The sequence below is a fragment of the Saccoglossus kowalevskii genome, chromosome 5 (genome assembly GCF_978046115.1).
Source record: "Saccoglossus kowalevskii chromosome 5, keSacKowa6.1, whole genome shotgun sequence".
Lineage (NCBI taxonomy): Eukaryota > Metazoa > Hemichordata > Enteropneusta > Harrimaniidae > Saccoglossus > Saccoglossus kowalevskii.
Genome location: NC_140645.1, coordinates 36,776,699 through 36,837,646, shown reverse-complemented (window position 1 = coordinate 36,837,646; position 60,948 = coordinate 36,776,699). Strand labels below are relative to the sequence as shown.

At 36.2% G+C, this 60,948-nt stretch overlaps 4 protein-coding genes and 1 pseudogene across 7 annotated transcripts; 4 read left to right on the top strand and 1 right to left on the bottom strand.

Annotated features, from left to right (window-relative positions):
* Nucleotides 1-1,223: 1,223 nt before the first annotated feature.
* LOC102807484 (uncharacterized) lies at nucleotides 1,224-11,010 on the top strand. Of its 4 annotated transcripts, XM_085499695.1 has the most exons (20): nucleotides 1,224-1,351; nucleotides 3,900-3,924; nucleotides 4,684-4,736; nucleotides 4,889-4,916; nucleotides 5,609-5,661; nucleotides 5,829-5,856; nucleotides 6,026-6,054; nucleotides 6,293-6,320; nucleotides 6,436-6,488; nucleotides 6,657-6,684; nucleotides 6,890-6,942; nucleotides 7,100-7,127; nucleotides 7,485-7,537; nucleotides 7,789-7,816; nucleotides 8,133-8,161; nucleotides 8,267-8,294; nucleotides 9,001-9,053; nucleotides 9,226-9,253; nucleotides 10,558-10,586; nucleotides 10,866-11,010. In XM_085499695.1, exons 1-20 carry the CDS (start codon nucleotides 1,280-1,282, stop codon nucleotides 10,881-10,883), a joined length of 744 nt encoding a protein of 247 aa, XP_085355821.1. In that variant the 5' UTR covers nucleotides 1,224-1,279; the 3' UTR covers nucleotides 10,884-11,010. The 4 variants fall into 4 exon arrangements, with proteins under 4 accessions (XP_085355821.1, XP_085355823.1, XP_085355824.1 ...); XM_085499697.1 differs by lacking the exons at nucleotides 6,026-6,054; nucleotides 6,293-6,320; XM_085499698.1 differs by lacking the exons at nucleotides 6,657-6,684; nucleotides 6,890-6,942.
* Nucleotides 11,011-24,956: 13,946 nt separating this feature from the next.
* LOC144353785 (Golgi-associated plant pathogenesis-related protein 1-like) lies at nucleotides 24,957-27,452 on the top strand. The gene is made up of 6 exons (XM_085498983.1): nucleotides 24,957-24,990; nucleotides 25,017-25,076; nucleotides 25,295-25,441; nucleotides 26,101-26,379; nucleotides 27,006-27,083; nucleotides 27,286-27,452. Exons 1-6 carry the CDS (start codon nucleotides 24,957-24,959, stop codon nucleotides 27,450-27,452), a joined length of 765 nt encoding a protein of 254 aa, XP_085355109.1.
* A 3,500-nt stretch (nucleotides 27,453-30,952) lies between these two features.
* LOC102807620 (uncharacterized) lies at nucleotides 30,953-36,520 on the bottom strand (annotated as a pseudogene).
* Nucleotides 36,521-38,711: 2,191 nt separating this feature from the next.
* Nucleotides 38,712-45,441, top strand: LOC100376522 (uncharacterized). Its single transcript, XM_002735653.4, has 9 exons — nucleotides 38,712-38,821; nucleotides 41,444-41,474; nucleotides 41,700-41,849; nucleotides 41,992-42,162; nucleotides 42,336-42,380; nucleotides 42,924-43,070; nucleotides 43,582-43,857; nucleotides 44,378-44,455; nucleotides 45,180-45,441. Exons 1-9 carry the CDS (start codon nucleotides 38,762-38,764, stop codon nucleotides 45,356-45,358), a joined length of 1,137 nt encoding a protein of 378 aa, XP_002735699.2. The 5' UTR covers nucleotides 38,712-38,761; the 3' UTR covers nucleotides 45,359-45,441.
* A 10,917-nt stretch (nucleotides 45,442-56,358) lies between these two features.
* Nucleotides 56,359-59,008, top strand: LOC144353783 (Golgi-associated plant pathogenesis-related protein 1-like). Its single transcript, XM_078010074.1, has 5 exons — nucleotides 56,359-56,378; nucleotides 56,421-56,572; nucleotides 56,835-57,107; nucleotides 57,631-57,708; nucleotides 58,724-59,008. Exons 1-5 carry the CDS (start codon nucleotides 56,359-56,361, stop codon nucleotides 58,888-58,890), a joined length of 690 nt encoding a protein of 229 aa, XP_077866200.1. The 3' UTR covers nucleotides 58,891-59,008.
* Nucleotides 59,009-60,948: the final 1,940 nt, after the last annotated feature.

Sequence of the window (60,948 nt, the reverse complement as noted above, 5' to 3'; positions counted from 1 at the left end):
TTCAAGTTATTCGCGTGTTCAAAGAATCAGTAAATTTCACTCACATAATAATATACATATAAATGTTTTTATTAATCATAAATGAAGACGAATAAAAATTGATAATTTATTACAGACAACATTAATTATCTACACGTTATAGGTGATATATATTAAAAATATCAAGATCCCATGCCATCTGTTTTGAAGTGTAACAATATACATCAGCAAATCATATATATATATATTGTAGCATATTACAACATTATAGCGCACATTACAACAACATAGCGCACATTACAACATTATAGCGCACATTGCAACACTATAGCGCACATTACAACAACATAGCGCACATTACAACATTATAGCACACATTACAACAATATAATGCACATTACAACAATATAACGCACATCACAACAATATAACGCACATTACAACAATATAACGCACATTACAACAATATAACGCACATTACAACAATATAACGCACATTACAACAATATAATGCACATTACAACAATATAACGCACATTACAACAATATAACGCACATTACAACAATATAATGCACATTACAACAATATAACGCACATCACAACAATATAACGCACATTACAACAATATAACGCACATTACAACAATATAACGCACATTACAACAATATAACGCACATCACAACAATATAATGCACATTACAACAATATAACGCACATTACAACAATATAACGTACATTACAACAATATAACGCACATTACAACAATATAACGAACATTACAACAATATAACGAACATTACAACAATATAACGCACATTACAACAACATAGCGCACATTACAACAATATAACGCACATTACAACAATATAGGGCAAAATAACTGTAATCACAAATACACATAGCATGTACATTGTTACTTATACTATATCTGCCGTAAAACTATCATTGAATACAGGTTTAAGTTGTATTTTTCTATCGATGGAGAGTAAAAGTGACACAATACTATGACGTATTAACTCTCTTCAACTGGCTTAACATTGTAATTAATAATTTTCAATCGAGAAATGGAATCCTTGGAGGTTTCTATGGATTGTCTCCATTGTGCAGGTGTTAGTATGACGAAATGAATAACTATTTGTGAATAATAATTGGACAAGCCCACGTGCAGACTGTCATAATTTGACTTGTCATCACCTGTGGTACTGTTACTATATAAACGGCAATCATCTCTGCCCTCAATAGAGATTGTTTGGTTTGTACAGCTCACACCGTTATCAAGTCGTTAAGCATTGCATCAGCATGGGGTCCGTATCTGTCTACATACTAGCATTAGTAGTACTGGCAAGTCAACACCTTATTTCCCAGGCCACGGTAAGTAACGCTCAGCAATCTATAGGATATTAAACAATGGCAGTGAAAATGTTTGTAGTCACGATTTCTACAACTGTATCACAATCATATACATGTTTCGTGATTATAAATTACGTGTATAGTGCGTGGTAAAGTAATATACCTGTGTTGAAATAAAGCCGACTTTTAGAGACGAGCGCATTCGCAATGAGGATGATATATGTCGAATATTTTCAAATGTAATTATACAAAATTGTACCTTGAATTGAATTATTGGTACGTACTAGAAACTAAAAACGCATTTACGGATTTGTCATTATTTTAATTCTGAATCATTGAAAGTTTTATGTTCTTGTAAACCATGTGTGATTTGAAGTTTTTCATAATCTCTTGGTGATTGGGTTACCTATTCCCTTAGTTATTGTCCATTGATCAAATTAGATATTTTGTATCTGTGATCAAAATGGATATTTTGTACTTTTTTGTACAGTTCGATTTAATGTTGTTGTGACCTCCACTAATTAGGAAAATTCTAAATAATATAAGTCTCTTTAACTAACAAGTCTCTATCAGTTTTCGCACGTGCTTCGAATTCCCATTCGCTAATATAAGGCGTTTCAGAAAGCAGATAGCATTTCTGGAATTAAAGAAATCACATTTTTAATGACAAAAACAGTAATTTATTCAAAAGTTCTAAAATAAATACTTTGAATTGTTACTGAAATCGAAAATTATTCGAAAATAAATATAATTTTCAGAAATTTGAATTCATTCAATGAGAAATAAAGGTTTGAATAAGTATTTCAACGAACATGGCTTTCATCTTTAAAAGTCCCATCGAGCGAAGAATCGACAAATTCATGTATATCATACTATAATTGAACTCACAGCAGATAGGTAGGACATATTTAATTATCTTATCATTTAAACAATGCGTGTCAGCATGTTGTAATAATAGACGATCCATCGACATACACTAGTTGGAATATCAATAAAATGTTAATTTCTTTCTTACAATTCAGGTAATTACTTTCTTTTGTTAGCGTTGTCGTATATTCACCGGGTGATCGAGGGTAATTAGAACCACATAACAACTTTTGATTATTTGTGTTCTTATTTCAAGGCAGCTGGGTTATTATTTGCATACTTGCATACATCTTGTGATTGTGACAAAATGGTTATAAAAATCCTATTCAAAGTATCATTTTAAAAAAATTCAAGACTTCAATCTAATTATAGATGTGAATTTGAAGGCAGTATTTAAATGTCACGTAATACACCTAACAATGCAATGAAGAGAGTAAGTAAGTAAGTAAGTAAGTAAGTAAGTAAGTAAGTAAGTAAGTAAGTAAGTAAGTAAGTAAGTAAGTAAGTAACTAATTCTTTATTGCTATCGTATCCCATTTGAGATCTTGACATAAAATACAATAAAGTCAAAAACATGTAATAATAAAAAAAATGAAAATAAAAGGAAATACTAAAATATATATATTTTCGTGTTTACTTAAAGTTCAGTGATTTGATGAAATGTAGTATAACACCAGTGGTAGTCGCGTCGTCTTCGCTTAAGGTAGCGAGAAGGGAAATTTTCACTTTTTTCTTGATTTTTCAAAAATTGATAAAACGGTTACTTTAGACCTTGATACATCACCCCAGGTTTACAAAAGATCGAAATTGCGAAATAACGTTGCTCAAATTAGTGTTTTAAAACACTAGCAGAAAATACTACAACTGCCGTTTCGTGGATATTTGCATAGTGTTTATCTTTGGAAGGAATTACATGATAAAATCTTATCTGTATACTCTGTGGTTGACGATTCTGATATAACGGGTGATAAGCTTCCAGTTGCAAACAATGCGTGTTTATCTAACGTCCATTGTCAGCATTATTGTCAGTCGAGACTTCATCGGAGAAACATGGTCATACAGTACTCATTTCGCCCAACCTTCCGCTTTTACATCGACCGCTTATCGCTTAATTTCCGACCACGCGGTCTTGTCCGACCGGAAACCGACCGCATTTTAATCGCGTTTTTTTTTTCGCTCGCTCGCTCGCTTATTGAAAACATTGACCGCTCGCCCAAACACTGAAAACTGGCACATGAGTGGTCGAAATGGTGGTTTTGATAGTTAAGTGTGAACATACAACTAGTATTAACTACCACAAGTAAGGTTTGTTTTTTTCTCAAAAATACATATTTTCATCAACCTTTCACGAATCCCTGTATGAATGTACGATTCGAGACAAAGTATTCTCTCATGTTTTCAAATAGATGTTCCATAAATTGTCATTAAGCAAATGAAAGTGTTATCCAGGCATTAGTACATATATAATACGTAAACAAAATTACGTTTCTGGTCTGCAGAGAAACACCAAAATAAGTACGGGCCGGTCTAGTTTTTCAATTATTCCGCCATTGCACCTTGTGGGGAAAATCGCCTCACCTTCTCCTTTAAAAAAATAATTTGACTAGATAACCTTCTTTGGAGGCTTTAATTATATATCTTTTGTGAACAGAATCATGTTATAATTAACATTCAATACATTTTTGTACACATTTTATTGCAGGCAGATGAAATTGAAGACCGAGAAGGCAAGTTATATTTATTTGCACATTAAATACGAATCTTAAATTCATTTCAAATATGGAATACTTGAGTAAATATGTATACATCAGACATCGGAAGTTTGGTATACAAACATAGAGAATATCTAATGATGAACCCTAGTCATTTTAATTTGAGTCCTTAATGAGTAACTAATGGAAATGACTTGTCGTATGTTATGTTTCGTAAATACAGACCACTAAAAGAATAGTAGTCTGAGATAAAGTTTACGGACAATGTATGTCTCCTGCTAAACATTTTTTTCTGATTTGGGGAAAATCAATACATTAATATTTTCATGCAATTTGGCGACTGGTACATCGGGAAACTAATTTTGTTCGCTGTCAAGTTGAGGTTGGAAAAACGAAGTTCGTATATTCGATGTTAACACGAAAACGTTGGCGAACGTTAAAATCACCGGTATATACCACCAACATTATATTTACCATTTTCTAAAAAGATATTTAAAAATATATTGCAAATAAGACATGTTTTGTTATCGTTGAAGATTAAGTCGCAATTTTGAATTGAATGAATCGTCCATTCAGATATTGGGGTGGGATATCAAAAAATACGGGTATGATATTGGGATACATTACTATATAACGTTAAACCAAATAATAAATTAGGCAGTGGTGAATTCCGCATGACATAGGGCCTCATGGTGGGCAACTATTCAATTCAAAACTTGACACTTTACGGTATTGTGGAGATTGTAATTAAAATATTATATTTTGTTGTTTTAGAAAGAGGGCGTACTTACCTTGGAGTGAGAGGTAGAACATATCTTGGTGTGCGGGTAGGTATTGTTTTAGTCTGATATAGATTCATTATGAAAGCATTTTAAACATCTGTCTAATATAGTCGTTACAGCAACATTTACGGAATGCTAATGATCTATTGTTTTCTCTCTATCTGGAAATCATTTGCGGACTTTTATATTAATGATAGGATGAAGAGAATGACTCGGAACGTGAAGGTATGTACATTACGTCTGTCAGGGGGGAATTCTCGTCTGGTCTCTATATCTCGTCTGCTTGAAGTACCGGACCGGGAAAGTCACTTAAGCTTTACAGTCAAATAGACGCACACAACGAAATACGTTTCAATAGCCAGTCTTTAGCCACATCGAGAACGCCTCGAAGCAAACTGCCTCGTCGGGGTCTCTGTCCAGCACTGACCAAGACTCTCTCGCCTCGTGGAGCTCTCTCCGGGACCAAGGAGTTAGACCGTTTATTACGTATCAAAACTTAACCAATTACAAAGCAGTTAAAAGACTATAAGGCGTGGTCTTCACACATTCAACTTGCACATAGCCAATTACACTAAGTACTGGACACGTCATATTTTTTGATTAATCGTTCACTATATTACTAACTGCAAATACCCAACTGTCAGAAATAGCGGTCCGGATGGCGACGGTTATATCGTAATTAGTTCCAAATCACTGAGTCAAGTTCCGTCCAGGACATCGCATGATCCTAAATGATGACAGATATAACACAGCCATTCACTAGTAATCAGCTAAATAAGTCGGTCAACAGATACGCGAAAACTAATTCATGACACGTCATTCATAAATTAGATAAGTGATTGAGTTCATTTATTTCATCGATATATGTAGCTTAGTTCAATAGAATAGAAATATGAATTGTAATACTTTTGTTTCAGAAAGAGGGCGTACTTACCTTGGAGTGAGAGGAAGAACCTATCTTGGTGTGCGGGTAAGTATTTCAAAACCTAATACAATTTCACTAACAACATATTCAAAACAGCATTTTAATAATTTCGTTTCAGCATCATTATCGGAATGATAATGTATTTTGGTTGTATGATATTATAAACTCCTGTATCCAAGGAGACTAACAAATATTATTTACAAATTTCGTAGGATCCCGAAAGTCAACAAGAACGAGAAGGTGAGTAAAATGCAATATAATAAATGAGAGGATTATATCATGATAAATTTATGATTTTCTTTGGATTTGCAGCGGATCTAAAAGTTTATGTAGATATGTGCTCGGGTAGAATGTTTGTTTACTTCAATAAATCAGTAAAACGTTAATTATATCAAACTTTTATCTACAGAAAGAGGGCGTACTTACCTAGGTGTAAGGGTGAGTATTATTTTATGTGATTTGTTTACAACCTCGTTCAGCATTACCTGCTTTGTGTACTTGACTTTGCAAAACCTGACGGTTTTAAATGTCTGTGTCAGAGAGTGTAATGAAAGAATCAAAATCACGTGATTTTTACATTTTCCATTTAAATATAAATCATATAAATGTATTTACTCAATATTTATTCTGTAAATGATTTGTGGATTTTATATTGTATTTTTGATATTAATAATAGGAGGAAGAGAATGACCCAGAACGTGAAGGTATGTACATTACGTCAGTCATAAATTAGATAAGTGATTGAGTTTATTTACGTCATCGATATCTGTATCTTAGTTCAATAGAATAGAAATATGAATTGTAATACTCTTGTTTCAGAAAGAGGGCGTACTTACCTTGGAGTGAGAGGAAGAACCTATCTTGGTGTGCGAGTAAGTATCTAAAAACAGAATACAAATTCACAAAGAACATATTCAAAACGACATTTTAAAAATTTCGTTTCAGCATCATTATCGGAATGTTAATGTCTTTTTGATTGTATAATGTTATAAACCCCTATATCCAAGGAGACTAATAAGTACTCATTATACATTGTGTAGGACCCCGAAAGTCAACAAGAACGAGAAGGTGAGTATAATGCGATATAATAAATGAGAGGATTATATCATGATAAATTTATGATTTTCTTGGATTTGTAGCGAATCTAAAAGTCTATGTAGATTTGTGCTCGGGTAGATTGTTTATTTAGTTTATTTACGTTATCGATATCTGTAGCTTAGTTCAGTAGAGTAGAAATATAAATTGTAAAATTCGTACAACACTCTTATTTCAGAAAGAGGGCGTACTTACCTTGGCGTGAGAGGAAGAACCTATCTTGGTGTGCGAGTAAGTATCTAAAAAATTATGAATTATTCAAGAAAAAAATTAAAACGTTTCTAATAATTTTCTTTCAGCAACGTTATCGGAATGAACTTGATTATAATATAAAATATTGAACATTGTATCCAATGTGACTAACAATTAACAATTATACATTTTGTAGGACCCCGAAGATCAACAAGAAAGGGAAGGTAAATCACAATCCTATCAATTAGTGGTTTTACGACCAGGTTATTCATTCACTGTATATTATACATACACAATATCCCTGTATAACATATATGCTTATTACAATCGTTTCAATCTCGTAACAACGTTTCAACACTACGTATTAGTCAATATATTTCTTTCTGTGGGTCAAAGAATGCCAAGAAAGTATTCCCGAAGACCCTTTTACCTTTTTAGAGATCTTTTAAGGGTGTCATCACGAACATGTATTGATATGTTGTTGTATTCATGACGATAGTTTTCAGGGGGTTAGCAGCGCATTTTCTTCCAAACAACACAGGCTTGAATTATAATAGTGATTATATAAATGTTTCTTTCAGAACGAGGACGTACTTATTTGGGAGTTCGTGGTAGAACCTATCTTGGTGTAAGAGTGAGTATATGATATCAATTCTCAGAATGTATGAATAATTAATGAGGCTATCGACGGCATGTTGGCTTGGCGCCAGGAATATGTTGTATTAGACTAACAACTCGATCAACGGCGTCACTAATGACGTCATACCTGTTGCTTTATGTAACACATCTTTATTGCACTTTTATAAAACATATGTGTATTGTGTATATAAATTGAAAATATATTAAAATTGATATATCATGTTAATATATCGTTGCATTTCACAGGACCAAGACGAAGATACAGAAAGAGAAGGTATGACGTTATTTAATGTTTTGAAGATCCCAATTGTAATTTTATATTGTACAATTTAAATTATTTTGAAAATCTGACAAAGTGACATATATAACCCAATGGTCGAGGTGTAACAAAATGGTCAAATAGAAAAGCCGGGATGTTATATTGTCATATAAGGCATATGTCCTCAATCTATTAGCTGAACAGAATAAACGTCAAATTACGCATACTTGGAAACGAGAGATTTGTGATATATTTGTTCATAATATATAACGATTAGCATGATGAAATCAGATTAATATACATGTGCGTGTTTTTTTAATTTTTTCCCCAGAACGAGGACGAACTTACTTAGGTGTAAGGGTGAGTATCTGACAACGTTCATATGTACTTTGAAAAATCATTCATTAATTTATAGATCCGAATTGCAATTAATACGTTTCTCTTTACTGTTTACTGGACACGTAGGACGAGGACAGGGATGCGGAACTCTCAGGTCAGTCAACAAATTATAATTCCTTTTAATTGTCATCAGACTATGATCATTTCAAACCACGTGGTTTAATTGTCACGTTTTCGGTTATATCATTTCAAACCACGTGGTTTAATTGTCACGTTTTCGGTTATATCATTTCAAACCACGTGGTTTAATTGTCACGTTTTCGGTTATATCATTTCAAACCACGTGGTTTAATTGTCACGTTTTCGGTTATATCATTTCAAACCACGTGGTTTAATTGTCACGTTTTCGGTTATATCATTTCAAACCACGTGGTTTAATTGTCACGTTTTCGGTTACTAGTATATCATTTTAAACCTCGTGGTGGTTTAATTGACACAGTGTCACGGCTATGGCATTAAGTAAAGTTACGTAATGTTGATGTTGTCCATTTATTACCAACATCAAAGTTATATGAATAGATTTACTTTTGTTGGGGAAAAAAATTGCGACTGTGAGACAAAAGATTGACCTAATACGTGTCATAACAGTCAAATCATTTACATGTTATAGTTAATCGGAGAAATAATATTATTAACAAATATAAATAAACAGTTACGGATAACAATCAAATATGTATGTGTTCTTAATTATTTTAATAACAAGCAAACATAGTTATGTAAATTAATATTTTTATTCGTGAAATAAACATTGTGAAAAAGTCCCACTAATTTAATCTTACTATTTGAATTGCCCATTTTAGAACGAGGCCGGACGTACCTTGGTGTGAGAGGCAGAACATACTTGGGTGTTAGGGTGAGTATGACAAAGTGTTTCTCTCCAAGGTACGAACTGGAGAGATAATAACAAGATATCGGTACATTATTCAAGCAATTGGGTTGGATACTATATTCGATATACCGTTGTTAGAAATTGGGATGAGTGACGTTTCCAACTAATTTTCCGTTATTCTGTAATTTCATTATAGGACCAAGAAAAAGCAGCTGAACGTGAAGGTAACCACTGGTAACTCCAGTCCGTGACTATTATTCTCGAAAAATGGTCTGCAACGGTTTTCAAAAAGGTCGTCTGATTTGCCATATGTGTACATGTAAATGAGAATAGGACTAACAGACATTTTATATTTTGATCCATGTGAAATTCCCTACCACAATCTAAATGAACAAGTCAGCTACGTCACTATGTCAGAATTGAGAACTTTACGGAAATTCTCCCTGATTATACTCGTATAAACTGTTACTACTGTTCCGCACACCCCCTCCTGACAACAAACACGGTTGCGATGAATTAAAACACACTCGTTTTTGTAAACGTGGAGATGACGTAGTAAAATCCCACGATTAGAACGTGCAAATGTAAATGTGAAGAACCCTTAGTTACCCCAATTGTGTAAAGTCTTACAATAAGAACATACATATGTGAATAACCCTTAGTTACTCCAATTATGCAAATTCCTACAATAAGAATATGCAAATGAAAAACCCTAGTTACCAAAGTGTTGTGTAGTCGCACGATACGAATAAAACTGTCACGTGATATTCTGCACCTGGTAGTTACTATGTTCATGCTGCTCCCATGGGATATAACTTTAATTTCAGTTTTTTTTTAGTATATTCACATTATTATTCAATTGAACTGATATTTCCACTTTTAATACAGTTTAAAACAAATTAAAGACTCTTTTAGTGTGAATTTCTGATTATGGATTAGGATACTGAAAATGTAAAAAAAAAAAGTAATTTGGGTCGTGGAATATTTATTTAATATATTTTTTACAAAATAAAAAGTCTTTTAATGTCATATAGAAAATGGCAACATGTGCATTTTCGTCATATATTGAGATTTTGCTCGCTGAAATTGACTGAATACGTAAATCATTATTATTAAACATTTCAAAAAACATCTATTTTAGTGTCAAGTTTAATAAAGGTATATTTAAAATGGGAAGTTTTCTCCCACAATGCATTACACATATGTGCAGTAACATGCTCAGTACTGAAGAAATTAAATTTGGCTGAAACTTCCTTAAATATAAATACAGAATTATCTATTGTATTTCATGTTTGCATGACAGATTGATAGGATAATAATGTTTGTTTAGAAGTGTTCACATAAATCACGTAAATTGCACATATAATTTGAAATTGATGTTATTTCAGATGAAAAATACACTATGCAAAATCACCCATCATTCGTAGTTACTGAATAGTGACGTAATTCACTAATGATGGAGTAAATTAAACACTGTCGGTTATACAAGAGTCTATGCTTGACAAAACAAATTTCTGTTTGTTTTCAGAGCGTGGTAGAACATATCTTGGTGTAAGGGTAAGTATGGTACGGGGGGTATATAAACTAGGCTAAAAATGCAACATAGACAACAATATTTAGATTTTTTGTTTGAAACGACATGTTGTGACTGTAATCAAAACAAGCAGTGCATATGCGTATTTAAAAATAGAGTAATTATTCACAATATGTCACCTGCCCCCCCCCCCCCACATTCAATGAAACGCACGTTCTAAAGAAGACAAAACACCACATATGTACTAAACAATTATTTCCCTTTAATTGCAAGTATGGTTATGATGCTTTGTTTGCTTGCAGGACATTATGGAGGAGTGAAAGAAAGATACAGAGTCGTAATTATTATATGAAATATATCATTTTGTTTTTCGCCAAGATCGACAAATGTACACAACAAAACTTATAAATAATGCAGTTATTAAATACGTACACATAATTTAACTTATTTGGGAATGTCGGCGTAATTTATATTCTGACTTCAGTATGTAATAAATTAGCGGTGTGCAATGGGAATTGTTGAAATGAATACTTTAGCTTTTTGAAAACATTAGTTCGATGACAGTTGCGTTGTCTTGTGCATGTGCGGTTTATATATCGACATCGGGGACTACAATATTCGCTATTAATCACGTGGTTATTCAATCTCGTACATCACCATGCCAGCAATGATGCGTTACAACTATTTTAATACATACAACAGGCGACTTTCAGTAACACGTGGTATTTTTGTCTGAGTATGTCTGTGCTGCCTCGTTCACGCCCAGTCGATAGTAATCAACAAAATTGTCTTCCAAATATCTTTCATACTGCTGCATGACACGTAAATGTTAAATCTGAAATATGATGAAATCCCGAAAATGTTGTATTCGTAAATGTTAAATTTGAAATACGATGAAATCCCGAAAATGTTGTATTCGTTTGGTTCATTTGCATGCACGAGACATCGACCGTGTGCGCCGCGTCATGAATTAACGTCTAACGAGCCTACAATTTGCCTATGCTATCAAACATAATACATGTGTATCACGTTCATCAGAAACCCACGGATGATTTATTACATAAGATGGAATATAAAAACGTCGTTTTAGACGAGGGTGATTCATGATGCTACACCAGATCCTCGTCTGTATGATATAATCGTGTCGCCTAGATGAACAGGCAATATTAATTGATTTTCAAACAATAGTCGCCACTTGCCACAGTCAGGTCTCACCATTGTCGTCTCGTTACCCTGTGCTTTGCATCAAAAGTGTAAAATGATCGTAAGATATTTATTTATTTTAGTTAACTATTTCGTTCGTATGCATTTTATTCACCTAAGAATTTGTCATAATTGTTTATTTTTAATTTTTACCATGGTTCAAATTGTACGTAAGGTGTGATACAATTGAAATGATTACAAGGATACAGAAACCAATGAATTGCCAATCGTTAGACTACGTGCCCACTGAAACTGTAGGAAGGTGAACACTCTGTCATCATATTTACATATACAGTCAGCGAATCGTGCCATAATTCCTTTTTTCAATATGGAGATGGTTAATGTAAGGTGTGAAAGAAAAAAAAGTTATCGTATTGTATTTAATTTCAGCGATACAAGTAAAACATATTATATTACTATTTTATTGAAAACACTGACATAGAATAATGTTTGCATCAAACGTACACAGGTTGAAATAGACTTTTACATGAGTGTAACTATGCAAGAATTCGTCCAATACACAATGCTACGTTGAAGGTCATACATCGACTGAATGGCGGCGCACGTGTATTACAACGCGGTAATACATTTTAGTAATTTGAAAACATGTAAGAATAAGTGTTAGTCATGAAAAATTTGTGTGTGTAAGTATTTTGTGTGTGCAATAACAATAGAGTGACTTAAAGCGGGGGAGTCGTCACATGCGCATGCTGCAAACGACCATAGCGTATCGTTGTTTACAAACAAGCGTCTGCCCATGAGCCTTTGCGTTTTTTAACGTGCGTTGTTATCGTCGTTGGGGACTCAATTCCCGCGCGTGCGCAGGTGACGACCCCTTCGCTTTAAAATAACGCACCCAACCGTTGATCTTTGTACACAAGTTGTATGGAACACAAAGCAATCGACAAAAAACAAGACAAAACAACTGACAAATCAAATCAATAAGATATATGGAGCATTTGGTATACATGAAGTCATTGTTTGGTGTCTATCGTTATTACCATGTGATACATATATTTTTCATGTTATTTAACCATAACTTCGCTTCTTTTTATCAGATTTACTTCATTGTTGTATGCAACTATCAGTGTTTATTATCTCCAGTTATGTTTTCAAAATTGAGTAGTAGTAATCAAAGTTTCTATAGATTTATGCTGTTTTCGTGACGCAAAGAAACACACTTTGGCCTGTATTCAGCCATTTCTATCAGTTTATATAAGTGTGTTCTCCCTGATTGGCTCAATTAAAACTACCAATCATATTAATTGACGCCAAGGATTAAAATTCTAAGGTGTGAATCCACCCTTGTCTTTAAATTGACAAAGAGTGTTAATTAAGACAGACTTCATCCTTTGTACTCCAAGTGATACATTGTTCCAAATCGTCCTAGCGTATGTAGTTTTTCAACTAGCTCTATCTCGTTGCTGTACAACTGAATAAATGCGTGTTCGCCATTAGAACATTGCACACTGGTATACCGTCTACTGCTTGATGTATCTACAGTCTATCTGGTGAGATTTAAAGATCCTATACTGTTTGTGGCAGTTTCCCCCCACAGTGTCTTTAAAAAGTGAGCATACATGCGACACCTCGAATATATCATTCTTAGCCGTTCTGTGTGGAATCTGATGTCTACATCAGACGAGTGACATTGATGACATCTGAGGTCGTCTTTGTAACAGTACTATTGTATTTATTAGATTCTCATTGTATCCACCAACAACCATTTTGTACGTTGAGGTCAATCATTCTCTACGCAAGATTTGGTTTATTAATTTTGCCAAAAGAAGACGATGTCGTTTTGATAAAAAAAAAGTCTGCATATGTACTACAGATAGGAGAGTCGGATATTGCTGTTCTACAAAAATATAGAAAAATTATTGTGGATGGAAACTACATCATGAAAAAATCTTGTCAATAAATAATTCTAGCATATTAATAATGTCATTATCAGTGTGGACAATTTCGCATCATGCATCAGTATTGTTCTTAAAGCGGGAGAATCGTCACCTGCGCACGCGCAGGAATTAAGTCACGCGCGACGATAACAGCACACGCTAAAACGCAAAGACTCATGGGTAGACGCTTGTTTGTGAACAATGACACGCTATGACCATCTAACGCATGCGCAGGAGACGCCCCAGCTTTAACAAACAGGTTGATTCGCATTCAACCACTTTATATTTGCTGCGACTAGAGAACCGTTTTTATTTTTAAAAAAATGCTTGATGGCTGAAGTTCTTGAAGCGGGAGGGTCGTCACCTGCGCACGCACAAAGGCTCGTGGGTAGACTCTTGTTTGTGAACAATGACACGCTATGGCCATCTGACGCATGCGCAGATGACGACTCTCCCACTTTAAGGGTGGAGAAATCAAAAATGATAAGTGAAGACACGTTTGAAAGTGATCTGGATTTCTGGCACGAGGTTCTAAAATATAAAGACGTCAACACGTACTCCCACCCTCTTGTGTGGTATCTATAAAAAACAAGATAACCATGCTGACTGACAATGTAATGCAATAAATAAATCGAAATTTTAAAATTCGTTACAATAAACCCCCACTCGAACTAGGATATCTAGTGATGCTTGGACTGTTACCAGGTGCAGCCCTTCAACGATTCACCGTCGTGATTCGCGCAGGCGCAGGCACAGACTGCCGGCGACGCAGCAAGTATGGTCGACTCTCTTAATCTTTTCTAGCTGCATGCAGACACACAGCTGTAAGCAGTTTGCCAAGCACAAATACACACCACCTAGCTTGGCTCAACACAGCGGGAGACACATGGGAAATCAGTCACGTGTAACATATAGCCACTCGCCTCTGTACCATAACATATGCAGCGGGTGTTTTCCCAATCTACCAATCACTGGCCTTCATACAGAGTTGTTGTTCGATTGCGAGCTAAATGCACCTGCTCAGTAGCCTCAAACTATGCATATACATCCATGTGCAATTAATCAGGTCGCATGCCAGGCACGTCCCACTCCAACGGCGACACCTGCTATAGATTTAATGAGAATATCCAAGTTGGTGTTCACCCATGCAGTTTTATATATTTTCTACATCTGTTCACCTAGAGATAGTTTGATTAATATAATCAGTCACGCCCCAGAATATAGTGTTCAAAGACTGCACATGGTAAAGTCTATGTCAGGTATACCAAAATATTTCTTGGCAATTTCAATTTCTGAATATCCACATTTGATACCACTTTTTATGCCACATGCATTTCTTTTTTGCTAAAAGTAATTTGTGTGTAATAATATGATTATTATAATAATATGAGGTTATTGCGAGGATACACGAAGACAGTTCAGCGGAGGTCGATGCGACGGCGTACTGTCTGAGTGCATACTTTGAGGTATATTGAGTTTCTGAAACTGGGCCAACATGATATTATCTTTTTGAAGAGTCATGTGGGATAATATACAAATCCCTAATTAATTAATTGATCATAAATCGCATAAACATGTTCATTAGTTTATTATGTACAATCATGAAGCTAATGTCCATGGCACAATTAAATACCATTATTTTTTTGTGTTACGGTTAAGCTTTTTGAGAAACGTGTCATAATATGTCTTGAAAATTGCTATTTTTAGAGCTATTCCATGGAACACATTATTAAAGAAAATTGCATTTTTTTACACTTTTTAAAACCAAGATTTTTTAAATAATTCAGAACAACAAAAAATACTCCATCATTAACAATATATGATTTTTTCAGCCTATGTCACCAGGCTAGATTTTGAGATATTGCATAATATCTCTGCCATAGGAACCTATGGTAAAAGTGGTATAATAGTATCAAAATGGCGACTTTACACTATTATACAGCCATAATTTTCTCGAAAAAAAGGCTGGTGACCCCCAACTTTTTGTTAGGTCAATATCCTTGTATTGCTTTGAAGGACAGTTGCAAAATGAATAAATCTCTGCCATAGGAACCTGTGGTAAAAGTGGTATAATAGTATCAAAATGGCGACTTTACACTATTATACAGCCATAATTTTCTCGGAAAAAAGGCTGGTGACCCCCAACTTTTTGTTAGGTCAATATCCTTATATTGTAAATTCTGGGTATTTTAATTTATGAGTAGGCTGATTTACATGTAAAGAGTCGGTATGCTGAAATGTCAGCATTAACACTAAGCAGTCTGTACTTTGTAGTTTTGGAATTCATTTCTGATAATCCAAATACCTCTAAAATGTTTCAAGTCATAGAGTGGAAGAAACAGTATTGTAGTTTGTATGTGATTCTTTTGTCGAGAATAAAGGGTATTACCAGTTTTACATAAATAAATCCACGCAAAAAAAACACTCAATATATGCCTCCAAATGGCGTGTATTATGCCACCTTTATCACAATATAAATTCACATATCTGTCATGACCTGTCAGGAACTGAACAATCGATTTACGATTTATTTGATTTCTTTTGTAAACGGGAAATGCTGATATATAAGGCAGTTTTGTCTTATCGTCTTATCGTGGAATCTAGCAGTTAATGTTTATGAACTGTATGTAGTTGTTGTATGAAATATATTAGTAGTGTGGACAGCTTCGTGATAATCTGGTTCAAATTGCTGCGAATTAAGATAATTCACAGTGTCTTTTAATCTGCAATCATATATTTAGTGAATGTGTTCTAATGATATAAACATCAGAACTTCCCTGTTGTGTTATTAAATGTATATGTATGCAACGTCTTAAAGGTAGATTGTGAGATAGTACTGATATGTGCATGTCATATCAATCTGACATTCCTATACTGGTTGCCACATTTTCTGTAGAAGTGTGATGTGATGAATAATTACACGTGTTATATGACGCCATTTCCTGTTATTATGATATATAGTAGATACAAACAACGTCCGGACGTGACAGTTGCCTGTATGGTATGACAGAAATGTTGATTAATTCGATTTTCAATGTTCAATGATTCTTGTAATGACATGTCAACAATAGCCATGTATTTGATGTGAAATGACTTCAATAATTAACGCTGTCTTGAATGCCACCATGTAAATATATTAATCCAATGTCTGGATAATGCAGACTTTGCTATGCTATGTTAATATATGATTTGAGCATATTTCATTATTTATTTTTGTGAGTGTAGTATAAACAATCAATGCCGTAAACAGGTATAACATGATAAAACAATTTTAATGTGCGTCTACAAACTCGTATCTGTATTTTCTGTCATTTCAAGTGAGACAATTCATCGTCATCTTCTGATAACCAATTATCATTACCTACCACTTCTTGTATGTTAGCAAAACTTCCACATCGTGCCCCCCCATAAACCTTGTCACTTATTGCCACTCACAATTACTGTCTACCTTCAGTATATTTGAACATATAACATATATGACACAGAAAACGAAACGACCGAACAAATATCAAATAAATCTCCACATTTTTATATGTATACCATGTATATGTATATGGCAGTCGTGTGTCATTTACAAGACCAAAGTTTCCATTCGTAACCCAATGTTTACCAATTGTCACAGACGTCTGCAATCCATGAGGCAGATATAACACAATTAATACATTGAAACTAAACAAATGTGCATACAAATGTATAAGGAATTCAATCAATTCAATTGTTCACACGACTGTATGTAAGATGAAATGTCAATATTGGTGTACTGAAATATGTATACCAAGCCGTAACTTTTTACTTAGATACAATGTGTCCGCAGAGTACAGTGATAACGTTGCATTATATATCACGTATCATAATATCAGCTTGAGGTCAGTTATTTAAATATGGGAGACTACTATATACTGTATGTCCAACAGATTCAAAATCGTCTTGTGAAAAAACTTTCAGATCTTCGTCTCATTAAATATTTTCCTTTGCATAATAATTTAAAATGCAGTAGTGATTGTGTATCAGCAATTGATTCCAATTCCACAGACTGGTTTGCATTATTTCAGAGACAACAATCAAAGAATCAATTTACGTACCTTCTTTTTAAAATAAACGTTACGTTAACGTTGCCAGCAATATACTTCATAGAGCAGACAATGAGAGAAGGTAGACTGGACACTTTGGCAGAGTAGGTGAATACAATAAGAGGGGGAGTGTATTTATACATCCATGAATTTGAGACGTGTGGCAATAGAAGACCACAAACACTTTATTTTGTCAAAATGGAATTATTTTGTCCATATTTATTTCATTTATGCACGAAATGTGTGATAATGTAGTATTGTGATGATAATATAGCAGGAAAATGTATTATCGTGGGATGTGACAGTCTTTATTCAAAGATTCTGATGCACTCAAGTGGCTGTCCGATCTCACTGATATATATGTTGTTGTCTCCACAGACAGAGCTAAAAGTGCAGAATTTGTTTGTATGTTATATTATTATCAGTGCATTATGGAAGAAAATAGGCGTAATTGAAAAAAACAATAGTTTTATACAGAAGCAACAACTGTTCTTGGTAATCACAATCATTCATGACATATATACATTTATATAAAAGACAAAATGAATGACTTGCAAAGTTCTTATTGAAAACCAAAACTTAAAATTTATTGTTGAAACTTCTAAATGTTTAACCAAGAAGTTTGACATCCAATTTGTCTACTGTGAAAATTTAGATATAATCATCTTTTCTAGATGTGGTATAAACCAAACGTGCATATTGAAAAATATCGAAGAAACTTTGAAAAAATTTAAATAAAGAGAACTTTCGAGTGTAATATCAGGGGGAATTTCTTCTATAAGACACAGCGCCCTGGGGAAAAATCCCCAAGACTATCGCAAGGCTGAACCAAGACTCGCCCAAGACTCTCTAGGACTGCGTCTGTCCTGGTGTACTCGGCAAGACCAACTAAAACAACTTTATTCCTTTTCAAAACTCTAACCAATTACAAAACAGTAAAAAGACTCTAGGGCGTAACCTTCAATCATAAAGCCAATCACACTAAGTACTGAATACGTCATATCTTTTGATTAATCGTTCACTACATTAATAACTACGGATACCAACTGTCAGAAATAGTAGTCCGAATAGCGACGGTTATCTCGTAATTAGTTCCAAATCACTGAGCCAAGTTCCGTCCAAAACTTCAAATAGGCCTAAACGATGACAGACATAACACAGCAATTCGCTCGTAATCAGCTAATTAAGTTGGTCAACAGATACGGGAAAAACAAATTCATGACAGTAACTTCATTTAACACTTTCGATTACTCTCCACTGTATACCACTATACCACGTGACGTTAAGCACTAAGTATATTATTCATCAATCATTAGTTCTAATAGTTACAAATAAACAGTAGTTGGTACGATTTTTTTGTTATGGACAGGACTTTTATACACTGAAGATGTCATTATCATTATCTTGGAATTCTAATTATAAAAATGCATGGGCACAAAAATAGGAAAAACATTGAGATCCCTTGTTGGCGGATTTATTTACTTAATTTTATAAACCTGAATTCGCACAGACATTAATTCAAAACAGAAGATACAACAAACCACAGTCTTTAATTTCCCATTCACATATATTGATGATGGCTTTCTGTCAACAATCCCAAATTTAGTGATTGTATTCAAATGATGTATCCAGTGAGATTAAGGGAAATACAGAATCTGTGTGCTCACACTTTCATATCAATACTTCAGTCTCCTGCCTGTGACGTATATATTTCCCAACTCATTCGCTATGCTTAGCCATGTGGCACATGCGTACATTTTTTTTTTGGGGGGGGGGGACATTGTCTTCTATCATCTAAAGGATTTTTGGCAGCTTGTGTTTAAATATGATAACAATATTAACATATGATCGCAGATGACAACAATGTCACTTTTTGATGTACACAATCGGGTACAACATGTGAAACAGGATGTGCTCACTCATTTTGAATAACCTCACATCGTCACTTGGCTGTATACGTCGAGGTCTCGGTATCATTCTTGATAATGTTTTGTAATTAATTGTCTATGTAGTTTGGTTGTAGTTGTTTTGAGATCATGAACTTGTATTTCCCTTTGCGACTTTGTTATAATGATCTATGGTTGGGACCTATCCTCTCATCCATATTTGCATCACGTTTAATGTTTTTATCGACGTTCCCTTCAATTGGGGAAATGACAACCGTGTGTTCCACTATCATCTAGTACTAAAATGGTGCACTATATAATTTAGTTTATGATAACTACTGTAATTTACTTTAATTGCACACCTGCCTGATTGGAATTCTTTATCAATCAGAAATTAATTATATATCTACACTAATTATCTCATCAGAGCATGACGATTCAAGATGTGGTGTTTTGGGTAGTCATAAAATATGATGTATAACTTTACATCCAATGTGTCTTTAATAAAAGTTATCTCCCCCACATCTTTTTTGTAAATAATATTGTTATAATTGAAGCAATAGCAAATTAACTCTGCGTGTATTATGTTCATCCGTGTACAATATGTTCAGTTATTCTTATTCGCAGGCATTGATTAATGGATGCACTGCATTTATAATATTGTTATGCATCAGAATTCAACTAACTAAAAAATAATTGACTTAGGTGATGAATCATCCGATAGCATATAGATAGCAGAAACGTACTTGAAAAGCAAAATATAATTGAACGTTAATTTAATTTAAAATGATGCATCGGAAAAAAACAAACATATATACACGAGTTCATTAAACATGTGTAACATATTTTGAAATTACTTTCATATATTATAAGTATATTTTCACAGCTTCGGGTGGTGAAGAACAAACGAAATTCGTTTAGGTAGTTGTCTAAGTAAATCAAAATATTAATTGAAAGCGATTTGAAATGATAAGAATAAAGTCCAGTACGACTAATATAAAACGGAATCTGTACAAGCACATTTGTGTGTATGTTTGCGCCACATAACGCAGCGAATTTATTCCAGTATCTTTTTTACATATATATATAAATAAGCATGATTTAATCCATGGGAATTTCAGATGATTCAGTATTGAAAAATGAGAGCGATAATAACATATTGACAGGTAATTATGGGACACGTATTTAAGTATGACGGTCTGTATATGAATAGATGTTCATTGTACTATGACAATGGCACCATTGATAACGTTTTCTCATTTTAACACAAGTACTACATTTACTTTACATCAATCGTAATAGTTCTAGTACGAATATTCCTATTATTATGTCACCTGTAGCATCACACACATTTGCCAGTACTTTTCTGACGTTGTTGACTCCTTTCAATAAAAGCGAATGTGCAATATACTCCTCGAACAAAAACAAAAACTAAACATATGAATTTCTTCTTTGTCCCATGTCACAAATAATGCACCTGTTTTAGAAGACCAACAAAACGGAACATACATTTTGAAGTTTAAGAATCCATCATCAGGTGAAGATCGATGTTTCAATCTATATTAACCGTAATTGGTAATTAAATATTAATGACAGAAGTTAATGGAAGATCGTAGTGCATGATGGTCTATAGTGGTATCAGTGGTATAAATGTCGGAGAATTGAGTCAAAATGTGTAAACTGCGTCAACGTGTTCGAGAACATGGACAGAGCGATGAAATACGCATTGCTTGTGAGTGTCGTACTGTGGGGTGCCTCACTCGCACGAAGCTCATCTATAAGTGTATTGAAACGAACCGAACAAGTAAGTAACTTTAAAATAAGTTTTAATTACATTTTGACTTCGATCTGACGTGATTATCATAAATTGTTCACGATTACCCGTTTAATTGGTTCGGGTTGGGAAAGGAATTATTCGGTTTATGGGATGTATGGTATTGCGCTCCAACTTTCCCAAATTGGAACAGGTATTCCCAACTCCTTTATCGGTGTTTCGATCACTACTAACAGTTTGGGTGTGGTATCGAAAAAAACAACAATATATAACAAACCAGAAAACAAAATTATTCTAAAATTTAATATAGAAGAATGAGTAATGATGAGTGACACATGTAGGGCTGGTTCTTATTAAGACACCGACTATATTCTCTCAATTGCCTGTCTTGAAGTCTAAGTGTTGTCATATGTGAATAACGAGCACTATTGACGTGTCTTTTTTGTATTCGTAATACTAGTATATTGGTTTATTATTATATAGAAAAAACTGTGTGTACGTGTCAGTGTCGTAAACCACAGATCATTACCATTACCGTTAGCGTTACCATGTATTTTACCAAGAACATGCGGTGATTTATTTATTGTACGTCATTGTAGTAACACCTGGTAATGGTACTTGTAATATTTCATTAGCGATCAGTATGTATGCAAACATCCCAAATCTTGGAATAAGTGGTCTCCTGGAAATAAAATACTCCTGTTCGTTGGCAGTTTTTTTGATCTTTTAAAGTTAACTATGTTGACTATATTTGCCACAATTAAACTACTTGCACTCATTTATTCCAAGTGTTGTTTTTTTTTCAAATTTACAATGCTAATTTAGGTGACAGTTTCAAACAACCAATCACAATAGCTTATCATAATGAATAATTACTATCGTCGAGCCCAGGCGTGACTGGAATAGAAGTGGAACACGCTATAGGTTCTGAGTGGACTTTTACAATTATTATTAGTAGTAGTAGTATTATACATCTGTCACCGTAACGCCATACGTTACAGCGTGCCGTAATTTTGCGGTATTTTACGGGGTATTTTTGTCCTACCATATTAGGAAATGCAAATTCCAAATATGGAATGATTATGCGCGTAAGCGACCTCTAACAATAACAACAAACATGGCTGCCACCAGGGTTTGACCGGACTCCACACAAAGAATTTCGCAGATTCTGCTCTAAACATTTTGAATTTCGGCATTCCCATGGTGTATCCTTGGAAGGAAAAGATGTATAATAATAAGGTTATGACGAGAATACATCAAAGTATGCACCTCAGACAGTACGCCGCACATCGACCTCCGCTGCGCGTTGGTCGATAATCCAGCTGTACTGTCTTCGTGCATACTTTGAGGTATCCTCGCAATACTGTGCAATACTTTATTTTCGCTGGATTTAATTTTCGCTGAAAAGGCTTTTTAGGCATTTTGCTTGGAATTTATTTTCACTGATTTTTGATGAGTTTAATGTGAAATATAGGAAAAAAAATATATTCGCTGGATTTTATTTTCACGGAATTATCCCTTCAGCAAAAATAGCGAAAATTTATTCCAAGCGAAAATAAAGTATTCTACAGTAACCTTATATTACCTTATACTTACTAGTATATGAATGTCGATGCCGCCCTCTGTGGCAGAGATGTAAATTTGCAATTCCTTCGGAATCATCGTCCGCCTGCACGGTGCTGTTCCGTTCGGACATTCCTCCCTCTACAACCTCTGATAGTGGAGTGCTTCGCCGAAACATTCACCTCGAAAATTCAAGATGTTAGGAATAACTTCATAAAGTGTTTATTTGTTCCGACAGGCGCTGAGCATCAGGAACGCAATGAAACGGGGTATGGTTTACGTCCATTATCTTCATAAAACAACAAATAACCATAATACATTTTGAAAGGAATTCTGCGTATTGACTCAGGAATTCCAGTTATTGTGCCAGTTGATGATTTCTTTTCTTATGAATATAATTAGCTTCCTAATGTTTAAGATATTTCGGTATTTGTTCTGACAGTTTTAATTAACTTTTTAATTGCTTATTTATATTTTCTTTGTCATATCAATGTCAAGTACAAATATCAACTAAAATCTAACTTCATTGTACTATGCATCCCTGTATGAGTGACGTTAGTTAGTAGTACTGTCAAACATGTGTTAGTGACAACCACTAGTTAAAAACATTGCTAAAGCAAGGCTTAACACTTGCACGACATTTTGGGTCACGAACTGGGAGGCTCCCGCACTGTTCACGACTAGTTCACGACGAATTCATGAACATTTTGCGCATAGTTCACGAACCGGTCGCTAAATTTTGTCGTGACCAAACTTTTGAACATTTCAAAATTCTCGTCCCGACATGGCACGAAGTCGCGACGGGTTTACGCACAGTTTACGACTCGAGTCGTGCCAATGCGTGCCACAGAATCGTGCAAGTGTCAGCCTTGCTTTATAGTGACAACTTTCACGCACAACTTAGGAACACCAACCTTTCAGAACTACTGTAAAACATGTTATTTTAGCTAATCTGTAATTTCGCTAATTCAAAATGCAGCTAATTTAACAGAAAGTATATTTTCACAGGGAGATAGTTGACATTTTAGCTAAATTAAGATTCTGTTAATTCATGCCAAGAGTCAAATCCGCTAGAATTGCATGCAGCTATTTCAACGTATTGTGCAGTATTTGTTTAGAAACCAACATAATAATTAGCATTCTGTTCATAAAACACTTTTTAATGTCTCCAAGTCAAATTTATTTAATTTTGATCAACTCCAATAAATGTGTTCCATCTCATTATTTTCTGGACAAATATTACCGGTGTGTCAAATGTTTGATTAGGCACATGAAATAATTATCGAATCTTCATATAAAGACCATTTTAATGAAATCCCTTGGAGGGCGCTATACACAGATTTCACGCATTAATATTCAAAATACCATTGAGAGTTGAACACTTCTTTCCTGTGCCAGTGGCGGCGGCACAGGGGGAGGCGCCCTCGAAAAAAAATGTTGGGGCGTCGCCCCTCCAAAATTAAGCTGAAACCTTTTGTGTCAGCAACATTTGTCTCTCAAAATGCAGGAAATAGCGTTTCAGGGGGTCTAGATCTCAGATCTCGCCCCTCATGCAACATTTCGTGCCGCCGCATCTGTGTGCGAAGTGTTAAAACATGTTTTATAAAATAAAATAGTTCACTGTTATAAACGCAACTTTCTCGTAATGCGGATATTAACACCCAGTGTCTACATATTTGTATATTTCAGCTGATTATAGTGCAGAATGTGAGTCTAGTTTTGGTGCTGCCGCTTCTCACACGTGTTCGTCAGTCTTTGTGTGTATTCCTGATAGTCTTATATGTGATGGCTCGTCTAATTGCCCGGATGGAAGCGATGAAGTAGGATGTCGTAAGTAACTAAAGTAGCTAAAGGTGTAACGCCACTTTTAGAAAGTATAACCATACGCGATATATAATACCCGGATTTAAACCCTATTATTTTTTAACGAAATTTTCTCATAAATCACATGATGTATTCCAATATAGCATGGTTTCTATGATAACCATCTTGATATCATATGAATACATATTATTTATTACATAATCCAAATTGTAATAGCTATCCTCATTAATTTCAGCTGACAAACCAGCGGAGAAACCAAATGAAACTAAACCACCAGCACAAGAAAAGCCACCAGGTTACATTTTCTTTACAATTCTTACCTAGATCTTTTATCTTTATTGCCATTGTCTTGTCTGGACTACTTAATATACACTTATCGTAAATCGTTGAAAATAACACTTTTAAGTCAATAAATCTGTTGCATTTTAGTATCTGTTTATCTTCAGATTGTAACTTAAGATACCTTCTGACGTCATTTGATTTATTGACGTCATATTTATTTATTCACATAAGGACCTGAAACACCGTGGTACGACGCCAATGGATGTCTAACAACATACAAAGACGCTCCATACCGGTGTGGCTATACTTGTATCCGTAAAAACCAGTTCTGTGATGGGTTTGTTCAATGTGAGGGCGCCACTGATGAGCAGGACTGTGGTAAGTCACTTTCTAATTTCTGTTTATCAATATCACATGACGTAGTCTCAGTGGTGACGTCACCAAGACTTTGCTGTGTGTACGTAATTGACGTCATAAAGCCTTCACTTTGTATATCGGACGTCATAAGGACTGCTGTGTGTAACTGGCGGACATAATTATAACGCATTATTTTCAATCATCTGTCAAGGTCGGTCGCTATTTAAAGCGTAGGAGTCGTCGCCTACCCATGCGTCAGGTGGCCATAGCGTGTCATTGTTTACAAACAAGCGCCTACCCATGAGCCTTTGCGTTTTTAGCGTGTGTTGTTATCATCGCCTGGGACTCAATTCCCGCGCGTGCGCAGGTGACGACCCTCCCGCTTTAAAAAAGAGTTTTTGCCAAAACAAGAATATGGTCTATGCATGACCTCTAAAGGTCAAACTTACCGAACATTTCTGGCGGAACATTCCTCAACATCAATTCTCGATTATTTGTTTTAAATTAAAACGGTTGTCATTGAAGTTAAAAAGTAGTATTAGAAATTGTTGATGTTATAGAACAACGTTACCTTTAGAAAGTGCCAGGATGTGTGACCTTTAGAGTCATGCATAAAACATATTACGTGCTGGTGAGGTCACTGGAATCTCAGACAATAATACGCTAATAATGCATTTCAGGTTATGGAGAAGTCGACAAAAATGGATGTCGGAGACCAGACCACATTGGTAAAGTGGGCGCTGGATGGCAAACATTGAAAGACCAGGTACTAGAAGCTCAAAACTACTTCCGTTGTCTTCACGGGGTCAAGGCATTGATTTGGGACACTGCTGCAGAGAAATTTGCCGAGCGTCTATCAAAGAACAACGCCGCCATCGGTAGACTTGAACACTCCCATGGCAGTGAGTATGGTGAGAACGTTGCAATGCAGGCAATCTCAAAGAAGGAGTACATTAGTGGTAAGTCAGTTATGTATGTAGTGGGGGGGGGGGAGGGGGGAGGTACCTATGCAGATGTGTGGTTGGAACCCAGAGTAATAGTATCGGTACGTCCAGTTTACAAATGGCGTGGTCAATGAACATTCTACATCTTTAATTTAGTAATTAGCTCATTTCACATTTATGTTTTTTTTTTTGCTATTGAAATCGTGAATCGATTTGCATCACATGTATAACATAGAATCAGCTTCACCAAGTTTAGGATATCTGCACATACGCTACCAATTGAAAAACTTAGATATCAAGGGATACCTTCAGACGAAAGAAAGTGCCAACTTTGTAATAATTGGGCTATTGGCAATGAAATTCATGCACTTTTAGACTGTAACCATACTGGAATATCAAATGCTCGTACTGAATTTCTGAATACAGTTAGAATTTTAATGAAAGTATCTTTAAACTATCAAAACAACAAATGTTTGCAGAAATTTAAGTTCAAGAGTTGGGTTCATTGCCAATAGTGCTAGTAAATCAGCATATTATTTTACCATAAGTAATTTTTTGTAGATTTTAGTCTTTTATGTATTTTCTTTTGTTTTGTGTGTGTACTTGTGGTTTTATGTATTTTTAATGTATTTTTTTTTCAGGTTATGGATTTGCTAAAATGTGGTACGATGAAATCCAGTTTTATGATTGGAATAATCCACACTTTGCATCAGAAACAGGTGAGACACTTTTGAAAACGGAAAGAAAACACTACAAAGCTTTCAGAAAATCACAAGTCTTTCGCAATAAATGCTGCCCATACGCGTGTTACTATAAAGCTACATTATTCTAGTAGTTTTACAAAATCCGCACTATATCGTATATTCTATATATCAAAATATCTTAGTGTGACAACCTGTTCTAAAATTTTTATCTCTACAGGCCATTTCACACAAGAAGTTTGGAAAGGTTCGCGTCGCGTTGGATGTGGTTTTGCGGAAGCAAAAGACCCATCGGGGAATTATATGCAGTACTTTCTCGCTTGTGAATACGACCCTAAAGGCAATCACTTCGACTACTTTCCTGAAAACGTTGTCCCACCAATTTAATTTGCCACACGACTGAGGGCGCGCCATATCTGTTTTCTAAATTTTTACAAGTTTCTTTTTCTATAGTGAACATGATTGGTACTAGTATTTATATAAATGGATAAACCACGCGCTGTCCATTATTCACTTTTGGGGTATAAATGTGAATAGTATTTGTAGTATTTCCAAATATGAAAACATTGTGGTAAAGACTTTACGTTTTCAACATTGTGAATTTTTTTCGTTTTTATGAAGAAAAATACAGTATTTTTACCAAGTAAAATCATATTTATTAAAGTTATTGTTCATACATGAGCTGTTAAACACACTACATAGTTTGTAATTTCAATCAGCTTCTTTCAGTCATAGTTCGAGGCAAATATAGGGCAAACATATAGAGAATATAGCAAAAACTCCTTTTTCCGTAATATTCTAATTATGAAAATTATGTAATTATGAAAATCTATTGGTGCATAGGGAATACATTTCAGGTTTTTTTCTCCCCCAAAAAACGAAAGAATTTCACAATGTCGAAAACGGAAAGTTTTTACCGTAGTTTTTGAAGTAAATACAACATTACACTTAGTAAATGAAAGGGCCAACTAGAGAAGAAGCCGTGAAGCAACAATAAAGAAACAATAGTAATTTGTAATGTGAAATAAATTGAAGATAAATTGAAACATGTGAATAAACATTCATTTGTCAGTTGTGTAAATTTGCTTGAGTGTTCGAATATTTCTTATGTCAACATCGGATCATGCAACCCCCCGGGCTTTTCGTTATCTCTTATTAAATCAGAGGGGGGCATATTTCGATTGGTTGGAATAATCGACTTTTCAGTAAAATTGTGCCAAAATGCTTACCAATAGCTTACGTGATAGTTCTGAATTGAAGGATTCTATCGTTGCGAGTCGAACAACTGATGTAAAGGTGTTTTTGAGACACGTTTTTGTTCAGACTCCAGCAAACTGTTGAAAGTAACCACAGAATTTATCTTCAAAGTGATCATAGAAAGTTACGAAATTGGTGGAGAAGCACGTTGATATTTCACTCTAGTACTATTGCTCAAAATGTTTCCAATAACTAATTAGTATGTATTTCGGGAAATCACTGTGTGTGTTCATGCGCAATTTGTAACAATTTTGAACGCAATAGAATCACGCGTAGAACTCACTACAGTATGATGAAATTGTTTGCACGTATATGTTGATCGACTTAATTAGCTGATTACTAGCGAATGGGTGTGTTATGTTTGTCATCGTTCAGGCCCATGCGAGGTTCTGGACAAAACTTGGTTCAGTGATTTGGAACTAATTACGAGATAACCGTCGCTATTCAGACTACTATTTCTGACAGTTATTAATGTAGTGAACGATTAATCAAAAGATATGACGTGTTCAGTACTTAGTGTGATTGGCTTTATGATTGAAGGTTACGCCCTAGAGTCTTTTTACTGCTTTGTAATTGGTTAAGGTTTTGAAAGTGAATAAAGTTGTTTTGGTTGGGCTTGGCGAGTACACCAGGACAGACGCAGTCTAAGGCAGTCTTGACGCAGTCTAGAGAGAGTCTTGGGACAGTCTTGACGCAGTCTAGAGAGAGTCTTGGGACAGTCTTGACGCAGTCTAGAGAGAGTCTTGGGACAGTCTTGACGCAGTCTAGAGAGAGTCTTGGGACAGTCTTGACGCAGTCTAGAGAGAGTCTTGGGACAGTCTTGACGCAGTCTAGCAGTCTTGGATCAGCCTTGCGATAGTCTTGGGGACTTTTCCCCAGGGCGCTGTGTCTTATAGAGTACTCGACTGACCGACTAAGACGAGAGTTGAAACGTATTTCGTTGTGTGCGTCTATTTGACTGTAAAAGTTTAAGTGACCTCCCCGATCCAGTACCTCAAGGGGACGCGATAGAAGACGAGACGAGATTCCCCCCTTACACGTGTGGAGAACCCCAGAGAAGAAGAATTTTCCCCCTGATAACAGCAAGAAACTTGTGGCGTTAAACTGATTGTCGGTTGAATTGTTTCGCAATAGACATGATTTTAGAACCTGAATATTTCTATGTGACGTTTCTATATTTTGTTGAGAATTATTCTGTAAAGAAATCACTGCAATTATTTCGTCTGTTCGTAAACGGGACGCTGTTGCGACTGACTTCGGGCGACTGACTTCAAACGTTCTATCCAGATCAGACGGTGCCCTCTTGAGCCAATCCCTCCTGCATTATTATTTCTACAAAAGATGTATAATAATGTAGCTATCACGAGAATACTGTATAGCGACGCGTTCCCGTACTGCCTGAGTAAATACTTTGTGGTATTTTAGTAATAACTACATAATATACTGAAATTGATAAAACGTACGAAAAACTAATTCAGTACATAATATAACCATGTTGATATTGTACACATTAAGTTTAATTACAAAAAATAGAAAATCATAACCTTAAACATGTGATGTGTCATATTGCAAAAAGAATTACGATAGTTTTCTGTGAAATAAACTATCCTTAATGCCAGAGTATCCTCGGTGGCGGAGCTACGTCACAAGACGTTCCACGTTGCTAAGACGCGCACCACTGTACATGCATTTCTATGGGCTCTGTGCGCGCTGCTGTGGAACGCCGGTCGAGCTGGTGAAAGTTCGAGAAAACAACACAAACTCAACTTTGAAGTAATCCCGAACAACCAAATTTATATATGTTACACACGTAGGGCTAATCTTGTTACACTGTTCAGAGGAGCCATCCCAAAGTACCGTTTTCTGCGAGTTTTGGGCCTTTGTTTTCACCGCCGCGGGTTGCCAGACGGTGAAAATGCCCGGATGTCCGCGCCCGAGGATTGGAACAAATATATTTGTCCATCCAGTAAGATTGACTGGGACTTTACAGTGGTTGGAATCATGTTATAACTGGTTCTCACTCGAACTCGACAGTGCCTGGTCCTATCCACATCATATAGCTTCCATACACGCCGATACAAATAGTGATCTGAATGACGTCACTCCGCTATGCTAGTTCGTGTTATCCTGTACGAATAAATAACACTGACCCAAATACCAGGTTCCTTGGTACTGTAAAGGGGGTAATTATTCACTGGGTTTTAATTTAGCTTATTTCGCTGACTGGAAAAAATGCGCTAAATTAAAACACAGTGAATATGTAAAATTTAGCATAGAACACATTATCTCAATGACGAAACCGTGAATTTAAAACCCACTGAATATGCCTGAAATGGTAAATCAGTGAAATTTAAACCCAGTGAAAATTAGTCATTTTACAGTATTGTGAAGACAGTCAGAGGCGGCGGCACGAACTTTTACATGTGGGGGCGAGATCTACTCATCAACCTCGCGCAAAATTTACAAATTTTGAAATCTAGACACACTGAAACGCTATTTCCTGCATTTTGAGGGGCGTGTTGGTATATCAGTGATCATGTTTCTAATATCATTAGATCTAATCGATGTGTTGACATTATCTATCACTTAAGGATAAATACTACTTTGTGGGGAAAATCGATAATAAAACATTCACATTTCTTGTTTTATTCTTTAAAATAATTAAGTAGACTTTAAATGGATAAAAAGGTAATAATTCAGCAATATCAGATCGAAGGAACAACATTATCAAAGAAATAGTCGAAGTGGTTGCCTCTAGGGTCATATTCACAGGTTAGATAAAATAGTAAATAATGTTCTGTTCGTCACGTGCTTCTGCGAAACCACATCCGACACGACGCGATGACTTCCACACTTCTTGCGTAAAATGTCCTGAAAAAAGAAAATGAATTATAAATATTATATTTGTTGTGATATAGAACACCATTTTTGGGAAAGTGGAGATCGTGTTTTTATAATTGTGACCGCCTAAAACGGTTATTAACACAACCACAATGATGTAATTTGAATAAAGACAATTACACTATTATCATTTTTCATTCTATAGAATAAAAAATATGGAAAAAGTTTACGTTGCTATCGACAGAATAAACTTATTTTCTTCATTTTTATAATAATTTGTACATTGTATCCAACCACCCAATCAACGAGCGTTAAATGAAGTCAAAGTCAAATCAAATAAAATGTTCAAGGGATTCAAAATTTAGAAAATAATTCGTAATAATAACTGAGTCGAAATTAGTTTAACCAATACATTTTACGTGACTTGAAAATTATCATTCAGGATGATGGCAATTTATGATTATTACTGTTTACCTGTTTCTGATGCAAAGTGTGGATTATTCCAATCGTAAAACTGGATTTCATCGTACCACATTTTAGCAAAACCATAACCTGAAAATAAACAAAATTATTTAGAGACTGCGAAAAAATATCTTGCTTATGACGTCACTAGAAAGTTGATAGAACAGCGACCTAATTCTTACCTGTTATTTCCTCTTTATTTACTACACTCTTCATAGCAACGTTTTCGCCATATGCATTGTTGTGCGCATGCTCAAGTCTACCATTGGCGGCGTTGTCTTTGGATACTCTTTCTGCAAACTTCTCGGCACGAGTATCCCATAACAGCGCATCGATACCATGAAGACAACGAAAGTAGTTCTGGGCTTCCAATATCTGTTCTTTTAGTGTTTCCCAACAGGGACCAGATTTACCAATGTGATCTGGTTTTCTGCATCCATTCTGATCAACCTCACCATACCCTAGAAAAATGACGACAAATCCAATTTTAGCGGAAATATAAATCAGAAAGTTTGCCATAGCGATATCTATGTACATGGGGGAAATTTCTATTCATATACACGTTCTTTGAAACGGCACATTTAATTGTTGCGTTTTAAAAGAGGGCGCTCTAGATAATAAAATAGTAGTTAAAATATTGATACAATTGTCGTTAACATAATCTCAAAACTACTTAACGATGTCTTGGCGCGTTACTATGAATATATGTTGACAATGATTGATAAGTTATTTCATGACAACGATTACCAAATATTATCTACAATATATCATTTTATCAGGCCGATAAGCTTTTTTTATACTGCCAAAAATACCTAACTTCTCATACATATAAAGCGGGGAATTCGTCATCTGCGCATGCGTCTGATGGCCAATAGCGTTTTTAGTTGTTATTGTCGCTCTTGGGACTCAGTCCCCGCGCGTGCACAGGTGACGACCCTCCCGCTACAAAGCAATATACTTACCACAGTCTATTTCATCCAAACCGTTTGGACATTCTATAAATCCATCACAAAATTGATTTTTACGAATACATTTATGTTCACACCGATAGGGAGCATCTCGATACAATCCACCACATCCATTAGGGTCATACCAAGGCACCTCCGTCTAACTCTGAGAAATAAACAATAACTCATTATTTCTACAATGCAGACCAAAAGAACATATAAATTGTTGAATTTAATTAATTAAAAGATTAATTCATTAAAAATACACATCAATGTTAATTACGTGTGTAATGCACACGCCTAAATCATTATACGAAAAGACATCAGTCACGTGACGAATGGACGTGCATGTTTTCACTCACCGGTTGGTCCTATGTTGTCAGACATTAGTGTCGGTTTCGTTGTTGGTTTCACTGCTACAAGAAAACAAATTAAATGTTTTGACGTTTTGATATAAACGTTATATATCGGTGATAGCAAATTAACATTTTAAACATTTTCTATTCATCTGAAACAATTGATAGATTTGTGAATCTGATTCGGATAGTATTTAAATATTTATTTATTTGTTATATTTATTATCGTTTGAGATTAATGTCGCTAAAATAATGTTGTATTTTCTGAGATAATTTTGACAACTTACGACAATTCACTTCTTCACTTCCATCCGGGCATTGTTGGTAACCATCACATATATATTTGTTTGGTAGACAGACGACTATAGAGGCACATGTGTGGGCGAAACCCGCACCAAACCTCTGTTCACAGTCTTCATCGAACACAGCTGTTATCGGAATACAAAGATAATTGATTACAAAAATGTGCTAACAAAGTCGTTCTCTCCAAATGTGTATATTGCGCCCTCTACCAACAACAAACCACACAGCCACGAGGGCGCACTGTATGAATCAAGTCATGTAATTACATATCATCTTGGAGAAAACAAAACGAAATGTTTTCTTAGAATAACGACGATAACAATTTGAAAGTATGATTTCTACTGGCTGACGATCACAGTAATGGCGATATTAACGTCGACGTTGAATGAAAACGAATATTACCTTTTCTAGTTAAGCCATGTCTATAAGCCTGCAACGAAAAAAAAAAAAAAAACAGTAAACAAATAAATATAAAATCAGGGTGGCGGATAAATTGAGTATACTTTTTGTAAAGACAATTTATGTGTTTCACTGTATAATAATTCCCAGAGGAATTTTCAAATAACCATTAAAGATATACTGCCTTTACATCAAATGCGCTCGATTCGCAATGCGAAATAGGATGCGGATTTGAGAAGTCCGGAAAGGAATGGTTTTTCGTCATAGCACTGTATTTATGTAATACCGCATCAATATGTGTAACCACTGTTTTAGAAAAATAAATAATAGATTTAAAACAATGAACGTTCAGCGTATTTTAATTTGTCTGTCGGGAAGGTTTTCTTTTAAATGAACGCTTGACAAACATTCAGCGGATGTGCTAATTATGCGCATGCCTCGCTCATTTTTCACGGAAAAAAACCTACTGAGATTTGCACCGGCGCAATCCCACTCATTACATCAGTTATTCGTTGTATGGGTATATCCTAGCGCTTATGAACACGGAAATGGTATTTGAAAATAAGGAAAAGAGTCCTGTTTTGACTAATTGTTGAGCTTCGATAGATAATCATAAGATGGCCATTAAGTCTACTAGTATGTTCTTAAAGGGCGGTGGTCGTAGCGCTGTGCATGTGCAACATTGTTGACAGACATTGATTTTCCCATAATCCAATGCGCTCTTCTAATGGAAATCACAAGTATGAGGTTTGCCCTGGGCGCGACTTACACTAATTACCGCCCGTGACTTCTTCAATACCTCCCAATGACCTAAAAAGTCGCCATCTTTGTTTATATGAGACTCATATATCTCGCGCGTGCGTGGCGCGACGACTACCGCCCTTTAAAGTTTATCACTGAACATTATACAATGGCACTGTTTTGCACGGAATGCATTTTTGAGTTACATCACCGTCCCTGAGAGACATTGGTTACATGAATAGAGTCAGGAACCGTACAAATACTATGAATGATGTAAAGGATCCAAACGTTGCGTACGGGTTATTCAGTTACCGTACATATAAATGTACTTCAATTCCGATTAAGTCTCCGAGTACAATTGACAAGTTGGCGCATATGCTTTTATCACCATTATTTGGCATTATCATGGAAGACTAGAGTTGGCAAAAACCTGTTCTGTGAGACTCACCTTTGCTTAGGGTCGTCCATTTGTAATATGCACTCCACTACATAACATACCCAATAAGACTAATACATGTGTTGATATCCACTCCATCTTCAAGTATATACAAGACTGTACTGGATCTTCGATAGGATGGCTTATTTTATAAAGTCAAACATTCCCACAATGCATCACACACACCCTATATTGTTCTGAAACCCATTCCCACGACGTGTCATTTCCATTAACGCGTTGACAAACTATTCCGGACGTAAGCGCGAATCGGTCCAATGATTACCTCCCGGGTCTATGCATGACAATTGCAGTGTGGTAACAGTGTGTCAATACGTGTAAACTTGTGAATTCAACTATAAGGGACCAACAATGACATCACTTCACTGACGCTGAGTGAAAACAAAACACAATTAGAAACTATGAGAGAAGACGAATTTGTCTTCACCTCGAGTTGAGCTACATTTTTTTGTCGGTGGTGTTGGTGTATTTGTATTTGTTGTCTTTCTTTTTCAAGTATGTTTGAAATATTTTTTTTATCAATAATACTGTTTTTCCGACGCTTCCCCTGTAATCTTCTTCAGAATTCATGGATAGAGAGACTGTGGTTCTATGGTCTAAAGTATAGTTTACATGTCTACTAACAGGGCTATTGGGTATGTACAGACATACTACAGATCTCAAATATACAAACAATAGTGAACGAGTATCATTCACGCTAGTATTACTATGGCAACGAGATATCTATTTTCAATATTATTATACATGAAGAATTGAGGTGTAAACATAGGCCCAATACGTATTACATAACACATATTTCATGTTAAAGCCCTATCTGACGTCAACCAGTTTCCTAATTTACTTTCGGGTTGTGCTAAATCGCGTAATGTTCATTGTTGATCCGTGTGTCAATAAGTCAATACAACCGTATCTGTATTATTAGATCATGCCTTGACGATACTGCCATTTAATTTGCCGCAAATGACACTAGACTAAATCAATCTACCTTAAATAACATTCATACATGGTTGGTTGGTTGGTTGGTTGGTTGGTTGGTTGGAAATAAACACAATAACAGTTAGTGTTCATAAAGCTCAATGAACATTATCAAAAACAGCAAAATGCTTCAATACAAGTAGTGTATTTGACACGATCGATAATCGATCAATTGAAGGATTACGTGATTTACATACAAGTTTAAATTGCAAGACTGGCGCAGTCCGGACTTTCTCATTGTTTTGCGAATAAATAATGAATTTTGAAGAATCACATCTTTTTTTACAAAAGATAAAAGTTGTATTTTGCACACGGAACAAACTAAAATGCATAAAATAAAGATCAACTCTCGTCCACTGTTTACCGCCCATTTCTACGTCACAACAGATCAGCACAGATTAAAAACAGATGTGTTCAAGGACGGGTTGTCAGTGAGCTAATTCAAACTTGGTAATCCCATTCCGACGTGGTAGGCCTATTCCAAGCTAACATCCCATTCCAACGTTACAGTCCTTTCTTACCTGGTAACAAATTCCAGTATGACGGCCCATTCAAACCTGTCGGGGCGATTCCAACCTCACAGCCTATTTCAACCTCGCAGCCAATTCCGCCGTGGCAGCTCCAATCAAACCTGACTGGTCCATTCCAACCAGCAAGTTTATTACAATTTGTCAGACCCATTCTACATTCCAACCCGATAGACCTATTCCAACCAGGCATGCCCATTCCAACCAGGCATGCCAATTCCAACCTGGCAGCACATTCCAACTTGACAACGAATCCTAGCCCGTAAGCCCAGTCCAACAAGGCAGCTCATTCCAACTTGCCAGCTCTATTCCAACCCGACAAACCCATTGCAATCTGATATGCACTTTTTCAACTGGTTGACCTATACCAGCCTGACAAGCTAATTCTTACCAGGCATACCATTTCAACCTAGTAGAAACCTGGTGGACTCTTTCTATTCTGGCTGGCCCATTGATACTTGACTGGTTTATTACAAACTATTTAATCCTATATTAACTCGATAGACTCATTCCAACCTGACAGGCCTCTTCCAAAATTGCAGTTCATTCCAACATGACTGATCCTTTTAAGCCCGATGAGCCAATTAACCTGTCAGTTCATTGCACACCGGCAGGCCCATTCCAACCCAAGGAGCCCATTCAAACCTGCCAGGCCTATTTCTACCTGACGGACCTATTCTACTCTGACGGGCATATTCTAACTTTGCAGCCCGGTCCAACTTAGCAACCCATTCAAACCTACGAGACTCATCCCAACCTGGCAGACCAATTCCAACCCTGACGTTTCACCCTGACAGGCCTATTTTAACTTTGTAGCACGATCCAACCCATTCAAACCTAAGAAACTCATCGTAACCTGGCATTCCCATTAAAACATGACAGGCTCATTCTAACCTGATACCATGTTCAAACCTGATTGACCCGTTCTAACCTGGTAGACCATTTCAACTCGACGGACCCATTCCAATCTGACAGGCACATATTACAACTGTTCAACCTGGTCCAACCTAAGAGACTCATCCCAACCTGGCAGACATATTCTCATCTGGTAGCCCATTCCAATCTGACATGCCCATTCCGACCTGACAGGCCATTCCAACCTAGCACGGCCACTCCGACCTGACAGACCGATTCTAATCTGGTAGCCCATTCTATCCTGGTAGGCCCATTCCAACCTGACAGGTCATTCCAATCTGATATGCCCATTCCGACCTGACAGGCCATTCTAATCTGACATGCCCATTCCGACCTGATAGGCCATTCCAACCTGGCACGCCATTTTCGACCTGATAGGCTCATTCTAACCTGACATCCCGTTCCAACCTGACTGACCCATTTCTACCCGATGGGCCAATCCCAGCCCGGCAGACTCATTTCAAAATATCAAGACATGCCCATTCAAAGTATCAAGCTCTTCGATGACCTACATACCTACACGATTAATTCAATTCTGTATCTTCATGACAAAACTGCAGCCATCGTAGAATATGCGCAAACACTGATTGGTCTCCGGCTATTATTATCTACATATTATCTACTATGCTTGCTCATGAGTATTGTTGAATTACACAGGCCTTTTAACGTATGTATGATTGTAGTATGATATGAAACAAACAAAGACACCGTGACTATTTATAGATATGACTATATTATTGACATTTCGGCGCGTACATAGTTGACAGGGTCAATAATGTGCTTTTAGTTAATTCCTACCATAATGAATATATATATAATAAATCCTTTTAAGACTTAACTTTCATCAAACGTACCAGTATTTTATAAATCATCGAAAGTTATGTGACACGAAACTAGTGACGAAACTGAAAAGCGAATTCATTAATTATCACATATAGAAATTTCTACTAGGTTCCACCATTTGATATGTGAGTGCACTTTGTACAGAGAAATTCTTCAATAAGTATGAAAACATTTCTACAAATTAATTTGCATGTTCTTAATAACTAATATTATAACTAATATTTGCCAGAGATTGGACTGGTAAATATTTTCGAGAAAGGTTGTAGATGAAGAATCTTATTCGCTGTGTTATTTATTGAATTAAATAAAAATGAGCAATAAATCTGATCATGGTCAGTTATAATGATTAATTAAATGATTATATATACATATATCCTATTATTTCACTTTGTTTTCGTTTAAAAGATAATTTTCACGAAACTCCATTTCCTCGAAACTGATATAATTTATTTAAAGGAAGTCATCGAATTACGATCGTTACAATTAATGATAATTTGATCTCGTAAAAAACTCAATAAATTATATTAATCTGCCACGTAATGATACCGAATCACGTGATCCAGAACTGTCCAATGAGATGACGGCGACAGGTTTAAATACCTATTCACCACCAGGTATGCACTGTAGTCACAGAACGTGTCTTTGATTTAGTAGACACTATATTCGTACCAGTAAAATGCAGTTCATCTTACTCATAGTATGGATGTTGGTCTTCAACGCCGAGTCATCACCAAAGGTAGTGTATATTGTATTATATATATAGGCACGGTAACAAAACACCGTACGGGTAAAAGGTGTTACGTACGCGTTCGTTCGAATGTCTTCTTTATTTGGTAACTGTGCGTCATATTTTCGCCACATTCAAAAAACTTTCCTTCGTTACATCGGACTCTGCAACAAGTTAGCGCGTGCCTGAAAGAATGGTTGCGCAGGTGAAATATTACATATCGCTTGCATGTCGGGTTGTTCTGACTCACTACATTGTGAATACAAGCAGAAGAAGAAGGTTTATAATAATAAAGTTATCATGGTAATGCAGTACTTCGCGTGAGTCGATATGATCACCGTACTGCCTTCTTGCATACTTTGCAGTATTCTCTTTACATTCAATTTAAATGTATATACAGTTTTCTAATTTGTTTCATAGGAAACATTTTTATAAATTATTATTAAGATTTATGTCAATAACACACTGTATTTCTATGAAAAATGTTACGAAGTTATCGCAAAGTATGCACAAAGGTCGTTCGGCGATTGTATCAATCGACAGAACGACACATTATATTGTTTTCGATGTATATTTGTAGGATTTTTATCAATAACACTTGGATAATGAAATAAATAATATTGCGATTTATATCAGTAACACTTTAAATTTGCTTATCGAAAAATTGAACATTTACCCGACACCCCCACATATTACTGAAAGTGTGAAAAAATTACGTTTTTATTCAATAATTAATTTAATAAGTATTACATATTATTATAATTTTTAAAATTCGTCTTATTCGTCATAAATTCATCATATGTACAAAAGAAAAAAAGATCATATCAGAACTGACGATTGTAAAGAACTACACATATAATAACAATTGTGTTGTAAATTGTCACACGTCATGTGTGTATATTTTAAACTGTATTTAGTTCGAGGGTTGGTGTATTTGCAACTTACTAACGACATTGTACAAAATTATTAGCAAATTAAGTTGGAGCTTTGAAATAATCACGGTATTGCGGATTAAGGTTGAAACCTACTCATACTTTTTGACAAAATTAGTTACAGATCGCATGACAATGTTCATTAGTTTATTATGCACAATCATGAAGCTAATATCCCATGGTACAATGAAATAACATTATTTTGTGTGTTACAGTTATACTTTTTGAGAAACCTGTCCTAATATTTCTTGAAATCGCTATTTTATAATAATGCATTTTTTACCACTTTTTAAAACCCAGACAAAAAGTACTTCATCATTAACAATATATGATTTTTTCAGCCTATGTCACCAGGTTAGATTTTGAGATATCGCATAATATCCCTGCCATAGGAACCTATGGTAAAAACATTATAATAGTTCCAATATGACGACTTTCCACTAAAATACAACCATCTATTTCTCGAACAAAAGGCTGGTCACCACCAACTTTTTTTAGGTCAATATCCTTATATTGCCTTGGAGTACAGTTTATTGTAAAATGAATAAAATCTGGGTATTTTAATTTATGAGTAGGCTTCTAACTTAAGTTGGATACAACTTTAAAAAAGGCCCATGCTGGTTTCGCCTTATTTTATTTGTTCGAGATTTATATTGATATTTGTCAAATACTAACAGCGGATATGTTCTGCCACACATTATCAAATTGAACTCCGTAATTATAGATTGATTTAATTGACACTAACTTAATATCCTGTAAGCTATACGTTTATGCGATCATTAGGCACATAATTACTGCGTACTTTGTTCTCATTGATATGTTCATGTCGTAAATGTTATATTACGGCAATTAAAAATGACCTGTCGTGCATGTTATTTTACGGCAATTAAAAATGACCTGTCGTGCATCTTTATTCTACGGAAATTAAAAATGACCTGTCGTGCATTTTTATTTTACGGCAACTAAAAATGACCTGTCGTCCATGTTATTTTACGGCAATTAAAAATGACCTGTCGTGCATGTTATTTTACGCCAATTATAAAATGACCTATGGTGCATCTTTATTCTACGGAAATTAAAATGACCTGTCGTGCATTTTTATTTTACGGCAACTAAAAATGACCTGTCGTCCATGTTATTTTACGGCAATTAAAAATGACCTGTCGTGCATCTTTATTTTACGGCAACTAAAAATGACCTGTCGTCCATGTTATTTTACGGCAATTAAAAATGACCTGTCGTGCATTTTCATTCTACGACAATTAAAAATGACCTGTCGTGCATTTTTATTTTACGCAACTAAAAATGACCTGTCGTGCATGTTATTTTACAGCAATTAAAACCTGTCGTGAAAAAGAGCAGTATTAAAACCATTGCATTACATATTTCCAATGAAGCGGCTTATCACTGAGCGAGAAAAAAAACACGTTTTCAGGTTTTTTGGAACAAACCTGTCATGCAGTGATGTGATATCTATTTAGAGGACGATTCTAGTAATTATTAACACCCCAGCCAAATGTAATTGAATATGTCCCACCAAATAACTACAAGTATCATGAAAAGGAATATATTCAAATGAATTTGAGTTTCTGAAGGGCTGGGTTAACACTATGACGGGTGACGGGGGTCCTAAGGAACTTTTACTGGTTTCATTGAGAATTCCATTAAAATATTTTTAAAATATTTGTATTTGTTTTAGGTTTTCGCAGAAAATGACCGTGCACGTAGAGGTATGTATAATACTCAACTTACTGAGATTAAAAATTTAATCATGTTTCCAGCTGCAGGGTCACGTATTCAGAACTCACTCGCGCATTGTTCTGTTTGATCACAGGTCTGTTGTCCATAGTTGATTGACATAATACAATTATGTAATGTACCATTAACGATCTCCAGGTAACACTAAAATATTCATTTCTTCATAGCGATGTAACAAAGAAACTCTTTTTTTGTAGCTAGTGGAGTAAAGTACAATGAGAAGTGCGCCCTCTACCACGGGCCAAAATACTCATTGTCATGCGCAGATGGCTCTGGATGTTTAGGAGAAGATCTCTTGTGTGATAATTTTAAAAATTGCCCGGATGGAAGTGACGAGTATGGATGTCGTAAGCATACAGTTTATATATACATTGTTTTATAACACTTTTTCTTTAGTTTCGAAATTATAATTTGCTTTGAAAATGTTCAAATATTTTCACTTTATGTTTAACTTCCTCTCATACCGTATAATTTTGTTCTTTATTTTAGAAGGAGAAGAGCAACCCCTGAGATCAGGGGCAAAGTACAGCGAGGAGTGCGCCCTCAAGTATGGAATAGAATACTCTTACATATGCGCAGACGATTCTGTGTGTTTAACAGAATCGGTCTTGTGTGATAATTTTTCGAACTGCCCAGATGGAAGCGACGAGTTTGGATGTCGTAAGAATACGTTTTATATTTACTTTATTTTTTTCATAAAATGAACTAGTGTAGTCTAGTCTAATCTTAGACTATATGCCGCTTGTGGTCGTAAGATTTTGACAAGTCTACGAATAATGGACAACTAGCTTACATTTCTCCCAATACATATAGTTTTTTTTTTTACTTTTCAGATGGCGAGCGTCCGGATCCTTGGAATAATGAAGACGAACCCAAAGGTGAGACTTCTTTATATTTAGTACGTTACTACATTTATACACCCGGGCCGGTCGAATAGCCAATCAGCGACAGCGTAACAGCAGGTCATGGTGCTTTCACTCGGTAATGGGGGGGGGGGGGGGAAGAAGCCATGGTGTGATTGACAATAATTTGTCACATGAATTCATGGTAACAAAATATATCGTAACATGAGATGGCGCACACGATATTCACTGCGGTAACTCTGATTTGGACTTGACTCTGGGTTATATTGAATTGACTCTGGGGTATATTGGAGTTGACTCTGGGGTATATTGAAGTTGACTCTGGGGTATATTGGAGTTGACTATGGTACATGTATATCGAGATTGACACGCTTTATTTGATTGACTCGCTGTAGCTCGGAACTGACTCGGGTATGGGTTTTCTCGGTATTGGACCAGGGTCGATCACGACCTGTATGAACGACCGTTAGCGAAATTGAATGATATAACTTATACATAAGGGTTTGATATGAATGTAATTGCAAGAATGATATACCATTTTGTATGGTTTGTTTTTAGATGGGAAACCGTACGAATTCAATCAGTGTCGACTGGTATTCCCGGGAACACAGCTCAAATGTGTTGGAGAAAATAGGTGCGTTGCAGATAGTGACGTGTGTGACGGATTTCAAAACTGTAAAAATAACGGAGACGAGCTGGACTGTGGTGAGTACCATATACACCACCATGAGCAGCACAGTGTGACATAATTAAAGGGCGGCAGTCGTCGCGCTGCGCATGTGCGACATTTGTGTTGATAAACATTGATTTTCCCACAATCCAATGCGCTCTTCTAATGGGAATCACAAGTACCGGGTTTGACATTGGCCGACTTGCACTAATTACCGCCGGTGACTTCTTCGATACCTTCCAATCACCTAAAAAATACCAAACCTTGGTAACGTCTCAGTTTGTACTCGTTGATCTGCGCAACAGTCAAAGTCGCCATATTTGTTTATATGAGACCCATATATCTTGCGCATGCGTGGCGCGACGACTACCGCTCATTAACATATCGCATGTTGTTACAACATTTAATTTAATTTTTTAAATGAAAAGTTGTGATAGAGGAGTTGAATACGATGCGATACGATATGACATCATATTTTAATTATACAATTGAGTAAGAGCCTGTAATATTTATTTTTGTTATTTTATTTGTATCTCGTATTCTAAGGTTATGGTGTTAGAGACGAAAACTGGTGTGTTAAGCCTTATCAGCAGGGTGTTTCAGAAGGAGGCTGGTATTTCTTAAAAGAACAAATGTGGGAGGCGCATAACTACTATCGCTGTATACACGGTGTGCCGCCCATACATTGGGATGACGTCATAGCTATGGAGGCTCAGGCGTTAGCAGATGAAATAGCTGTCTCTCAGAGGATTGGACAACCGTCAGAAAAGTACGGGATAAACCAAGCAATGAAACAACTGCATTTGAAGGAACAGTATACAGGTATATCTCTAAACCAGAAAGTCTTCTAAAGCAAGAATTACCGGTGTCAATGGTCCATGTTCCCAGTAGAGACACACATTGACTTTTTCATACGAATGAAAGTCAATCTACTATGATCTGTTTGTCGCCCTCTACGACCACGCCGATGGTACTTACATTCACCAAATTTTGTGGCTATTTTACAATACACAGTATTCCAAAATATGATCTCAGTTTTTATGTGCATGTATATGTATCTGTTCACGGTGAGGCGGATTTCGTTTTTTATATCGCACTGTAACATACGGACATCCTCTCCCCTTCTCTCAATGAAACAATGAACATACATTAGATACTAGTATCTCACTCGGCTCGACGCCCACAAAGAAACTTGATCATTTCTACGGCTTTAAAACTATGTTGACATTACATTTGTTACTTATGAATCTCTATAATAATTATACCACTCTCGGTCTTGTGACCCAACGCGTTTCCGCTACTCGATGTCAATTTCATTATTATAAATCATTTTATATTTTAGGACTTGGTTTTGTGAAGTTATGGTACGATGAAATCGAATTCTATGATTTTGAACACCCTTCTTATAGTGACCAGTACGGTGAGTTTGACACCATCTTCGCCAGCCACTCTACAGGCACGGTTACTAGAAGAATTTTGAAGTAACCGTGCTACACGTCACCATTTCCGACATTTTGTTCTTTAGCTTAACGCGCAATGTTACAGAGCGTCTGATTGGACGCCTTTCCAACAGGCGCATCCAATCAAACTTTGCCATTTTTAACACATAAAATGCGCGTTTACCCAGGTTTATCCCGCCCGGATGGTGGAGTCGGCACCAACAAACGGTGCGATTCGGTGATGGTTTGACACCGGAGCTGAATGATCTTTACTTATATTCACTGGACGTTAGCGTAGCAGCGCGTGTTCGAATTTGAACAAACTATGTACTTTACGTAGTTACGGGTCAGCAGCCAATCAACGACGGCCTCACAGTTAGATGACAATTTCGGTTTCAAATACCCCGGGAAAGTGTTCTATGTTTTTCACACAAAAACTACGAATTCGGCCGAATATCATCCCAACGGATCGTTTGGCTGTGAAGGATTGGTATTTTTCCTGATTTGTAGGAATCTGAAAAACGCGTTTCACAACTGTCATGCCGTATTCAAGATGGCGGCCCCTTACAGTAAATACCGAGATGCGACTTAGCGAGGGCCCGGGTCACTGTATCGCATTTATTTTATTATCACTTGTGCGCCAGCTGACTGTGATTTGATGTACATGAGAAATTATTAAAAATTCGTTTATTTTCTTCAATGTAGCTCACTTCACTCAAGTAGTTTGGATGGAAAGCGCCGAAGTTGGTTGTGGTATCGCAGAGGGCGCTGGTTCCAGGGACCAATACATAACCTATTGGACTGTATGTCTGTATACTCCGCCCGGGAACACCCCACGTAACAGCGAAAGGGCTTTCGCTAGAAATGTGCAACCACTGTTATAGACAGTCGACGGCTTGTCTGACAAATCGTATTATAATGTACTAACAGTACACGTATTGATCGTATCAATAAATTATTAACCATATTCATCGGACTTCCGTGCCTTATTCTACGACAGTAATCATAGACATTATAAAACCATTTATTTTCACTGACATTTAATTTCGCTATTTTGAAGTTTTGAGCATATTCACAATGAGCTTTGTAAATTTATTTTAGAAAATTCAACATATCAGAAAAACTGACAAAATTAAACCCCATTGTCGATGTCACCAATGCTGAGGATGCTGGGACAGGCTGGACGATCACGTGTGTGTGTGTGTGGGAGGGGGGGGGTTACTATATATATGCTCACGTAAACTGTATTTTCTGATACAATTATCTGCCCAAGGGCGGTGATATCAAAGTCACTGTCTGCACACGTTGGTAGTACAACAGCATCTTCCGACTCGTATTTCACGTCCTGGTTTGTTTATCATAGAAATTACTGATCGTTTTTTGATTGAGCTATGTCTGAGTGGATGCCTCATGGTCTGTTGACATTTGTAAACTAGAGTAGAAATGTACACTATTATTTGGGTTTACATCCATCTCAGACACGGAAGGTCACACCAATGACATCCTAGTTACTGGTAAATTATTGGAGGAATGCGTGTAGATATATGTATGTCGCTTATTCAAAGGGTCAAATCTATACATCGCAACTCCGCGTGCAGTAGACTCCATTTGGCCAGTATAGTCTTTCGAACGCGTTCCCCGTTGTTTTAAAGTGAAAATCTATAGCCCCAAAAACGAAATAATTGGAAACAATATCCATATAATAACAAATAGTATAAATAATATTTAATAAATTCGTTGCCAAATTATGTCGATGACTGGAATTTGGTAACCTGTAACACGTCTCAGACAACTAATAAATTGTCTGAGAACACATTTACAATAGTTGCATGCCGTGTCATATTTTTAGGTAAACTAGTAGAGCATTAAATTATATAAAGCATTTCAATCTAGCGTCACATTGACGTGAGTCCCATGCGACGTATTCACGGCCTGTGGAATACGTGAAATTCAAACACGCGCTGCCCGGGGACTGCGAGGTTTTAATTTAGTGACGAATAAACTTGTTGTTGATTTGACGAATTTACCAGCTTGCAAAATTAGCTAAAATGACATACTCGTTTGATAGTACAAGAATGAAAATCTAAAGCTGATAAGTAAACCAGTGCATGCCAAGACCAACGGTGTCTATATTTGTGTTTTTATCCTTGACTGGAATGCATATATTGAGTACAAACTATAAATAAATGCATAACGTGGTTTCTAAAACATGGTTAGTGTTGCAGCCATATGGGAATACACCCTGAGATACACATACACTTGAACAATATCACCAACTAAGCGGTGTTACCGGAGTTATTACAGGATGTGCGTTTAATGGCTATCGAGAATTGACGCAATCACGACCCGGAAAGTACTACTTAGTGCTAGTGATATACTGCATGTGCTGATGGCAAATGTTTAATTCACGAAAAACATTCTTTTCAATGTGTGGATGGATTTGATGTAAACACTGTAGAATCCAGGGCAACGTTACCACGACCACGAGAACAATTGACTGGACCGTTTCTGCTCGCACATCTCCACGGGTATATCACCAGTCGACCACCAGCTTATGAATCTCGCAAACATAACACGTGTTCAAATTGCCCATGAGTCAAAGTCGAATCAAAAAACAATTGAGCTTACGCTGAAAAAAAATCAATTTTCCCAGTACACTTTTTAAAAACAATCAATAACGATTAAATGTAGTCGAAATAAACATTATGGGCCATATCAGCGATCACTTTTTCGACAACATGACTTATCAAGGCTGATATAAGTGATCGAAATCGAGGCTATGTCGACCTCGTTCGCCAGTTGATAGATCAAGTCCTCATTCGGCATATAGAATCTTGCATATGACATCATAACGAAAGCTATCATTTGTTGCAAGACTGTTCTGTATCATGAATCTCGCGAATTCTTCACTTTTAATAATGGTGCTTGTTTTGGCAAATTGGAATATTACTTTTGCTCAAACACAAGAAAACTCTCGATTGGTAAGTGTAGACCTGTGTTTGTATTTGATGATGCACTAGAACGAAATTATCATATAACCGCGCCAAATAATTGACATGTGAATTGTAAATTAACGTCACTTTCATCAATCAGTAAAGTTTGCTTTAAATATACAATGTTTGACTACAGAACGGCATTTATATTTGCAGTGCAAGTAGTAAGATCGTAGGCTGCCTTGCTCAACTGTTTAGCATGCCTGCCCGTTACATTAATTCAATAGGGAATGGCGAATGCACACTTGTATGAAGAACGTCAATGATTTATATACATTTGCCATTATCAGTGATATATTACTTTTCATTCATTCGTTCATTCGTTTGTTCCTTCATTTATTCGTTCATTCATTATCTATTTTGATACATTCAAATACTCAACATAGTGCGAATAAATGAGTTAGAGAAACGTTTGCTTGAAGAAGTCCTGATTGTTACTTTCCAAATTAAGTAAAAAGCATGTAGTGTTCATTCGTGTTCCGCTCAGTGTAGATCCCTGTACACCTATCTCTCCTTCTCAACACAACGTAGTTCTTAGAGAAATCAGCTGCCATTTGCCGCAACAGTTTGTCGTGCATATTATTCAGAATATTCAGAAGAGAGTCGTGAAGTGGTAGTCAATAAGATATGAATAGTGGAGCGATAAAAGAGAAAATAATGTAAAATTAATTCCATCTATAGAACTTTAAAGTAGCGCTGACGTCATGGAAACGTGCATGGCCGAAACTCCTCCAGTTTTACAGATTTGTTTTGTACAGTCTGTTATTTGATAAAATATCTAAATAAGTTCACTGGATTGTTTGTGGCATGAAAGAAACCGACACGTGTAAATGGATAGGGTTTAATAATTTACAGTCAAAATACAGTAAGTCAATCTCGTAAAAACTATGTCACTCTAAAATAATTAGTTACACCACAAAGTCGGTGCCCATAGCAACCGTTTCACTATCCGTGAACTATGAAGCAAGGGTCGTCATTCCAATGCACGGGGCACGCATCTCTCATGTACTGGGTGTAACTCGTATTTCCAGGCGCTGCAGTTAGTCGAGAATTTATGTTTCCAGGCTCTGTAGTTAGTCGAGAATTCATGTTTCCAGGCTCTGCAGTTAGTCGATAATTCATGTTTCCAGGCTCTGCAGTTAGTCGATAATTCATGTTTCCAGGCTCTGTAGTCAGTCGAGATTTCATGTTTCCAGGCTCTGTAGTTAGTTGAGAATTCATGTTTCCAGGCTAGATTAGATTACTTTCAGATTAGCTATTCAGATCACTCTGCCTGTACGCACCGGGAACTGTTCATGTATAACAGCTACCTTTCCACTAATCAGACAACACGGTATTGTAAGCATGTTTCTGAAGTGAAGCGGACAGTGATCACGTCCATGAAAGTGATGTTTGATTAGTTACATTGTACTCATGTATTTATCTAAATGTATAACACTTAAACATGTTAACTATAAATATACACATGTATGTCAAAATTGAAAGTGAATTATTATACACAAACAAATGTTATGCATTTAACATTCAGTAAAATGGTTAAGTCTCTGTGGCTGATTATCGGTCAATGACCTATTGAATTGATTAATTTATTGAACTTTATTGAAGAGGACTTGTCACCAAAGCCTAATTTTGATCTCGGGCCAAATACAATGTTTCCGTTGAAGTTTTCTATGGTAAACTAAGACATTTTCCCATGCACAAGTAATACATTTTACACTTTAAAAATTCTAACATAACTAGCTTACTCGCTGTTATATGGACAAAAAGTTTATGGTCGGAAATGTTGGAAGCCATATTTAATTTATGCAAATTAGGCATATTTTGCAAACGTACGTTCGGTGCACTTTAGAATGTATTGTGTGTATTGGGGGATTCTTTTGCAATGTATGGTTGGCAGGGCTTTTAAACTTGCATCTTCACTAGACTAAATTGACAAATAATATTTACGTAGTTTTAATATTTATTTATGTGCAAGGAACTAAAGATATTTGATATCACTCGCCAAGCCATCACTGATGTGTCTTACAAAAAGGTAGCGTGAGTATAAGCGGAACTTCGTATGACTAGAGTAGTAACTGTGGAGTGAACTATTATGGATGCTAGAGATGCTAGCTTTGTGATATCATGACTTTACTGACATTTTACTGACATTCATCACAGGAAGTAACGTATTGCTGTTTTTATCCGAAATTAATTGTCATGAATTTGTTGGAGCGAACAATGTCCCTGATTTTATTTCCACATCCCTTGATTGACGATAACTTCAGATTGTTAAAGCGCGAGGGTCGCCACCTGCGCACGCGCGGGAATTGAGTCCCAAGCGACGATAACAACACACGCTAAAACGCAAAGGCTCATGGGTAGACTCTTGTTTGTAAACAATGACATGCTATGGCCATCTGACACATGTGCAGGTGACGACTCCCCCACTTTAAAGAATCACAGTCGGCTTGCAATGCGCTTTGATGTTTCTCATCAAACTTTATTAAGAAGAAGACGTCTTTGTCAAAACATACGTTTCATATGATATATGACAGTCTCTAAAGTCGAGTAAACATGGCTGTTTTGCTGTGCCATATCAAGTGGTGGGGTTTGAACCAAAGCAAACTTTGCAGCTGTTTAAAACAGACCCACGTTGTAAGCAGTATAGTTTATACTATGGTCAATGATTGTAAACATTACACAGCTGCAGGAATGTCTTCCACCCAGATCACCATGTGCCAAATCAATTTTATAGCTTATTAACATGTCCATTTTGGCAATTGATAGGATATGACCCGGATGTTTATACGTTAAATCGCTATGTGAGAGCGGATTCAGATTCATTTTATCCCAATTTTTGGATTGATAATAGACGTTATGGGTACATCTATACATTCATTATTTTTAAGGTGAATATGGGAAATTATAGACAAAATGACACGGCCATAATGTCAATATTATAGTAGATAGGAACATTATAGATATATTAATACAATCATTATCTCAATGTTAGGATAAATAATAGACGTATAGATACATTTATACATCCATTGAAGTTAGAGTAAATACGGGAAATTAGACAAAATGACATAGCCATAATGTCAATGTTATGGTGGATAGGTACATTATACACGTAGATATAATAAAACAATCATTATCTCAATGTTAGGATAGATAATAGACGTATAGATACATTTATACGACCATTTTCGCAACGTTAGGATGAGTACGGGACATTAAAATACATTGACATGACTATTATATCAATGTTAGGATGGATACGTGACATTACAGATTTATACGGCCGTTATTTCAATGCAATATCATCAATTTACGTATCATATTTAATGAAACAATCACTAGCCTGAAAGATGGCAATTCGCTGTCACAAGAACATTAATAGAATAGATTAAACAGAAGCGTGTACTAAGTACCACGGATACACTAACGAAAAATACGACCTGATAGAGAAATAGTTGCACGTATTTATTGCGAATTTCCAATGTTCCCTTTATTACTCTAAGTTTAACGATGCAAATATAACCTTATGCTGTGGCGACATCTAAACCTCCTGTGTAATCCAAAACGTGAAGACATGTTTTGTTATTTATGTAAATAGTACTATGATTCGTATTAATATGCAAATTATGTAACAATATCAACATGAAAATACTGTAAAACATGTTGAAAAAGCGATATACTATTTTAGCGAATTGTGGTAAAATGGCGTAATAGCGAAATGTTGATTTAGCGAATCTCTCTTGTTTTTGTTGATTTCCTGTTTTCACAATACTTGTCTGTCGCCTGCCAAAACAAATGCACAGTTATCAGCTCCATAAAAAAACAAAGAAAAACTGTCAAGTGTAATAAGGAAGCGCTCCAGATTATTACGCGTTCTGTGTTGTTTACAAATTGTGTGTGTGGAGAAAAAGACATTGTTTGGTCGCCATTTTGAATTTATAATGAAGTCATTAGCGACATCTTAAATTAGCGAATTTGTTCTCTTGCTAAATTCGCTAAAAAAGACATGCTCGCGAAAAAGACATGTTTTACAGTATATTTAATATAAGTCAGCGAGTAAATTGATTGCAGGGGCTCGGAAGCAGTTATGACGCTGTAAGTGGTGTCCATATCTTTCACACAACGAGAAATCCAATAACATGATAATCATTGTACAAATAAGTACAATTTATTGGTTTCATGGAATGTCGGTTGACTGCACGTGACAAATCAGCCTTTTTTTATAATTAATTTATAGTGTAAGGCGTTGATGCAATATTTTCCCATGATTTGTTCTAACATGCCGCAATGTGTTTTACATTTTTTACGATCTGTTTTATGACCTTCTAATTGTTTTCGTCTCTACCGACTTGAGTTCATCAATGGTATGCACCTCGTAGTTAGACAAGAAGTTAAATTAATACACGATAGCATTATGTCATACAAACCTATAATTTATAACCAACTTTACAAGCAAACGAAACGATACTGCTTAAACGACGAAAAAGACGGACAAATATTTGTCTCTTAAAATAGACTTTGCACCCGTCTGGCCTCATATTTCATATTTCTCAACAAAGTGATTGTATTCGTTCATTGCGAAAACGTCAGACCAACTTGGGTCAAGGCCAAGAACTTCCATGAATACTATACTCTTGGAAACAGCAGCGTGTCAATATTCCTATGTTTTATCAGTATTAAATCACACACAAATATCCCGTCAACACCCGCTACGCCATTTGAATACCTAAGTGAAGTGATACAAGGTGCACATTATTCACTTTAGTGAACGTATTCCCCAGAATCACGTATTGTACTTACTGTGCCAATCAAAATGTCCAATCTTACCCACATGGGATATCTGTGCCACTGAGTCACAATGTGTCATGTATTGTACTTACCGTGCCAATCACAATATCCAATTTTACCCACATGACATATCTGTGCCACTGAGTCACAATGTGTCACGTATCGTACTTACTGTGCCAATCACAATGTCCAATCTTACCCACATGGCATATCTGTGCCACTGAGTCACAATGTGTCACGTATTGTACTTACCGTGGAAATCACAAGGTCCAATCTCGACCACATGACATATCTGTGCCACTGAGTCATAATGTGTCACGTATTGTACTTACCGTGGCAATCACAAGGTCCAACCTCGACCACATGACATATCTGTGCCACTGAGTCATAATGTGTCTCGTATTGTACTTACCGTGGCAATCGCAAGGTACAATCTCGACCACATGGCATATCTGTGCCACTGAGTCATAATGTGTCACGTATTGTACTTACCGTGGCAATCACAAGGTTCAATCTCGACCAAATGGCATATCTGTGCCACTGAGTTACAATGTGTCACGTATTGTACTTACCGTGGCAATCACAATGTCCAATCTCGACCAAATGGCATATCTGTGCCACTGAGTCACAATGTGTCACGTATTGTACTTACCGTGGTAATCACAAGGTCCAATCTCGACCAAATGGCATATCTGTGCCACTGAGATACAATGTGTCACGTATTGTACTTACCGTGGCAATCACAATGTCCAATCTCGACCAAATGGCATATCTATGCCACTGAGTCACAATGTGTCACGTATTGTACTTACCGTGGCAATCACAAGGTCCAATCTCGATCACATGACATATCTGTGCCACTGAGTCACAATGTGTCACGTATTGTACTTACCGTGGCAATCACAAAGTCCAATCTCGACCACATGGCATATCTGTGCCACTGAGTCATAATGTGTCACGTATTGTACTTACCGTGGCAATCACACAGTCAAATCTTACCCACATGAAATATCTGTGCCACTGAGCCACAATGTGTCACGTATTGTACTTACTGTGACAATCACAAGGTCCAATCTCGACCACATGAAATATCTGTGCCACTGAGTCACAATGTGTCACATATTGTACTTACCGTGGCAATCACAAGGTCCAATCTCGACCACATTAAATATCTGTGCCACTGAGTCACAATGTGTCACGTATTGTACTTACCGTGGCAATCACAAGGTCCAATCTAGACCATATGACATATCTGTGTACATGGTATACATATTGTAGTTCCATCAATATATTATTATACCTGATTAGGACACATGTTCAAATGGTTCAAATCAAAGAGATTAAGAAATTCGTGGCTAACTTGTGTACACGTGGATAATTCAATAACACTAGAAATTCTTCATTTTGCCGAGTGAAAGCATATACACTATCGTCTATGGAGTGTATAACACTACGATATCGATATTGTGAAATTCTTTCGTTTTTATGCAGAAAAATACAGTATTTATACCAAGTAAAATCATATTTATTGAAGTTATTGTTCATACATGAATTATTGAACACACTACGGAATTCCACAATGTCGAAAATGTTAAGTCTTTATCGTAGTGTTCCATGCTGAAAATGTTATGTTTTCAGAACCTTTGTTCAGATAGTATTTTGATATTTTATGTCCAACTACTTAAAGTGGGGGAGTCGTCACTTGCGCATGCGGCAGATGGCCATAGCGTGTCATTGTCTACAAACAAGAGTCTACCCATGAGCCTTCGCGTTTTTAGCGTGTTTTGTTATCGTCGCTTGGAACTCAATTCCCGCGCGTGCGCAGGTGACGACCCTCGCACTTTAATTCAGTTTACAGTCTGTAGCTACTCAGTCTGAAGTTTGACATTCATTTAACAAACTCAAGAGAACGATTAATGCTCTGGGATCACTGAATGTCCAGATATTATGAAAAATAGTTTACATATTTCTATATTTAACGTATCAGACTAACTTCCCTTTCTTCAAGTTGCAACACTAATGCCATTGTTATCATCATTATTATGAACCACAATTATCTTGTTATAACTTTTTCAGACAAATGAAGTTAACCTTGAAATTGACGCTCGTGGAGGTGAACACTATCGAGGTAGGTCATCTAGTCAATACTTTATCATCTTCTGTGTTTGAAATCAATTGATTTATTACTCAACCGTACTTAATTTAAATTTTTTTTTTCTATTTATGTTAGATGGCGCTTCCCGCTCTAAATTATGTATCAAACTATACGGAGGCCATTATGATCACATATGCGTAGATCAGTTGAACTGTTTACCGGCATTTTGTGTGTGTGATGGTTTTCCTAATTGCTGGGACGGAAGTGACGAATGGAATTGTGGTTAGTATATTGCATTCACGTGTGTTACAATTTAAACGAATTGATTTGCATTTTGCATTAATATGAGAATATGAGGTTATTACGAGGATACTGCAAAGTATGCACGAAGACAGTACAGCGGAGGTCGATGCGACCGCGTACTGTCTGAGTGCAGTATTCTCGTAATAACCTTATTACTAAAGTATTATACATTTTTTCCTCCCAGGGATACATCATGGGAATGCCGAAATGTGAAACGTTTAGAACATATTTAGCGAACTTCTTTGTGCGGGGTCCGGTCAAACCCAGGGGAAAGCCATGTTTGTTTTTATTATTAGAGGACGCTCATGTGCGTAATCGTTCCATATTTGGAATTCGCGTTTCCTAATATAGTGGAATGAAAGAACCCAGTGCAATACCGCAAAATACGGCGGTACGCTGTAACTTATGGCGTTACGGTGACAGATGTATAATAATAATAAGTATTCCATGTGTAAGCAGAATAAATGCAACATTATAAATCAAATGTACATGCTATGAAACCATATTATTACAATTATTTCGGACAATTCGCTTAAAATGACTTGTTAAGTTACCATTCTTTACAAGTAATGGTGGTGGCAAGTGAAACATTGACAGTGGTCTATAAAAGCAGTGAACTTGACTGAATGACTGGACTGATTCAACTCGCTGACGCAGTGTCCAAACAGCAGAATGGCTACAGAGCAGCAGACAAAATATGACATTATGACGTGTAAAAGTGGAAGTAAAATGATGCAAATCAGCACATATACATAAGTGGCAAACACAAACACAGGAAGCGGCCAGCACGAACAGGAGAATTGGGCAGCATATGTAAACAAATGTTTAAAATATGCAGAGAACGTGGCCAGCACATACACAGATTGTGACCAACACATACAGGGAAAGTGTCCAGAATATGCAGAGAAAGTGACTAGTACACACATCATCACGGGCACGCAAAAGTAACCAGCAAATACAAGGGAAGTGCCCAGCAAAATTAGAGACAGTGGCTAGCGAACACAAAGATAGTTCAGTAAAGTTGTCAGCGAATACTGAAAATGTTGCTACTGAATACAGGTGGCTATTACAATAAAGAGAAATTTACCTGCAATACAAGAAAGGTTGCCTGTTAATGCAGAAAAAAACGTGCCTGTGAATACAGGGAAAGTTAGGCTGAAATTCAGAAAAAGGTTTCTTGCAATACAGGGAAGTTGCCAGGAAATATTGCGAAAGTTGCTTCCAAATACAGGAAACGTTGTGAGTGAATATGGACACGATGCCAAAACAAGGAACGGTTTCTTGTCAATTCAGGAAAGTTACCAATGTAAGGAAAGTTGACAGCAAATGTAGAAGATTTGCATGTGAAGGAAGACACGATGTCAGTTAATAAAATAAAATTGCAGGGAATACAGGAAAAGTTTGCAATATAAAAACGTTACTTCAGGTTTGAAATAGAAACCATGATTATGCCTCAGTGGCGGTGTTCGTATGTGTAAGCAGGATTTGATCACTCGACATGTTTATCATAAACTTTATATATAGCTTTCTGTTTTTCAATATTATTATGAGTTTAACAATTCTATTATATTTCTCGAACAGAACATAAAACTTCAAATCAGGTCGCATCGCCACCAATGCACGCTCTTCTCTCAAAAAAAGGTATCTATATTAATTCTTATGTTTTATGTTTCATGGTACTTACATAAGTCTGCGTTTTATGATGTGTCCGCACATAGTATTGTATTCACTCTATTTACTGAATATGTGTTGTTAAGTTAATAGATTGAAACCTTATTATGACAACGATGGATGTTTTGAGGCATATGGACATGCTCCGTATCGATGCGCTGACAACGAACCAATATGTTTGCGAGAAAACGAGTTATGTGATGGATTCCAGAACTGTGAGGACAATAGTGATGAACTTGGCTGTGGTAAGTCAGACTCAGTTGTGCGATGGGTTGTATGAGCCGAAAAGTAATGCAGTGCACGAAATTTTGCATAAGGGGCGAGATCTGCTCACCAATATTGCGCCGAAGACGCGACCTTACTAGGGACAAGACCTCTGACTCTCAGCTTGATTTTGGAAGGATAACCCAACATTTTTTCGAGCCCCCTCTGCCCCCCTCCTTGTGCCGCTGCCACTTCAGTGTGAACGCAATAATGTTTAATTCATGTAATTGTTTATTATTACAGGCTATGGTGAAGCTGATACCAATCTATGTATCAAACCAAACCAGTCACGTGTTACAGATTGGAATACTTTAGAAAATCAGCTGTTAGAAGCACATAACTACTTTCGGTGTCTACATGGAGTGAACCCTCTGGTATGGGACGATAGGTTGGCAAAATACGGACAATATTTAGCTTCAAGTAATGCCGCTAGAGGGCGTTTGGAACACTCGTACGTACCTGACTTTGGTGAGAATGTCGCCATGCAAGAGTTGAAGTCGATGGATAGAATGACAGGTTGGAAATATTGTTAATATATTATTTATTATCTAAGTAATAATAAAAAGAAAAGTCACCTCCAATCAAAAACCTTAATAGTTTAGCAATAAACTGGTCCGACGCTTCTATGGTTGCTTGGTTACTGTGACCCCATTTGCTTCTGTGTGCCAAGGATGCTAGGTTACTGTGACCCCGTTTACCTAAGTGTGCCATGGTTGCTAGGTGCATGTTGTCGCAGCTACTTCTTACCAAATACATACGGATACAACACTGTTCTAAGTTTTAGCGTATCAAACTTCAATGGTGGTGATTGAAAAACAACACATTTAACAAACATGTTGTAAACTTTGAACGGCAGCGTGGATGCCTACAATACATAAGCAACATGTTCTGTACAACAGGTACAGTGAAATATCTGCCTAAAACTGAATAGTTTTGCTGACTATGAGTGAATCAATAACGCCACTATACAACCACAAAATAACATCGTTGTTAATAAGTTGTTGGTCATAATGTGACAAGTTCTCTTTTTCTCTGGTAGGATATGGTTTTGTCAGTATGTTCTACAATGAAATTAAACTCTATGATTTTCGACATCCACAGTTCTCCTACGATACAGGTAAGGCGCGTGTTTGTTTAGCGAACGAGGATAGTAGTGAGTCATAAATCATGATATCCCAGAATACAAGAATGTATAGTACTAGTATTGCGCGGGAACCAATAACGTTTTTCCTGGAAAGAACTACGTGACCCCTGATTACCCAGCATTTGCAAACTATGTTTGAAGTTGACGAAATATATGAAATTCAACCTGTTTCAATTCCATGGTTTTACTTATAACTAGTGTCAACATTACTTTTGTGTGTAAAGTGTGAGACTATAGCAAGAAACTGACACTTTTTCGCAGCTCGGTGAGATTTGATATTCTTCACTGGTACCGGTAAAAAAAGTTTCTATTCTTGTTCTGGTGAGAAATGTTCCTCTTGGTAATAATTAAAACCTACAAACTTGACGCTCACTGAATGATCGAACGTTCGCACCTCAAGTGTCGGTTTCTCGCTCTAGTCCCGGACTTTTAAACAATAGACACGTAGTTAATCTACAAATCCCTGGAATCTCAATAGCGTCTGGGAGTGCGGGCTAAATTTGTGTCGATGAGCGAGGCAAGACAATGGAAATGAGGTTATAAGCATTTTTCACGTGATGTGTTGGAGTACCATGACAACCACGGAACGGCCAATGAAAATGCAGTATTAAACATCTTACGTTACGTTACGTATGTTAGTAATCATTGTGAATATCGTTATCCGTATTTGTTACCCATAGGACTAGTGTCTTCACTATCACGTGACTGTTCAGTCCATAATCAGTCTGTAGTAGCGTTTACGCACAGCTTCTTAGCACCGGCTAAGTGATCAAATACCTTAGACCGTGCTAAGAAAACGTGCTTTCGCCTGTGTACGTACCAACAGCAGTGGGAATTTAGACGCATTCACGGTGACTGTTTGAAATTAACAATTAATGTAGAATTCTTGTAATCCTTCATAGTGGTGACTACGAAGAAGAATGCCTAACCACATACTCCGACTAACTGTTGTTCAGTGAAGTTTCATCTCCGATTTCTTTTATTTCAGGACATTTTACGCAAGTCATATGGAAGGAAACAAAGAAGATTGGATGTGGGGCGTCGCTAAGATACCGAACTCATTGGACACAGTTCCATATTGCATGCGAATATTACCCACAAGGCAATATATTCGGCAAATCCAACATGGCGGCAAACGTCCCACCACTCATGTGATTTCCGCATTATTACGTCATTTCCTTTCGTGTGTTACTTTAATACCTCCGTACATGTACTACCTCCTTATGGAATTCATACATTTGTTATTATATCATTAAATGTTGCCGTTATCTCAGTTATCCCAGTCTCTGATTCGACAATGTGGGTAGTAACAGTTTTGGTTTAAATGATTATTTTCGATATTTCATCTTGATAAATATATTATGGTATGATTTTGATAAATAAAAACACTGTTTTATTCAATCATAGCATATTCGTTCGATAATAATGATGAAACAATTCTAATGCACATGCGTCCCGATTTTACTTTTATTTTCATGGTTTCGTCAAACAAATACTGCTATGTTTGCAGCCTTAACATCATTTTTACGATGAATCATACCCAAATGTTTCTATCAAGTTATAATTACAATATGCTTATATGTTTAGTTATTGACATTGGATTTTTGTAATTGTTGTTTAGAAACAATACAAATAACGATATGCATAATCATAACAGATCGTTCCCGAATGCCGATTTTGAGGGAATGTTGGCAAAAAATCTCCCAGACATCACTCAAACTTAATGCAATTTGATGCATTTAATTGTCCACATTACCACTAAATATACGTTTAATACTATGCTATTGCCCTTATTACCAGTCAGTATATGTTCAATAGTACGATATTGTCCTCAATGTCAGTCAATGTGTTTAACAGTTAGATACTGCCCCACGACCAGACAATATTTGTTTAATAGTAATATACGCTCGTATTACAATCAATAGACGTTTAAATGATAAGATATTGTCTACATTGCTTGCCAATGTATGTTTAATAATAAGACATTACCTCCATTACCGGTCAATCTATGTTTATTAGTAAGATATTACCCTCATTAAAGTCATTATATGTAAGATATTGCCCACATCACCCACCGCTATATGTTTAATAGTAAGGTACTGCACATTCCTATGCGCAGTCAACCAAGTAACAGTTGCTATGCTGTTAAATTTGATCACATGATCTCATGGTCAGTGAAAGGCAGTGAATTTCATCTTCAAACAATACACTCCTAACTGTTGTTGTTTATAAATGATATCATTGTTTGCTGACCATGCACGGTAGTCGCCATGATGCATCAAGTCATCGTACTGGTTGTTGTGTCCTATGCGGTTCTAAGTTGTCACGGTATTCTTGCAAAATCAGCAAAACTGGTAAGAAAAAAGATTTTGGATGAGATCGCGATTTAAACCATATTATGATCCACTCGCATTATCAATATTTCTTGCAAAAGGTAAAATTACCCTGCCTGAATATAACCACTGTGTGTGAACAAGTGAGAGTTCAGACATAAACTTAAATTGGAATTAGAATCTTTCATTGTCGATGAGTTCATTAAGAACTTGAAGAAACTAAAAGTGTCGATATGTTACCAGAAATGGTCATATAAATTATGATATTGTCACGGTAACATGTGTAGATATGTGTGGAAATTAGATTGTAGATATTTCAAACTTGACCTCAAATGTCGTCAGTAAATCTGGTGATTCATTGCGTGTTTGTGGACTGTGTTAAATATATTGTCACCCCGTTGTCGTTGTTGTCACAAAGACGTACACATAATATAGCGCTCATTTTGTTGGGCATTTAAATGTATTCATAGTGAACAAAACTAAAAGAGTTTTGTGAAATGGCGAGTTCACTTTGGACGGTGATTCATTCATTCATTCACTGTGCCATTGTAAAACGGGATCTTTTTTGCAGGACGTTCATTTTAAACAGATAGAATGGTTGTTATGGTAACCTATCAGTACCACACCAAAACTAAACATTATCTCATGTTGCTTCTGATGGAATGACTTACAAGTATTGTTGATGTGAAAAGTTCGTCGTTGTATTGGGAGGTCGTCGCATACGTCGTACAATCTTATCGAACTGTACGCGGCGTGACAATCACCATCCTTTAATGGCAATTAAATCAAACCAAACAATCAATTTAAACACGTTCCAATGTTATTCGATATTTATAAAGATGGAGAGAATGCTTTTGTTGCGCCGAGAGTATAGACTGAG

Bases quoted from the DNA above. Each gene is read 5' to 3' on its own strand.
- LOC102807484 (XM_085499695.1), top strand. From the start codon at position 1,280: ATGGGGTCCGTATCTGTCTACATACTAGCATTAGTAGTACTGGCAAGT. The intron at 1,352-3,899 runs GTAAGTAACGCT...ATTTTATTGCAG, and splicing joins ACCTTATTTCCCAGGCCACG to GCAGATGAAATTGAAGACCG. The intron at 8,295-9,000 runs GTCAGTCAACAA...TGCCCATTTTAG, and splicing joins CAGGGATGCGGAACTCTCAG to AACGAGGCCGGACGTACCTT.
- LOC144353785 (XM_085498983.1), top strand. From the start codon at position 24,957: ATGAATACATATTATTTATTACATAATCCAAATT. The intron at 24,991-25,016 runs GTAATAGCTATC...CATTAATTTCAG, and splicing joins TTTATTACATAATCCAAATT to CTGACAAACCAGCGGAGAAA. The intron at 27,084-27,285 runs GTGAGACACTTT...TTATCTCTACAG, and splicing joins ACACTTTGCATCAGAAACAG to GCCATTTCACACAAGAAGTT.
- LOC100376522 (XM_002735653.4), top strand. From the start codon at position 38,762: ATGCAGTTCATCTTACTCATAGTATGGATGTTGGTCTTCAACGCCGAG. The intron at 41,850-41,991 runs GTAAGCATACAG...TCTTTATTTTAG, and splicing joins AAGTGACGAGTATGGATGTC to AAGGAGAAGAGCAACCCCTG. The intron at 42,381-42,923 runs GTGAGACTTCTT...GTTTGTTTTTAG, and splicing joins TAATGAAGACGAACCCAAAG to ATGGGAAACCGTACGAATTC.
- LOC144353783 (XM_078010074.1), top strand. From the start codon at position 56,359: ATGTGTCCGCACATAGTATT. The intron at 56,379-56,420 runs GTATTCACTCTA...TTAAGTTAATAG, and splicing joins ATGTGTCCGCACATAGTATT to ATTGAAACCTTATTATGACA. The intron at 56,573-56,834 runs GTAAGTCAGACT...TTATTATTACAG, and splicing joins TAGTGATGAACTTGGCTGTG to GCTATGGTGAAGCTGATACC.